The 60,948-nt window shown below is 39.7% G+C and overlaps 1 long non-coding RNA gene across 4 annotated transcripts; it reads left to right on the top strand.

Annotated features, from left to right (window-relative positions):
* Positions 1–1,188: 1,188 nt before the first annotated feature.
* On the top strand, positions 1,189–49,528 carry LOC111250309 (uncharacterized). 4 transcript variants are annotated; one of them, XR_015326866.1, is made up of 4 exons: positions 1,189–1,520; positions 5,942–6,087; positions 8,147–8,282; positions 31,085–31,182. It is a non-coding gene; the product is annotated as an uncharacterized LOC111250309 (long non-coding RNA). The 4 variants fall into 4 exon arrangements; XR_015326865.1 differs by lacking the exon at positions 31,085–31,182 and adding an exon at positions 24,333–24,793; XR_015326864.1 differs by lacking the exon at positions 31,085–31,182 and adding an exon at positions 48,367–49,528 and having other exon boundaries at positions 1,190–1,520.
* Positions 49,529–60,948: the final 11,420 nt, after the last annotated feature.

The raw sequence follows: 60,948 nt of genomic DNA, 5'->3' as shown, positions 1-60,948 counted from the left end.
GTTAAAGTTACCAGCCATTCACCCGAGTGCTGGCAATCAACACATCACAACTTATATCGTATTTTTTACGGAGAATAGTGGAAAAACACGTTCGTTGAATCTAACGGAGATCACTTGAAAGGAAACAACTATAGTTTAGACGATTGAAACACGTACAAATAGGTACAAATCTAAAATGTCGCCACTCTTTTGACGCAGTCTTTACTTACCTCGCTAGTTAGATATAACTGGAATGTTACCGAAAGACGTACTGTCGTCTGCTGTCTGTTTTTTTTTTGAATACTCGGCGGCGTTACGTTCAACGTCCGCTTAAAGTTGTGCTTAAAAGTTGGTTTCACTTTAACAGATGCTTTTTTTTTTTAAACTATTTCTACATCTCACTTTATGGGTTTTGGATGTTATGGATTCATTTGAGAGGTGGTGGTACTGTGGTAAGGTTGTCATGCTATTTACCCGGCATACGCGATACGCGTCACAGCAGCGCGCAACAACATCTGAAATTTTAGCAAACCGTTGTTAGGCTTTGGGTATACATCATCTGTGGGGCATTCATAACCTTGAATTAAGCTGTTTATGTTAAAGTAATATTTGTAGGGCAGCCTGAAATTGCACTAGTTTTCTCACCGGTGAAGGTTCAATGGGAGAAAACTGTTAGCGGAGTGTTGTAAATGTCCTAAAATAAGTTACTCGATCCGTTGTTGCATATTGCTCGCAACAATTATGGTACTTTAGTTAATTTATTTACTTAGATCTTAGATTGTTGCTTATTCATAGCCTTTTCCTTTTATAAAAACCCTGTTTTTGTTTCGTGGCTTCTTGTTAAGCTATTCGTAGAGTATACTTACAAAGCACCTGTCCTTCAGCGCTAGAGTCTCCTAGAGAGAGAGATAAATGAAGATCTGCCGCTTTAAGGGGCATAACGGGGATACTGTTTACAAAACAGATGTTTAATAAACAGTGCAGATGAATGCATTAAAAAACTCGACCCTATAGAGCTGGTATCTAGTCGTTAATACTTCACACGGCGTCTTTATGATACATTGCGTAATCTGTTTGAACGTATCAGGATTTCTTGGTTTCTCAAGCGCGTTATGACAAAGTAGTTGACAGCAAGCCGGAGAGCCCTGTGCAGCTATTAAAAGATGGGTCAATTAAAACGAGGCAAAGAAAAAAGCACATCAGATATCTTGTCAGCTACAACGTATTGCGTTTATAAAGAGCTAAAACTTCCATATATTTTAACGTGTACACAAAATCGTTCCCTGAAAAACAACGAACGTGGGCCAGAACCTCTCTACACCACTGTGGCCTCTCGCTAAGCCTAAGCTGGATGAGGTATTTATCAGCACGGCTGTGGAGCGGGGAAGTGCACGGAGACCCCCCTGCAGAGCTTTGTAGTCTGGCACTAATTTAATGTTTAATACGACGTTCTACTCGCAATGTAATACTATCGGCTATAATCACGCGAGCAGTTGCCAATGGCCAGAAAGTAAATTCTTGCGTGATGGTCAAAGAATTGGGTAAGCTCCATTGGTTATTAAGAATTTCGTATGCAGTGATATGTTTTTGTAAAAACCGATTGTAGAAGAAAACTCTGCTTGGCTACACACAGATGAAACGCGAAGGCTCAGACTGAATTTTTCTAGTCTACATTTTGTTGGTCTCTAAGTATAGTCTATAACAAATAGGGGCGGAAAACGCAAATAGTAGAGAGACGTTTTTCATTGAAGATTCGTCCAGATTGCTAGATCTCCTGGACTGCGTTTGAAAGAAAGCTCAAATAGGCGGTTTTCAAATTTATGGTTCGATGCCCATCACTTTATAGGTACTGCAGACCTAATTAGATCTGGCTAACGTTAGTATAGCAAAAGGTATAATCAGTGTCTGTCATACTTAAGTAAGCGCCATTTGAGTGTGATATTGAGTTCTCGATAATTCCGAGCTGAACACATTATAGGTTTGGCTGCTGCAGACGAAGACCGGAAAGAGGTGCGAAAGATGGAACGATGTCGATCTACATTGTACAATTTCAACGTTATGTAACCGGGGTGATGTTGTTCCACGCTTTTGAACAAATTAAGTTGACCATAGACACAAATCCGTTTGGCTTGTTTTAGTCCCAGGTTATTTTGATCTCATTCAGGTAGATTATTTTGCCTTTATTGAATACGAAAAATAGGTAGTAAATCATTACCGACGGCCGACACATCGACTGCATGGTAGGCCATGCAAGCGCTCTTACACATAAATAGGGGCAGATAAGCCTCCAGTTATACATAATAAGCCGTTAGTATTTTGTTCTCGAGAATCCAAAATTATCTATAAGAATATTAGATCCTTCACTGCTTTTAATATTTATCTAGAATTTTCTGTTAGAGATGTTTAGCCAGCCGTTATATTTTAGTGCCACTAGGCACTTAACGGCCTTGGATGAGGCCATTCGAAATTTTCAACGAACTAAGTGCTTTAGTGTGACTCGACAGCTGGATGAAGACTTGGGTGTGCTTTTTGGTGCAGACCGAACAGCGGTTCGTGCTGTGCATCCATTGAAAATATTTTTTAAGGCTCAGAACAAAAAAGTGTAAGCGTATTGATCTCAGTGCTTGCAAAAGCAAACCTTTGTAACACTTTTAGCGTCACATCAACTTTGGAACGTTGCACAGGCGTCAAACAATAAACAAACCCTTTGCGAAAGAGCTATCAAATTTGCATATAATTAGACCAACGTCAATATAATATTTCGAAAAATAGGAGAAATTTAATCCGGCTTCTAATTGGTGAAACTGTAGTCCGTTACCTGCAAGCTCCATAAGACCTATAGCATGCGGAAATGACAATATATCCTAAAAGGTAAGATCTGCGATGTGGAAATTCATATTTTAACCTGGCATGGTCTCTGCATTTAAAGTAATCTCAATGTAGCGATCATTATAGGTGTTACAGAACTCGCACTGTTATACACGGAACAAAGCCGTGAGACGCGAAATCATCGCATCTAATTAATGTTCAACTTATTTGACAAGACGTGTAAGGATCTAAGTCAATCTTCCCCGAGCAGAGTGGTCCGCTGCAGTACTGAAGGCAGGATCATCGAAAAAATGATATAGCTATGAAGTTGAATGTCAAAATGGGCTTCTACAACAACAAGTGAATTAGCCAACTCAGAGCCAAACCTTCCCTTCCAAATAAGCGATGATTTTGTGCAAGACGTAACTAACCCCACCAGCACACCCCCGAAACAACTTAGTGAAATGATCTTGTTAGATTATGACTCCCGATCAACTCGGTTAACGAAGCAATGATTTTTTTTATTCATTGGATATGAGTGAAACTATGCCGCTTGCAAAAGAGGTGTCAGTCGATAACAGCAGCTCTAGATTGCACGGGCTGCCATTGATTCCCCGCTGGATGTTTCGCATCCGATGAGGCGTAGTAACAGATGCTTTTTTTCGTGGCATTCATGATCTGCTGGGTACTACTAATGAAACCCACGAAAATAGAGCAGAATGTCGTTTAACTTATTATTGGAAATTTAAAAAACTGCTGATTAAAAAAAGACCAGAGCAGAATGTCGTTTAACTTATTATTGGAAATTTAAAAAACTGCTGATTAAAAAAAGACCGGGGGGTACGCGTAGAAAGATCTTTTTATGTTGCGATGTTGTGTTTCTCCCTTTGGACGATCTTTGTGAAGGTTTGTGGATCATATTGATTCACAAACCGGTATCGGGATGCTTCTTAAAGGTCAAAGATTAGCTAGCACTAATGCACAAGACAAATCAGTTTTACCTGATAGGACATCATGACAAAGCTCAAATTATCAGAAAGATTTCTGCCAGACTTAATCCACCAAAAGCTGAAGTTTTCCGCCAATAAATTCATCCAGTATGATTTTGATATTCCTAATAATGCAGACTCTTCAGCAAATATGTAACCGAAGTGAAAACACCACATACATTTACCGGTCACACGGGTTCGTTGATTATTTCAGCATGATCCTCATATTTTGATATACGTGAAGTACGCCGTCATCGATATCAAAAGTTATGATAGAGGTGTTACTGAAGAGGACCATCTTTCGATATAAAATTTTCACAAACGAATAATAACACTTAGCCTACACTTCCGGATTCATAAATGCCCCGGCAAAATGATCTCATAAAAAATGACTATGTCGGCAATCGGGGGTTAACAGCAGTAAACCAAACGCGTGATCTGAAAATTGAACCTCACACGTAGTAAGTACGTGTCAGCGACTTGCGTCTCCGTAAAGGCAAGGTAGATTTCAAGCTAATACACCGAATCTCTACCGATTTATGGGTGGTGGTACCAAAACTCCCACGTGTACGTGCCCTGCAGCACAGGATTAAGCTCTTGTAACGAATGCAAGACAGATCTGTTGCTTTTGAATAGAAGGTGGATTGCGATGGCGTCGTTCACAATGATTTCTCATAAGTACTATGCAAAAACGATCTGAATGTTCTAAGCAAATTAAGTTGTAAGAACAAGTTACATTTAGTCGAGAGGGCCCTTACTACTGTTCCTATAGTTACTGAAAGTGCATTGAACACACAGCCAAAGGAAACAGCATCAAAACTTCCATTTCCGTATAGTTTTCTCTTTGTGTTTCAGCTAAAGAGTATTTGCACTGCGTGGTATTGCACTATTTAAATTCTCATTAAAAAGCTGTAACTCTGGCTCAATCGGCACAAGTGTTTGAAAAGCCTCACACTTCAATAGTAATGGCCATCTAGGTATATAGCGATGGAAATGTTTTCGACGGAACTGGCGCATTAATTCGAGTATAGACTACCCATTGATGTTCCATTCTAAAATTTCCTCTGACCGCAAGGCCGGTCTTCTCTGATCCGATGGACAGATCCGATGACAGAGCCGATGGAAAAAGGGTTGACCGTTACACTAGCCTTGACGCTAAGTTAACTACAAGCATACCGTGAGTAGCTAGCCTTATTCCATGACACTGTCGGCAGTATGTTTGCATTTGTCGATTTGATTTCATAATATAGTTCCGAACGATAGTAGCAAAAACAATCAGAAGATTATGTCAAATGTTATTATTATATTATACAAATATGTTACTACAACAACAGATCAGCATCGAAAACGTTACTCAAATTATATAAGGGACTCGGGTCGGAACTTCGAAAAGTCAGATTTCGATTCCAGAGGTATTATTAGATATAGGTATTTCAACAGGCTCTCCGAATGCATTGAAGCATTTTGACCACTGAAGAATATTATTACCAATAAAAATATTACTATAACCGACGCCTAGAAAAAAGGACATTTTTATTCTTAATTTTTTAAATTTTTTTATTTAAATAATAGCAAATACATTATACTAGTTGATACAGACGACCATCGATCTCGTTATTGTTAGTACTCATCCCCAAATTTTTCTGACGCACTAATCAAACGAACGGTCGATAATTCAACTTGCACAATTTTAGCACAATTCCTAAAGATAGGTAAGGGAACGGCGCTATAAATTGATTCGACCAACTTAATTATAGATTCATTAGGTAGCGTAAATACGCATTTCATGATTCTCTGTGTCAGAGCCTTAACGATCAGATCTACTTGGATCGGACACTTGTACAGTCGAGTTGATTCCAAATACTCACCAATAAACTTTGAAGGTCAGCCGTTCTCCCGTCGCGTAACAATTGCCAACAATCGAAGCCCTATCCTGATATGCTCGCCCAAACCGAGTTCAAACGCATTTTCGGCGCAATTCACCTCGAAAACACGATTGTTTCATTTAATTTTATGTAATGCTGCTCATACGATGTACCGTAAATCACATACCCAAACAATGGAATAATGCTATTTATATTTGGTGAGAAACGTTTATGTCATTGGCAGTAAACACTTAGTCAAAAAATACCATTCGATATTGCCCCATTTCTGTTACATTTCAGGCAAGATGGCCTTTTTTTTTCGCTCGAATTGGGTCTCCTCACTTGATCGGAGACAGGTTGGGAGGAGTAGTAGTAGAGCGTACAGACCATCTGGCGAAAGCGATTGTTCCAGAGGAAAAATAAACTGTTTCCGAGCGGTGATTCAGGTGAGCGATCTCCATTGCCTTTTGGTACAAGTTGTTAAAACTCCTTTTGACTACATTTAAGTGAGCCAGCTTATATATACTATACGGAGAATCGTAGCCGAACCTGAAGGATCGATCTAGGTCAATCGAGGAATTTAGCATGTCAATGCTGCTAGATCGGTAATAACGGAAAGAAAAATTTGGACGACTTCATTTGGACGAGGAACTCATTTAGTTAAGGGTGAGAGCTCGAAAATAGGATTAGGTAACTTGCGGATTGTTTCGGATGTCAAGATACACAATATTCCTCAACTGAATTTTCATTACTTCACCAGCTGTGTATTCTACCAGATAAACTTCCAAAGCTTCTTATATTAAATCCTCAGCGTACGCATTTCGAACGAGCCAACTATTAGAGTTAATATGGTTCAGGCACGTTTGATTAGCTATAGCATTCGTCTTTAAAGGTATACCTATCCTTTCGCTAAGGGCACCAATATGCACACACCGCTTATCGTCTCCGCTCAAAAAGGATCGGCTTAGGCTCCTGTTTGGGGCGTAACTTTCATTCGAACGTAAAAAAATATCTACCATATGAAACTCAATAGCAGGCGAAGAAAAGCGTGGAAGCATCTTCGGGAAGCATATACAATCGATCGAAATCCATTTCTCACTATGACATATGCAAATGGGCGCCAGCTAACCCAGTGCTACTGGCAGACGCTCCAGTAGGACCCCAGCAGTAGACGAAGATTTCGCAACTGACTTAACCACTGTGTTACATATACGACTTTTGTTTGCTTTTCACACAAACCACCTGACGAAAACCCAAAGTGGGTCCGTTTGTTAGCTGGTTATTGGCACCGGTTAGCAAGGCCTTCTCGTTTAGTAGAAAAACAGCAGTTTTCGGACGAGTGCGTACCTTAAATGATGGTTTCGATATTCCGACCCAGTTCTGTTGTTGTTTAGCGTCGCTTAAAAAGCCGACGGCTCCCAACGTTAAACGAAATATGTCTGCACTCAATTTCCCTCTACGTGTCGCCAACGTTTGGTACGCAACCAGTTTGCCACTAGAGCACTGTGACGGCAAGAGCCTACGTCCTCTACTAGTCAAATAAAATAGGAGAAGCTAAGATAGCTGCGTCAGTGAGTGTACGTGTTTGGTTCATGGGACGTTCAGCGTAAAAGCAGGTCTTTCTGACGTTCCAGCAGTTGTCATTGGTTGGCATTGCAATATAGACTTAGGTGAGACCGGCTGTTTCGTTTGGGATGCGTGCCTAAACGTTATGCCCACAAGTGATAACTGGACGCGATGCGTTTGGATCCTGAAAATAGACGGATGCGTATCCAGGCCCTCAAGGCCATGCATATGCTTCCAAAAACAGCGGAAAAGGAAAGTCAATCATCTGAGTGTTCAAGGATCTAGAAAAAGGGGTGATGCTTGAGTTGCTGTATGCGGGACCATTTCTACGGTGGATAGTTCGAAGAATAGTTTACGGTTATGCTACGTATCGTTGTTTTATCATCGGTTAACTGGTATCTGGTAACTGGAGTTTTAATGCTTCCGTTATAAAAGCATATGTCTTTGAGAAGAAGTATTTAAATATTATTAAGACAGTACGTGAAAAGTCTTCTTCACCAAATGGGGTCCAAAACTATACTGAGACATCTCGGTTCATATCTTTGTGTACGGATTAAGCCTCCTTGCTGTAGCTATTTCAAACAAGATAGGACAAGACGATTAATAAGAAATAAATCTACCCTTTGTTTAATAATCGTGTTTAAATCGTTCTGAGCAAGTTCCCGAACCATAAGCATCGATGTTTATTTTTTTGAACTCGCTAAAAAACCACGTTAGTACCACAGTTACTTGACAGGCTCACATTTTTACCATGTCCTGACAATGTTTCGTTCACGTCAAAAATAATGATAAAATTTCTCCAATGGGCCTGTTATAATGAGGCTGGGCAGCAGCAAGTTACGCTTTGTTTGACGACTTCTGCAACAGGTCGTGCCGGCTAGACCGCTTCACAAAAGCATAGACCTTAGCAAGAAAATTTATGAGACTTCTGCTTTGCAGATGTCATCGTCTCCTGGGCCCAGCTTGCGACCGGGGTCGAAGTTCCTGTTGAAACAGAAAGAACGAATTAATTGGCTTCCTGCAAAGTTACAACATTCAAACTAATATAACGAATGCGTGAAATCGGTAACAAAATGTAAGTGTACCATATTATATTAGTTAGGTCATACGCTTATATCTTTGTCTTTTTTTTTTTTTAGTTAATCACGTATATTGTATTTTGCATGTAAATTTAGCGATGCTTGGGGCACTTTCGTTGTTCGTATCCTTTCTTATAACTAAGGTAAAAACTTTCGAAAGTACTGCCTAAAGTATTGCTGTTTTAGACATGAAACTCTATGTAAATCGTAATTGGCTAGAAATCATAGATGTGTAATATATGACCATACGAATTTTTTTTTTTTGTATTAACATTATTGTTATTGCCATTAGCTAGGGCATATATAGTAGAAAGCTATGATCATGGCGCAAAATTTCAAAAGTCGATATCTAGTTATCTACAATCGTCTGACGTTGTTAATTGAGTAACTGCCATGGCGCGTTCTATATTCTGACAATATACGAATATCTAGCATACCCTTATATGCATGGTAATATGTTACAGCTATAAGTTACAACTCAATTTCTCACAAGAGGAAAAAGTTAAGTATGGTTTAAACGTTAACGACGTCCAATTGACAAGAACTACGCCGGCTGGATTGGACTGTGGGTATATTGCAAATTGAGGACTAGGGGGCCCCGTTCTCTTGAGAGCCTTCAGGCGATGCTCCTTGAAGTCAAAACGGCAACATTGCTTTGCCTTCACCTTAGGCCATGCGGGTGCGCATGCAGCGACGTTAGTGGCTGTGCACGTAACGGCACATGTGCCACATTTTAATTTAAGACTCCTGAACTAAAAAGTTCCTCGGCGTCAGTTTTATCGCTAATTTAGGTTCAGCTTTAAACAGGGAGCACAGTACCGATAGGAAAAGTTTTACGGGCTGAAACGTTTTTATATACTGACTTGTTTAAATCAATGTATTGTACTTTGCTAATTAGTCTTTCGTGCTTAAAGCCATTACCGTATATTTTTACTTTGAAAACCAACGCCGGCCGAGTCAAATCTACTAAATCATTACTAGCCATTATTAATAAACAACAATTTAGAGGGAAAAATGTTGGCAGCGCTTAAATAAAACGATAGATAGTTCTGAATGAATTCACTCGTCTATTTTTTTTTCCTAACATATTTTGAAAACGATATTATCACAGTTTTGCTTTTCTCGTCGCTATCCAAGATGCGAGACGCATATTAAGCTAGGTCCTACTGAATTGAATCTGTAGATGAAAGCCAGGATTATAACCTGCTTGCTTTGCGTAAGATACATTTCTGGACTGTATGACCCACTGAACAGATACCTTCGTTTATAACTTATCTTGACCCATTTAATGCTTAGGTGTCTAGGGAAGCGTATCAGCCGATTCGCTAAACTTGATTTTTGCTTTTTAACACGTCTGAAATCTTGCACTGCAGCTGCTTAGTATACTCTTCTTAACGTCCGTCTTTGTAGATCTCGCTCACTAATCAACTAACCCCGATCCGTTATTGCTATCGATATGCCTTTGACCGTTGATCATTGTCTGCCTACCACGCTTTCAATCATTAATTGATCTCTACTCATTACATCTCTCCGCAACAAAACACCTCGAACGGCCGTCCCGACTGAGATAAATTATTTTTGCTTTGACCTACTGCATAAACTAAAATTTTCGTAATTATTCTAAGTCCCTTAATCGTGAGCTACGCTGTTCTCACAGCAGGAGCCAACTGTGATATATCTTCAGGTATTTTCGAAAACTCTTATTTCTAAGTACAACATAATTGGTAATTATTTTCAGTAACTGCGATAGGAACGGCTTGAGCTGCGGAGATATTAATTGTTCCACAAGTTGCAATAACTTGATCTGTCAATTCTACACCATAACAATATCACATATGTGTATGGGTATTAAAAAATCTATTTGCAGTTTAGCTCAAATAACCCTACAGGATCATCCATTACAGGCTTAATAACCTTTTTCAAATTATAATAGCGCGCGCGTGTACTTGAAAGCACGTATCTGTAGTGAACCTGCTGAAAATTTTAACGGCTGCTTAGAATGCGGGGGCACTAACGACTAAAGGCTGATAGTAGTTTTTTAATGTATTAAAAAATGTCTCCGGGTATCTGAATAATCTCAAAGGCTGTTCACGTACAGTTTGCCTAGAAACGTGACGATTATGGCTGAAGTCAACCCTTCAAAAAAAAACCCAGCGAAGTGATTAATGGACTATCTCTTGGCTAGGTTCATGGGAGCGCGTATTTATTTAAGATCTAAGCCCTTTGGTTTCATATTAGTTGCATAATAGACATCCATGAGGTACCTTTCATACGCGTCCACAAAGCATTCGGAAAGTGGGGCAGCCGGTCACAAAGGTGTAAAAACTAAATAATGCAATGTAAAGCTTTATTTCTTTCTAAATAGCTGGAATCCGATTTTCATGGAGGGTCTAAGAGTCTTTTGGGTTATAGTTGTTTGACCTATCGAACATTCGGTCCTCTGAAAGCAACACCTAGAAGAGAAAATTTCCCATACATTGGGTAGTGGTGTGGACAGGTCTAGCTCACTAAAAAAAATCGGGATCAGTCTACATACATATGAGCTGATGAAACTTCAATCGAGCCAATCTACTTACGAAATAACAATAAATCACCAATACAAGTACAACACTAACGTACAAAAACAGTCTTTTCAATGTTGAACCACAAAAATACATACTGTTATTTTAGCAAACGTTTGGCTAATGCCCCGGTGCCAAGGTACCTGTAGGGAACTGTATGTAAAACGTTACTGCCGATACTTGCCTTATTGACAACCTTGGAAGTACAAGACCGCATCGGCCGACCCGAACTGGATCGAAAATTTCGGTCTCCGGCGTTGTCACCTGTTTCATCTTTTGCCACAAGAAGAGGGCGTGTGTTTCCGACAAGAATATCCATTAAAGCTATTCGTAACATTAACAGAATTTAATTATTTCAGTTTCTATACGATACTGTTTGATGTGAGAGCTCTAGTCAACAGGACTTCCGTGAGTAGGCACACCATAAGTTGGTGACGTAATCCATTTGAGTCCTACTTGCCGATACTCTAGCGGTAGCATTCGTTGATCTATGCAACGGGGGTCGAAACCCAGTTTCTAGTTTCTGAAACCCAGTTTTAATAGTTTCAAAATCTGCATTAGCCTTGCAATTTGGCACGTTCATCTTAGGACAAGACATCAATTTCTCTCGCGTTAGTGGCGTTGTCCTATATTTAACTTATATCGTAGCATCCAGACGTGCCCTATGACAATCATAGTTTCATCAAAAAGGGCCCCAAATAACTACACAATGTGATTTGGGTAGAATCGAACCCGAGTACTATATGGACGCATTGTTAGTTAATTACCAGACGCTCAACATCATTGACATCAGTGCATTAGATGTTAACTAGAAGAAGATATTTGTATCTTTTCGAGGCTGTGCCAATGAATATGTGTCGAAATTTAGGAAAGTAGGATGATACGACTGGAATGGCAAGGCTCACGAATACAGCAGGCCATGTTCTAAAGGGAGAAATTGCTAGGCGCGCATGTTGGTGACGATGTATATGTCTAATATACTTTAAATAACAATTAACGAAGTGAAAAATGTGGTATATTAGCTTGCTTAAGTAAAAAAGTCTATAATCTATTTAATAAATCAGTTTTCTATGCTCGATGCTAGCCACGTATGTTCAGGACAGCCTCGTCAGAGAGGACTGTCCTCGTTGGAAGCACTTATTGGATCCTTCGAATTGTAGATTCGCCGCTTGAACTTAAGCCGTTAGCATGGGAACTTCATGTCGGCTAGATGGAAGTTAAAAACGACGAATTGTAAAAAAGTTTAGTTTTCTCATAACTTCGAATGCTCTCTAGTGATCCTAATTAGTCTACAGCTGCGTACGTATTGCCATTGTTTCCTTATGGTTACATTTGATCTATAAGCCCGCTGAGTTACTAGAACAGTGGACAACAAGCTATTTCTACGACTGTGTAAGCATAATAGCCAACAAAAAGTAAACATGTACACGATTCAATATTTCAATTTTACCATAGTCTTACCATTTAATTTCAATACATGAAGTTAAATGGTAAGGCTAAGCCCGTGCATCCCCATTATAAGAACATCACTTTCATGACATCGAGCCCCCTTACAATGAAAGCTTCAACCTTCCAACTACCAGCTTAACAAATTCGTTATAAGCGAACATTATGCCTCTGCTATAACATTCATATGCACCTATTCTGCACATTTCTATACACATAGACTAGGTCACAACAAGGAAGGCAGCCGGGTATACAAAATTAGGATGCCGCTTGCTATTCGACGGCCTATATTCACACCCTGTTTCCGCGCTATTCTTTTACCAATATCCTAAGCTATTCGTGCGTATAGCTGGCTAAATCCTCACTTGTTCCCGTAGCTCATTGGCCCCTGGAAGTGGCCAATGTAGTCAGATCAGACTTAAAAGCAAAAATTTAAGCTTCGACCAAGGTCGCAGCAACGAATATTGGGCCCAGGTGACGTTTCTGGCCCTTCAACAAGAACAAGGTACGACTGATGGTTGGGCGTGAGGGTGGGATCATTGGGAACGCTTCTGCTAACGGGCTGTTCTGTGACAGTTTTCCTTCTCCCTGATCGGGGCCTCGGATAGCCTCGGCTTGAGTACGTATATCAAAAAAAGCTGGAAACGGCGTTGCAGTTTACAGATGGCCCACCAGCTGCGCTGCGTAAAAATTTGATTAGCTTGAATGGTTGACTTAATAATGTCTATTTTTAACTCTGCCTCGGCTTGATAGCTAAGGCCTTTCTTTGCCCTTCATTTTCACCTACATGGGTTCAGCTTTACATGGGTAGGCACCGACACGTTTTGCAGCAAGAGCTTAATCTGAGTGAGACAGTGAGGCAGAAACATGTCGACGACTCTGAAAATGGTGACTGTTTGTACGCGATTTAATGGAATTTGGATAGGCCGTATATGCATCCATATGTTAAAAAGCTAATGGGCAAAGGAGTGGCTTTACCTGAGCCAGAAATTCGGCCACAACTGAATATTGTATTCTGTATCAAAAAAAAAGAACTCGGGCTAAGACGTTTCAGTATATTCCATGTACAGGTATTGCATGAAGTTGCTGTTTTGTCCTGCACAGTGTTTTGGAATCGATTTGTACGCAGTTGTAAGAGAAAAAATATAGTTACTGATTAATAATTGAAATAAAGGTAACTGTTCCACCTGACTGGATGTTTTAAAAGATGTTACTGTCATTTTCTTCCGCTAGAAATATTGTTTAAAATTAAAAAAAAAAAAAACTAGATTCTAGATAATTATTACTCCTATTTTGTAGCGATGTGTTTTTTGAATAACGCACTAACAGCTACTAAAATAAGCCTAGACAAACTCCAGCTAACTTTTTGTACGCATACGGTCTTCCCCTATGTTTGTTGCGTCGTATTTTTTACACTGTTTACGTAATAGATCGACTGCAGATCGTAAATAAATCTGTTACATCTTACCTTCATCCTGCCGGTACGTTATTCAAATATCTTGCGTTGACGTCCTAATTCAATATTATCGAGCCTCTTAGCACCGATAATTTAAGCGCAGACGAATTACGTAAAAATGATACTGAATAGCGAAACTCACCAGGCAGCTACGAATGGCTTCTGCACTGTGCAAGCCACCGCATCTGATTAGCTTCACCTCTTCCCGAAGACTTTGTACTTCTTCACCATTTATAATGCTGGTAGAAGAGTATCGACTGAGGACAACACTACCTTGTCCCATCCAATGCTCGGCTTTAACCGTGCGAACTATTCACACGGAGTATGATTACTAGTGACACTTAAGCTTTTCCTTTAAAAGCGACCCCTTTTGGAATACTCCTTTGTGTGACACCAGTATCTTATGCTGTAGCTACATTAAAAGTAAAAGCAAAGATTCTGGGTATTTTGCATAACATCAGTGCACCGACTAGCGCAGAGGAGCTGCACAGTGTGGTATAACACCAATATAATGCAAATAAGCGGGCTATCTATCTTGTTTTAAGCATCTGGTTCTTGTAAATGCAAATTCAGCAAATGGGTTTAGGAATCAAGCGACGGCAGATGTTCTCTAAGGCGCTCGCAAGGCAGGTGAAATCGAAGGCACAATGTTGAAATGTGAGCACGGGCCTATTTCTTTTTATGCAGCTGACTCTGCGAAGTCAACCCAGAAAAAAATCGTCGTTCAACTATGAAATTAAAGCTTCAGTATGCTAACAAATTAATCCCTATTGCATAATAACATAAGAATAGAGATTTGTCTGTAGAAAAATAGAATGTTGCAAGGATTATTACATATGACCAATTATCCGTTCAAATTAAACCACATTTTACTCAGGAACTGATCCCATGGGGTTTCAATTGTAACTTTGGTTACATGAGCCGTTTACACATATGCAACACTAGTTTTGACACTTCCGATAGGCAAGCGTTTTGCTTTCTATGTGTGATTTAGTAACGTAATGTGTATTTTGAAGGCGCTACTATAGATAAATGTTGTAGGTGGATTAAAAGACTGCCTTACACAAGATTTGTCCTTTGTGATTGGTTGGATTAACTTGACGTAATATTATCATTGGCTTGTAATGTTATCATGATTGGATTATAATCTATATTACTATACTGAAGCGTCGTGGCATTGGCCATCTGTGATAGAGATGGTCATCGCAACGGTACCTCCCTAGAACTTCTAGAATAGATAACGATATTGAGTTTTACGCCCGGTACTGCGTTAATTATGGCGACTTCAGACAGCTGTCTCTGACAACTAAGCGGACCGTGTGTTTCCTGACTTCAAACTACTTCATGCGTTTTTTTAATTAATTTATAGTTAATTTAATAATTTTGTATAGATTAGTAGCTTTAGAGTGTTTAGCACCATACCAGCATTTACCTTCTATTCAATTAAACTATTTGGGTGCGAATGCCTTTCTCACACATGATTTATATAGTTGGTCGCTACGTGCAGTATATTTAATGCGTGTGAAGAAGCTAACCCAGTGCCCATATCGTTATATATTCTACTATAAATAACATATTGAGAGCACATTCAGTCAATGTTTTTTTTGTAGTTTTTACTGTTTATGGAGCTGGATAAGGGGTTATCAGGAGCGGGCTGATGTGAGTACAGGCTGAATAATTTAGCGTATGATTTTTATACAAGCCCGTTGCTATATGCAGAGAAATACACATAAAACATCTGTCTATATTGTATGTATGGGCAGGCTCATAAAAGGGGGAATCGTTCTGCGGATGGTACATAGCGTGTGGGATGCGGCCTTTTTCCAATAAGGTAAAGTCCGAAACTGGCCCCTTATCCACTACAGAGAGAAGCTGTCTTGATTCAGTCAAGAATAAAATTAAACTAAATTATCATTTATTTAATTACGTAGAGCGTAAAAGCCCCTGGCCGCAAGTTGACAAGAAGAAACAGCAAGTGCTTCGACACCTACACACATGTTGTCCGCAACGACTATTTCGCCTCCGATAAATTAGACAGTCTGACTAATCTGATAACTCCAATTTGCTTCTAACAGCGATGTTTTTTACTTCACTTGAATACATTTTCTTAGCTTCTTCGTTGCCATCTACGCGGTGCTTGAGCAGTAAACAATATATAATTACCTAGGATAGACCCATGTCGTACTATTTAGCGCGGACGATATGACCCGAACGTTGACCAGGATGCGAATGGGCCAGTATTACGATGCGATGGGTTTCACTCTGACCTTGACCTAAGTACATACACTATATATTCACCGGTATCCAGTTAGTGGTACACAGTTGCGCCTCTGGACGCAAGGATTAGCAAGGGATGCTCTGCTGTGGCCACTGTGGACCCCTATGGAAACGTACTCTGTGACTGAGGAAGCATGAAAGCTTTTAGCAGCCACAATAGCAATTCTGCAGCAATGACCACGGGCGGCATATGGCTCGAATCGCTTATTATTTCCTGCGAACGACCAGTGCAAAAAAGACTATGGTGGATAAATTCATTCAATGGGACAGGCCTGGGTGTCCAAAAACGGAAACCTGAGACTGGAATTCGTTCAACATAGTAAAGAGTCCCATAAAGGAGTCCAGAACGGCGAAAAAAAAAACTCTAACAATTAGCGGAACTGCGCACGCTAAATCGTTTAACCAAACATTGAAATATTTGCGTGACTTAAGGAGAAAAAGGACAATACGTGGGCTTTCTAATAGGAAATAGTTGCATTTTTAACTTGATATTAGGGACGCAAATGTTATTTGGAAATTTATAAAAATATTTTTTTTGTCGTCAAGAGCACGCGTCGTATCACAAATGAATTTACTCAATAGGTTTGACCGGCTAGTATATTTGGCCTATCCGGAGCAGACAGATATTGTAGTAATAGATAGATGGTTCGTTAGCTGTATCCGAATTAGAACGTGTTACCTTCGTAGAAAGTTTAGCAAATATTTAGAGATATCTACTATTTTACGTAGACTATATATGTGCGATATATGTGTATATAAGGGTTGATAGTGCACGAAAAACATCAGAAATATTTTTCAATTCAAGTTAACTGTTTAGAAAGTTTGATAAATAGCGGGAAGATCAACTTGTCCTTTGAAAATATCATCAATAAATTAAGGCACACTAAAGAAATTATTATACGACCTTTTAAAGTATTACTGTCATCATAAGCCAAGTTTACATACTATATTAATACAATGGATCTCCGATGTACCGCGAGCGACTTTTAGCAAACGGTCGTGTTCGCCGTTGTCACAAATGCTCACACAAATGCCGTTTCGAAAACGTGAAAAAGAAATTTATTTTGCCAGATTTTCTTCGCCTCCATTCGGGGGTATTTTGAACCGCCACGAACTGTGAAAGATGTCTGTCAAGTAGTACGTGATGGCTGATGTTATATTCCGCATTTCCATTGGGCCTCTGTCAGCAAGACTAAGCCTACTCAGCTTCATCGGTAAACAGTGTTTCTATGAGCCTATTGGGTTGAAACAATGACAATAGTCGGAACATCCTTCAATGCTGACAACGATCTTCGGAAGCTTATTAAAAAGGTACACTACAGAAGATTTACTTTTAATTTTTTTAGATCGCTTAGAGAGTCGTGCCGTATTTTTGTATGTTCATGAGCTTTAATGTCGCATATTGCAATATACATGTTAAATAATTTCGCGTACCAACCGAAATCGTCAGATGTGCGGAAACGTAAATACATCACACAATCGACATAGCGAGTAAAACGGACCCTCAAGCCTCACAGGTCCAATACGTTATTGCGTATGTATCTCATTGTCGTTTTAGAATATATTAATTGTCTATTGTCTTGTTTACGATCTTGAACAAATACCAAGTTTAAAAACAATTCGTGTTTTTGTTGAGTCGTTAATTTATTACGTGACACCAATTGAAGGCGCTAGGCCTCCTTTATGAACCCGTTATTGTAATATTTTTCAAAATAAAAAAATTCATTTTCATTAGGGCTTAGACCTATTTCATCGTTTCATAAATTAATTTTATCTTGTTATAAACAAGAAAAACGTTTTAATGTTAAAAAAAAAAACCGTAATGGCGTAAAATAGAAGTGGTAGTCGATATTCGTGGTAACTTTGTTGTCTGAGACATTAAGCTTCAGAGCCCTTTTGCATGCGCAATGCGCTTTATTTCAAAACATTTCGCCCAGAAATTTATGTCAACCTATGAAAGTTCCAAATTTTTTGTTGCCACTACGTTTCCAGAAGTGGGTTTCGCGTGTTGAATCAACCGTAATCCCGGTTCTAGTAATTCTTCCCGGTTCTAGATCCAGGTTATATGACAGGGTAATCTAGCATGACTTCGAGATTTTCCCACAGAGTGTCATTTAAAAATCGATTCTACAGCAGAAGAATATTATTAAATTGGTGTTTCGATGGAAGATATTTATGCATGAAGTTTCTTGAACTTCTTGAAAAACTGGTATAGAAAAATTTCGATAGTCTGGTAACTAATCGAACAGAAATAGGGTAACTTGAGCTAAAAATTTCAAAGCCCATTTTGAAATAGTAGGTAAGCTTATATTTTACTTTTCCGCTACTTTTGGTGGGCCTATTTCTCTTGTTCAACATAATAATCTACCGATTCAACTGCAGGAAAGGAGAAAGCAGATACACCAACATGAATAATAGCAGTCCTTAGTGATTTGTTAAGTAAAGTAAGCAAGTAACTTGACAATTATGCTCAAGTAAGTTTCGAACTACGTGTTATTACGAGGTTACTATTTAGTGTTACAGGGCTATTAATATACTCCGTCTATGAGGGATCTCACTCAACAATAACTATGTTCTAGATAAAGCGGAAAGGTGGGGTTTGATCGATTCACCCTGAAAGATCCGTGGAGGCTCAAAGTGTCGCTATTACCTTAGAATTGTCAAACATATCCAGCTCTGAGTAAAATATCCCATTCATTTCAGAAATCTTTGCTATGATAAGTAGTACTACAGTTATAAGGTCCTTCGACGAAAACATACTACGAACTTCAGTACGTTTCTATTTATGACTCTATACAAATGATGTTGGCCAAAACTGAGATATGTATTGCCTATATTTTTCTATGTATGGTCCGTTAACATTCTTGTATATGATTTAGCTCTTCGTTCTAGACGTTCAGCGTGGTGAGCGTGAAGTCCACAATGCAGGCTAGCATTACGATAACAATAACAATTCCCGACTGGACAGGAGTAACCTGCGTTTATGCATTGGTATTTCGTGTTGAACTCATATCACTAAACGAATCATTACGATATAATTTTAGCCATGTCTTGAAAACCAAACGTGGGATAACTGGATTTTACCAAGGAGGTAACTTGAAAGTCTAACCTTTAGACTCTGTTACCTTTCACAAGTTCCTTTGTTCCTTAGTTCCGAAAGTTCATTAATGATAGATAACTTGCTTGTCGACAGGCCTGCTAGACTTCATTGGACAAAACGGCATCGTCTTCCTGGTTTCAATGGTTCACACTAGACTGTGTCGTTTGTATGTGTCTGTCTGATCTCAAGGTGTCTGAAATTATCGCCTAGAAGTCACGGAGCTTCAGGTTCCTGTTAAGGCTGTTGCTCTGTACTTGCTATTAAATATGCTGAACGTCCAAATGAGCGAAAATAGCCTAATTTTAGCGTCAATTTTTTTCTATACATCGAAAATGAACCGCAAACCGTACCTGCATCAAACGTAGACTCAGTAGTTATTTGCCAAATATACAAATAAAACAGATCGAACCGTATAGGACTGCTGTTATATTTGAATACGTTAGTGTATACGAGTAGAATCCTATGGATCAGCAAACTTATTAATTATAGGAGGTAAAATTGGTCTATTCCAGTTTCTAATCACTTACGATTTTTCCATCGCAAATTTTCAAATGAATGCCATGGTTTCAGAGACTACATTTATGAAGAACTATAATGTCGTACAGATGGTCACAGTAGACGATCTCTTGGTTGCAAAGTTACAGAGGAGTTGGCATTTTCCTCGTTCACCTTTATACATTTGTATTTTGTCACTAACCGATACAACAAGGGTTGGGATAAGTGGAGTCTTTTCCTGATTCCCAATGATAACCAAGTAAATACTGTTTACAATGCAAATGTTGGCCCTGTTACTTCTCGAACTAATATGGCTGTAGTTATTTTTCGAGCGTTGCCTTTGTGACATGTAGCTGTTCTGTTATACTACTATTATACCGCAGGCCTGACCGGCAAGCCTCTAGCTACGAAATCCAGAGCAAAGATACAAGGACTATTTTCAAAGGGTTACATTAATATTCTATAATCAATGGGTTTTACGTAGTGCGACCAAACGTATCTGAAGTTGTATTGGGTATATATATATATATATATATATATATATATAAATGTAGGCGCTATAACCGAAAATGGTCACGAAATGTTAGAAATACTCAGATCGCAGCCCTATCTAAATGCGCTAAATAATCCGCTATGAAGCTATCAGGAGCGACATTGCGAATCTTTAAAACCTCAGAGATACATATCACTGAAAAGCTACACTTACCAGCAAGATAATGCGAACAGATGGCTTCTAATTAGAGAAGGCTTCTGAAACAATGAAAAGCCAACATCTATAGGCGAATTCGCAACTCCTCATTTTTGGTAAAATTATTAGGTAATTTTAGCCTAAAAAATGCACATTGAAGTGTTGGTGCTAACGATTAAATGAAGTTTTTCTAGAAGGAAACTTCAACTTGAAGCCTTCACCTTACAAGCGGATCGAAGAGAAAGAAAGACATATTAAGCGAAGTTGATTTAAATATTTAATTGTCTGTTAATTAGAATAAGCGACTTCCTAACCGCAAGTTATGACGAAGCAACTGCGTACTAAGACTTCTCTAAAACTCGCGTCCTTCGAATAACTGTTTCCCGTTAAGTGCAAGATGTACAGTTAATTTCGGCCATTTATTATCCTTATCTAGCCTTATCAGTAAAAAAATTGCTCCTTCATATTTTGTTATCAATCGATAGGGTATAGGTCAGTTTGCATGAATCCACTTTGGAAAAACTATTCAGACAATGGCCTGGATGCGACGAAACGGCCATTTACTGCTTAGACCAAATAGGTTCAACCCTAATATAATAATAAGTTGCTATTTCGGCATTTCGATTAAAAACGTGACTATTTATACCGGGTCGGGTAACTGAATTCGCCAAAGGAACTTTAGTTATAAGTGGCTTTTTAATCGGCAACGCTCAATGTTAATAAGGATGGTTCCAAGTCTCGTTACGATGCTTAGATTGCACATAATTGCAACAAGTTTCTATGAATCCAAAAAAGCCTAGAAGATTCAAATATCAATGTGTCTAATAAAGCGACAGATAGCGATGTTAGCGTTTTTGAATAGTTGTGAACCCACGTAAAGTTCAAAAACTTTTGGAGTCCCAGCTCCAGTGTGCGCACCATATGGACGAGTATCGTTTCTACATTCAGTAAATTCTTCTAATCTACAGCTGTAGTTGAAAGGTAAATGAACAACTTCAACAAGCCTAAATATACCTAATTATAACTCAAACAGGTGCAAACGAAATGACCTGTGATTACTCCAGATTATACCACTGGCAGTAAACGATATAGGACCGCATTCATTGTTAATTCTAGGCATTCACGTCCTGATTGAAACGAGTTGAATATAAAAGCAAAAACCTGCACTAAATATAGAGCGCATCGTGTTGTATTTTGGAACAGTCGATTGAATAGTAGCTGCGTCGTGGTTATTTGCGCTAGGGGTTATAAGCGGGTAGACGATCAATAGGACCACCGTAGCCAGACACACATGAGGGAGAAAAGTTCTCAGCCCTTTTCCTCTGTGACGCCCACTGTTTCGGATGGACGTGACACGAAAATGAGGCCCCCGGATCATCTGATCAAATAAGCTAAGTACAAGCGCAGAAAGAAATATTTTGCTTGATAGCATTTCATTCTATGGGTGTCAAATGTAGGAAAAGAATCTACGAAGAGTTCATTTGGAGAATTTTGTGCTTTATCATGTTGAATTATTTCGAGCGTTGTTTTTTACTGCGTACACCTACAAAGGCTAGACCAAAAAATACGATTCCTGAATTTCTGAATGGCCGAATTTTGTACCTTTGCTCCAAATAAAAAAATATCTGTGAAAATACGAACACAAACGGCATTAGCTCAATCCTCTTAGATGCTTTTCACAATTCAATGTTGTAGCGCGCGTTCCAATCTTAGCCTGGTCGTATTATACATTTGGCAATTGTTTGCACTAAACCAAAGCATTTTCTCTATGTTAGTCGAATTAACCTTTTTGGGCGGAATAATTTTAGGCTCACTATTTCAACCAAAGCGTATATATATATATATATATATATATATATATATATGAAATTTCAGGGAGTTTCATTGTAAACGAGAGATTCTACACATTGGAAAAACAAATAAGTTTGTCCGAATAAGCCACTAGGACAGAGGTAACGTTTTAGTACTTACGTCAATATTAGCTTGGTGTTCTATCAAGCAAAACAACTCCTCGTTATAACAATAAAATAACAGAGCTCTACTCTTAATAAAGTTGAACACCGAATGCCTTGCCAATAGGACACGCAGGTGTCTGCAAAAAGGTCATCGATGCAATTTTGGACGGAAGACCCGTCTAAGGCCGAATTGTCTTGAGTAATGCGTTTGCCATGCAGATCGATCCGTAAACTTCCACCTCCAACCGATTGATGTCACATAAGTAATAATATCTCTTATAGCAACGGCCATGTTGTGTTTGTGTCAGTACCGGCACAGCTCAACCTCTGAAAAGATGCCTGTATCTGTTTTATTGCGGGTGTAGCGTTGATGTCATTATTGTCATCGTTAATTTTCGCTCGGGTTTCGTACCATTCTTCCTGCTGCCCATGTGCCTCCAGTCAAGCGTTTTCTGCGCCCACATAGGAGGCTGGTTAACAGACAGCTTGCAACTACAATACACCGAAATAAAGAAACTGGTTGGAAGCCCCGAGTCGAGCACAATTCCAGTATAGCACGATGTAATCGTGGTTCTGCTCGTCTCATGAACAAAAAAATCTTACCTTTGCTTGAGTAAAAGGGTCGTTTTCGAAAAGCACCTTCGTTGTATCGTAATACAGTCGCTACACATAGTTACAACATTTCGTCTTGTTTGCCATCGCATAGAATTGGTATCGTAGGGGGGCCTTCTGTACGACTTCGAAGACTTCGTATTGTTGAGTAACCGCATTTAGTCTATTGGGCAGACGGGCAGAAAAAAACATGTGGCCGATTAGATTAGTCCGGTGCTGAGCCTCTATGATGATCGAATCACAACAAAACAGTGTTAGAATTTATGCAGGAAACGTCTGTTTAAGTAAAATATGCTGATACAGGATCTAAACTGAATAAGCTATATCTTTTAATAAGTCATCATACGTTTTTAGCATTTAATCTATTAGTGTGTCACCATTTCGGTATATGAAAAAGATAAGTAGCTATGTAAACATATAGATTTTTCTTTAAATTTCATGTTTCAAAGGTGCATCTCGATAAGTTTCGAAGCTAAAAGTTTCTATAAAAATCAACAGTAGGTCGACATCTGTTTCGAAATAGGAAGAAGATTGAATGTACGAATTTATCCAACTGCCTGCTGTCTTCAAGTGGCAATGCTATATTACAACCCTATTATTACGTCGAAAATTACCACGCCAGCTTTTTCAGTTAGATATGTCGATATACTTCAAACAAGTTCCTTCCTATTTATTGTTCATCCTAGGGCTATCGAGTGCTCTTGACAACTAGGCTTATCTTGCCATATTATAAAAATAATTGGGCGTTTATGTATATATATTTACTTATACTGAAACCATTGTCGAGGGCGGTCGATCTGCTGACAAATAGATTCTAGTTAAATCCAACAAAGGGTACCTATCTCTGATGGAATCGTCGAACGCCACGTGTCTATTTTTGATTGCTAAGAGAAGTTATTTAAATAAATTGCTTTAGCCTCATTTGGGAACGTATTTCGGAAATATATTATTATACTTCTGCCCGCCATCTTTCCTTTATTCACTGATTCAGTGCTTCATAGTTCAGAGCAGCTTTTCTTAATACGACCCTACTTTAGCCTTGTTACATAGGCTATCACCTACATTATCAGGGGTGTACGGCTATTTTACAGGATATCGGCTGATACACTGCTCAATTTTACTTGCATACAAACAAGTTTATTTGGCATATTTATTTTCCGTCACTAGCAAATAGAGAGCGTAACAGCATAAGAACTAAATATATATGTATACATATATATTATTTCTCCTTCTTAGTACAGTAAGTTTAGTCTAATTGCATACATTTTTCGTTCAAATGTAATATAATTAATACTATGTTCTGAGTTTACGGTTTTCCCATTTCATCATTGAGGTAGTTTGCAATGCTCTCTTCGTTCTGCATACAAGGTAAACCCTCGATATCTTAGGCATCGGCCAGCTCGCCAGGGTGGTCCTTCCCGAGCCTTAATTAAGAGCATTATATTTTCTTTATTAGCGCGTATGTGCCCTATTTTCCCGGCCCGCTTATCTCGAGTCCGATCCGCAAAGCGACTTCGTCTGTTGTAGAACTTCCTCGCCACCGCAGGCGAAATGGCCGTTACAGCTACGCGTTAAACACATGAATGAGGCAGTGTCGAGTTCATCCAGCTCCTAGGTGTCTCCAGCCTCTAATTCAGTGGGAGGACACCAAGGGGAATGTTCAACATTCAAAAGCATCCTAGGCTACACTTGGGCGACCTCTAATGAGTGCTCGACAGTCATAAGGGTCCAAGGTTATGGCTGGGAGAACTCTGACATAATCTTCACAGTGTACCCTACGCCCTCTACCATGAAGGTGCTAACAGAAACGAAATGTATGCGAACGCTTTAAAATGGCCGTGGCCTATCACTTATCTCGAGCTGTCAGGTGCTGACAGTATTTTTTATTAGGTGCACATACATATGTGATTTATAACCGAGGCGGAAACATGGCAGCGGGCAGTTAACTCCATTGTTGGGGAAGTCAATCTCTTTGTCACTTCGCCTCCTATTCTGTCCTTAGATGCTACATATGATACATGCAATCATATTGTGTGTCGTACTGCCCACACACGCTAATTCAGCTCGTCTAGTTCGTTATCAAGCAACGTCCTATCTGCTTGCCGATGCTGACGCCGCACATCGACGGTTTCGTTCATCCTTCCGCCTGTGAGGCAGTGAGCCAGACGTTGCCGACGCTCCAACGCTCCAACTAAGAAGCAGTCTGGGCGGCTATCTCTTCGATTGTCTTTAACAACCCGCACCTCTGATAGCCCCGACGTACCCTTCGCATTCAGAGTCATCTAGGTCGACGCTGAAAATACTGATCTGATAATGGGGCTTAGCCTTGCGTGTTGTTATGCGTAGGATCGCGATGCGACGTAGCGAAATCGGCCTTGAAAAAAGGACACGAGAGCTGAAGGCATCCGCCGATGCAGACGCTGCAATGAAAGCAGCAGAAAAAGGTCAAAGCCGGAGCACATGGGAATAGATCGTCCAGCGTTAAAGAATCTTCTGAGGCGAACAGAAAGGCAAAGATGGCAACAACAATAGCATTGGCTAAAGAGGCATCAACAATGCCCATATTAGTTGGAGTTTATCTTAGAAATCCGTGTGAAGTTTCATTGAACCTAATGGATGTTCCAGTGTGAAAATAGGCCGGCGGCTAGGAGCATAGGGGCGGGAATGTGTCGGCGTGACTCAACGAACGCTTCTATGCAGCTTTTCTTTAATCTCGACTTCGCTTGTATTAATTTCTATGGAACGGATGAATCTTGAAGAAGAAGTACACATCAGTGATAAGGTAAAGCTTGCTAACTATCCCAGCGAGCGCTTAACAACTGTTTCTGCCCAGGGCTGTTCCACGTAGTTTAAGTAATTTACCCGATCATGGTCACGGAGACACTATCATTGGTAAATGATCATTGAGGAATGGATGCGACTGCCGGTGGTAGTGTATATTTGATCGCTCCAAAGGACGAGATCGCTATATCTGACGCTGACGGCAAACTATACGTGACTCACACCGGGTAATTATAAACAGAGCAGGATACGCTGGTCGACGGACGCAGTAAAATATGCACTAGTCCGCTCGATTTGCTGCATCAATTTGATGATAAAAAAGTTGGACGAGTGAACGTAGTCGAGGGTGCGCCGGTACAGAATGCTCGACGTCCAGATTTGTTTATTAAATAAATATGGCATTAAGTCATTGAAAATTAGTGGGAGTGAGTAAGCAAAGGCAAAAGGACCATGATAGTGACCTCAATTGTACAATAATAATACACATCACATGATTATTGAAACGTCAAAACAACACGTTACATATTATTATTACGTAAAAAGATTTTGCCCGCGCTGTATTCGAAAAAGTGATTAAGGGCTAACTTTGGTCAAATCAGCCCACTTTCTCAAAACCTGCAAACGCATCAGCGAAAATATTCTATATAGACCTTTTTTGAAGTGAGATAATTTCAGTCTGTTGTTATTATGAAATAAGCCAACGACCCAGAACACCACTTACCGCCCGTCTAGAGTTGTCTTTTTCGTCAGGTTCGACAACTCACATCAAATAAAGGATTTTCGCGGGAAATTTTAAATCGTCAAAAATAAGACCGAATGATTAGGCGGAAAAAGAAGTAACTATTTTTAGCTATTACTAGTAATTGTAACGATGTTATAGTGATAAAGTAATTGTTTTGTGTAAGAACTTAGAACAGTTTAGTAAATAAAGCACAAGTTTATGTTGTATTGAAAGAGCAAGCCGTACCGTGCAGCAAATCAAACATAATATTATGTTATTCTTTGCAAACGCCGATAAACAAACTATAATACGAAAAAGTTTTACAATCGAAGCAATATTAACACGGTTCTAATTGGTCTATAAATTTCAATTCACAGAACGACGAAGAAGAACTAAATTTATATATAGGAAGAGGAAAAACTTGTTTGACACCATCGAAGCCTTTGCGTATTTTTTTTATATAATAACAATACATAAAGATGTGTTAATTACTATATTAAAGAGCGGATCAAATAATGTAACATGCTTGTATCATTTCTACATTGCAGTAAGGCTATAATGCTCAGGGCATCGTGACATGCACACTAGACATATACCAGCATTATGCCATTATGGAACAGAAGGAACATGGAAATGGTATAGGGGTAAATGGGTTTGTTGCAATAATTTACCTATTTCCTGTTGCCTTAACAGAGCTGCTATGAAAACTCTTCGACTGTCAGAAATGTTCCTCGTAAACTTTTGAAACCCTTCCTTTAGCTTTTATATATATATATACGTCACTTAATAAATGATTTTGAATAACTTTTGATAAAAGCAATGGACGGTATCCATTGGCCTCCTTTGGCAAAGGAGCTCTATGCTCAGCGCTGTCAGTACAAAAATTGCAGGGACGGACATTTTACCGCCATATCTATCACTGCTTGTCGTCAGATTCAACAGAGTCGTCGAAAAGCTCCAACAGCTTTTACTTCCGCTTCTAAGTAACGACGTTGTCACCATTGAACGCCACACCTTTAACATGATGCAAACGATCTCTATACGTTCTTCCTTCATTAATTCAGTTCTTACCGGATCAGTCCTTTCCATGTTCGTATAATCTACACTATGTACGTTAAACTAGAGGGAATTTTAAGGTTTTTTTTTTGAAAATTGTTACGAAATACTATGGATATTAGCGGTAATGTAAATGGTCGCAATTTGCTTCGATGTCTGCTGTGTGTGTCAGAACAACTAAAACTAGCCTTTAAGAACCGGAGACAAACAGGAGAGTGTGACTAATCGATCTGCTACAGTCAGACAATTAGAACAGACGTTTATTAAACGAAAGGTTCCCTGCCATGCAAGAATCGATGTTGTTTGAAAGATTGTTTTGAGTTCAAGTTAAATGGGTTACCAACATTTTCGTTGAAAACCAACAATTATGAATTTACAGGAATTGGCTTAATGGTCCAGTATTTCTTAGCGAAGTTGAACAAGTGGAACTTGGATTTTGGATTCCTCAATCCTATCGGTAGTATATGCAGAAACATTTTTTTTAGATACATGCGAATATGCCTACAGTTATATCAGCAGGATCCTCATCGATCCATCTGCCAATCGTATCCTCTACAGATAGATATCAAAATATCATTTCCACGTTACCTTCTCGAGTCGCCTCACTTCTATTGCGTTCTTCCTCATCGTTCATACCATAGCCTTCATTTCTGCCTACCATGGAATGACTGCTAAATGAATATTTGCGCATGTAAGTGAGGCCTACCGAAATCCCTAAGCATGAACACAGGGTGATATGCCGGAAACATTTATCGTTCTTTTCGAGTCCCGTGAGCACATTGCCAATCGCTTCTATAGCTTATCTTAATTCTCCCTAAAATGATCGTTTTTTCCCTTTTATTAAATCGACTATCGTATGAGGCAGCGTTTAAAAGAAACCCTGGGGTTTTATAAGGTATTCGCCTAGAGAGCCACAATAAGATAAATCTAAAGCAGCAAACCCCGATGTGAATTAGGACGCCAATATTAAACAGATTGATCCGTCGTTGTTGTCGCTCATCGAAGTAATAGAGCAAGACTTCGTGAAGCAGTATCGTAGCTAGACTATCGATAATTCGGCGGGCACTTGTTAGCAGCTACACGACAACGGGAAAAGACCCACATTATGCTACCAAAAACTAGGATGGGTCTGAGGGCGGCTTTTGACGTGATCTAAACAATGTGACTATTACTTGTTTATGACTGAAGGAGCTGGTAGTGATTTTGGAGATGTTGAAAAAGCCAACCAGAATGATAGATCGAAATAAAAATTTCTGAATTCAAAAGATGAAAAAGCATTTTAACATTTAGGAACGACGAAGATATTTGCAGATGTCAACGGTTCCAGAAACAGATGTGGTTTGCAGAAGCATGCATTTGGTTGTCGATTGTTAGAGAACTGGAACCGAGCAAAATCACCTATACTGCTTATCCCAGTAAATGTTATGTATGATAAATTTAATGACTTCATTGTCTCTGTGTGGGCAAATCTGAAGATGCGGGCTACCGATTATATCGTAGTGTATTCACGGGGAATGCGAATGAGAAATTTGCCGCTGGACGTTTTTATCGCGACGTTATTGCATGCTTGTAAGTTCCAGTTACGCAGCGCATCTCGAACTTTCTTTATTGCTAATCGCTAATAAGTTTAAAAGTTTAAGCTACGCATGTCTCAGTACTGATTTCAGCTGGTCGGCTTACTTTGAAGTCTCATTAGTTCATACATTTAGGTAGCTTTCGATGAAGTTTCAGTCTTTGCTCCTCAATATGCATCAAGTTAGGTTATTTCGAAAGTAATACTGTATTTATTTCATCATTTCAAATATAGTCCGTCCTTAAACTTTTTGGACGGGCTTATGCGGAAGCTAAGCACACTTTCTATTTTTCCCAGCCATTTGCCACTTGGAAACTTGAATGGCCATGTTTTTTCGAACAGCCACAATCAGCATTAGCAACATTTATGTACAAATGAGGATCTAAATCTAGGCAATTTAGTAAACGGATTACAAACTAGGTCATCGTCTCTTTCGAAAACCCAGCGGGAACAGATTTTCTTCTTCCCAGATCTAGGGCCCTAAGCATGCACGCCTGCAAAATCAGTAAGCCAAAATAGATAAATATCAAAGGGTAATTCGTTTCTAATTAAGCCCTTTTCCCTCGTTTTTTCCAATGTTTCCCTTCTGATCAAGGTCCACATTTTCCTATACCTTCTCCACTGATTGGTGTAAATGGTAACAATTAATATGTTCGCCTAAAAGATAGACGGACGTATATCCAAAGAAATGATCCAAACTACTTGGAAAGGTCAATAGCAAATTCTTTTGGATAGGTGCGACCTTTTTCTCCTCCGACAAGCTTCAATTTAAGGAACTTCGCCTAAAGCTTTCCCATCTATAGCTCAGAGAGAAGAAGTTAACCATTTTCAATTTGCGAAATCTCTGGATGATCGGAAAAAGTTCTGAAAATTAGCGGCTGCTGCCCGTCTAAATCGAATGTGTCCCAGGTCTACATTGACTGCACCTGCCGGTTTGCTTTCATATATCCACGAAGACGTCTGTTCTATTCATACATAAGTATGTTCCTACATCAGCTTTACGTACACACGGATTCGTCTCATAAGTTTACTCCTGCATGCTTCGTCTTCGACTCGGCAGTTCGTTTCCATGGAGAACAATAGCATCTCACTGCGGACTTATAACGTTTGTCTTTTTGTGTTCTATCTTTCACTGCTTCTGTATTTTTTAAACAGAAAAGGGGAAAGAGCAACGAAATAATGTTTTAGCCATGCATACCAGAGACATGACGCTTTCGTCGCTATTTTGGTCTCGTGGCAACAACTACGACTTATCCAACGACTCCAAAAGCAATGCGAGAAGGGGGACTCTGAGGAGAAATACCTTGTCGCTACCCTACATACTCAAGACAGTACAAATTCACGGATCGAAACAGCGGCCGGCGAAGATTGTCTTTTCAGCGTCGTCCTCTATTGAAGTGGCATAGAAAAACTTTTCCTGTTCCGTCCAGGCGTCGAACCTTTTTTTTGGCCGTATACTTGCTCTGCAAAACTAACTGAAAATAGAAAGAGACGCAGAAGAACATACCAAAACGATGTTTGAAATTGATTAATTTTACATCGTGTTGAATAAACACATTCATTTATTAAATTATTCCAACTACAATACTAGAAGAAAAATCAGGCGCTATTAATAAGTTTTCTATTTTTCATTCATAGATACTAGCTAGAGGCGAACTTACGGTCGTTATGGTTACCGTCCCATTAGCTGCTTACCTCTTTTATAATTCACTCGATTCAAAGTAAGGAACTACATCGATCATGTGACCCTAACTAACTACTATACGAAGAGAACAGACAACTCTTCAAGCATATCATCAACATTACATATATTTACGATCGTTAATTACATTTAATAAACTTAATAACGTAAGTAAGTTACGAAGCAAAATAGGTACTGTCCTCATCAGAAATCAACTAAAAAAAAGCGAGATGCGCATTTTACTAATAAAAGCAAACACTCACCATCAATATATATATATATATATATATAGTTACCAACAAGCTATATTCTAATTTTGATAATAATAAAGAGGCGGCTTCCTAATACGCAATCCTATGGCCAGCGTATTCTCAAAGCAATCGCCGATTAACTCAGGTCGGGATATCTGGACAAGCAGAGGACGTTTGATGATGGTCCTTGAAGCTAATAGGCGATGGCAAACGGAGTGGTTAATGTACCCCAAGATCAAAGCTATTCAAGTAAGACTGAGTCATATCTTTACGCTGAAAATAGCTTATTTTTCTGTTCTGTCAGTCTTGTTGAATCAATAGGGCCCATTGGGCTACGAAAGGCTTAAACTACATGTTCACTGAAGTCATTTGTTAGAAAGACATCAAACCTTCATCCTGTGGCTAAGTACCACAACTTTTACGCGAGTTGTCATTTGCTATTTCTCTAGTTTTTTTTTTTTGCTATTATCACTGAAAGTCAATGTTGTGTTACGTGTCTGGTTTGACCATTTCAGTATTTTGCCTGATATAAATCTTCACTAATTTGCTTCTCCCATTCTCAACAAGGTAAAGCAGACTACAAAATCTGTGTAACAAATTTAATATGCCTAGAACGTGATAATAGAACGTACAGCTTATGCCAAACGAGTCGAATATTACTGGTGATGAAGTATCCGCACGGCACCTGAAGTTCACTGAGAACTACAAACAAATCTCTATATACGTAATCCTGACAAAAAAAGTACTCGTAAAGAAGTTAAACTGGCCGCTCTGAAGCCCGCTGAATAAGATATCATGTATGATGATTTCATGAAAACTATCACATGCTCATAGATAGAATAATAGATTTATTATTATAGAAAATGGGCCCCGAGAAAGTTAGGTGCAATCTGAAGTACAGATCTTTGACATCCAATCACAGTGATCAGAGATTTATTCAGATACGAAGAACCAAATTTTTCTTGAATAATACAATTCGGGTGTTGTTAATTTTGTTGATTTCTCTCTTTTGTAGGATCTGTCAATGAAGATGGTTTTCTCTGTGCAGCGTGTCTGAAAATCATAATCCGCACGCGTAATGAGATGATAGTAAGCGTTGTATCACACACTTAATACTGGCGAATGGAACAGAAACCTGGAATCATGTATTTTTATGTCAACCAACATACCGAAACTGCGCCCCTATTTCGTCCTGAAACGTACTATTAAATAGAAAAAATCCAGCAAGCCGTAAAATTGTTACATGTTAATTATGATCTTTCATATTGAATGCCTTTCGAATAGTTTTTTCCCCATATAAAATAGCTGTTAGCATATTGTAGCGATGAGCGTTGTTTTTTACGGCGCTCCTCCTACACCTCGAAACGAGCAGTATAGTTGGGGGACTTGAAACCGAGATATGGGTCCTGGGTTTGATGTAGGTCAATAAATCTATTAAGCAATATTCTTGTGGACTTCGTATAGTAGTACGGTACACCGTACGAAATTCGTTGCCATTATCAATTACATTTTGTAAAGTCAACCCATTTGATCATAGAAAAGGACTGAATTTTGTCAAATAGTTAAGTAGATAAAATAATCGAGAAGAGCTCAATTGACGTATCGTAACCGCCGAGAATCTGCATTATATTGTTCTAAATAGCGACAAGTGACTCGTCAAGCCTTTTACTCATTGAGATTTAAGACTAAAATATTTTTTAATTCTCAAATAAAACATAATACTCAGCCTCAGATCGAAGCTCCAGTGATGAGTCAATTATCATGAGAGAAGTTCAAATAGTGTGCATGTCTTCGTTGATGCTTCGATTGCTCCGAAGACCAGAACGGTTGAACGCTTATCTGCTAACTAACTATCGATCAGTAATAATAGGAAAATTCTGGTAGATATCTGGTGGAAAATTTTTCTCGTAATAAACATGTGTATAAACAATCCGTGTGAATAATAGACGAACGATCCAGGCATATAGGGAGACACAAAACCTATATAAGCTCAATCGGTCCCTTGACTCCAAATTGATTGATTCCGATTAGCTCGCCCCGTCAACTTGCGGTCTGAAACTATCGCTGGAAATGATATATGAAGGAAAATTCAATTAGTATATTAGTAATAACCTGTGCGTTGCGCAGATATGGTCCACATAAGGCTTTCTTTATCCAATCCCCCTACCTACCTAGCAGACATTCGTATTTATTCTCCCGATCACGTCGGCGCATACTATCTCATCAGTGGTGTATTCGTTGAAGATTCCAGGGCAATGTTGTTGAATCGTCCGCAAACTTGGCTGGCTATGAACAGCAGTCAAGGGAAAACAGTAAACATGAAACTTGCGAGAAGTGTTGAACCGGGCAAATAGTTTTGCACCAATTATGTAGAGATCCGGTAAGAGCTGATCGATTATCAATGCTCTCACCAGGGCAAAGCGTAGAATTATCGGAAATTGCGAACCACAAAGAGAACTATCGCGGCTACAGGGTCAATCGAGATGCTGTTCTGATCTCCGCTGCACTCCAAAAAGTCGTGAAATGGCCATATCGGTATTGGGAATAATTGCGGTACAAACAACCATTACCCTAAGGGATGTCGCGCGTGCCCGAACGTACACACTCTCGTCAGAGTGTTCCTGGGAACAGCCCTATTACCAGATGTAACAAAAGAGCAGTGGCTGGCGTGAGAGCTGAGGGATTAAGCTGTGTTCTGTTCCTCTATACGAAGATAAACAAAACATAATTCCCGCTAGGAGAAGGTAAATTGTAGAGCCAGTCGGTCGGAAAAGCCTTGCATGCAGGTTTCTACCGGTACATGTATAGTGCAATAGCGTTGGATCGTTGTTGCACACGTTCATGTACACGCAACCTCGACAAGATATAGTCAATGAAGGTGAACATCTTGGTCGGAGGTAGACAATTAAAACCGTGCTGTCCATGTATAATACTGCCGCTATTAGACCCGATACATCCAGCAAAGAGAGACATACAAAACACTACCCTTAAAGGGGCGCAATATAGCAAGATTGGCTCGAGTGCCTATGATTCCCAAGGCCCGTACCGCGGACATCACGTAGCCAATACATTTGCGCCCCAGAGGCGTCTGTGGTTGTTCCACCTACCAGACGCTTCGATTTAATTTAGTACGCGAAGTACGATATTGCAGTCCTACATTGCGAATATACAAAATTAACTATTGTCTGCTAAAGCTAACGTGGTTCTCTGCAACGACGTACTACATTAATAACAGTGCTCCATTGTAAGTCGATGGAGCAGTAGCGCAGTTCAGCGAGGCGACGCGCAATCAATGATTGCTGTCGTCCTCATCATCGCCACTCCTGGCCTGGCGCGGCCTGCTAAGAAAGCCAACGATAAAATAAGATCAAAAGAAACCATTTTGAAGTCGAATCATGGTAACCGGTGACGCTGCAGAGGAAAAGGATGATGGCGTTGCTCCTGTTCAGGACGTTCAGTTTATATGATATTATCTATGCGACGAAAATATTTAATATGCAATCGGATTAATCAGCCGTTTTTGTACTTCTTGAATCCGACAAAGCAGCGTCTCAAGAAGTATGACATTAAACCGAACATCTAGTCATATATATATGTATGTGTGTTTACGGAACATTCGGGATCAGATCGGCAGCAAACGATTCCCAGAGACTTTTACAGCCATTTGTAGTATACTCGTTCGTAGAGCGCAAAACTCAAGTCGTATGAGAACAGCGAGAGTCGCGAACGATGGCCAACCATCGTTATCGCTGATTTATTACTCATAATCTCTTCGCCTTCCGTCCAGCTTATCGGCACTCGCATCCATGCCTTGCCAATGTCTTTAGTTCATCTAATAGAAAAAATATCTGGCATTCGTAAGATTTGTTTCTATATTCGATTTGCTCTGAACGGAATATTGAAACAATTCAATAAATGCTTCTTCGGATTGTGTCATTTTTTCTTCACTAAGCCACACCACGATTTTAGGTATAGTTGGAGGCATTCATTCGCACTAAGGCTCATAGCCTTCACTGAATACATTCGCGGTTGGCTAGTATTCGAAGAGCCTTCAGAGCTCCTCTCGATGAACGGTTTCACCTAAGGTCATAAGTGATGCTCGAGGGGACCAACGTGACCTTCAAAACTTTGTTTTTAGCTCAAAAACTCGATAGGAGGAACGAGGAAATTAATTATCGCTGTTTATTGTTCAAATGCTAAAATGAACTTCAATGCATATGTCGATTGGCCTGATGTGTCCTCTGTACACGTTAACAGAGTGCATCAAATTTTGTAGGCAGAGGAGGACGATAGACGGAAACCCTTCTTTTTTCTAATTTCTAACCATTCTAAGGTCACCTGCACCTTCTATGTTATGAATGAGTCTGTTCTGAAAAAGAAAAAAAAACTACGGACCTCATCTACACCGTTAACAAGCTACTGCCTTAGACTACGTCTCCGAAATGTTACACTTTAGCTATTTCCAGTCTTAAATAAGCGACCCAAGAGACGCGAAAATTCACTCGACATTTTTTATATATCTTCATATACATGGGTTGGCTCGGAAGAATAATGCCTGTTTCTGTGTTCCCCTATTTGTTATTATTTTATTGAGTCAATAACAACTTTGATCTATTTTATCAAAAAGTATATATCTGATAAGTCTGCAGTTGAGTGATCGATCTTTTTACCTGCTTTTAATCTATACGATACGATACGACTGTGGTGATATGAACGTCGTCCTTCAATTCAACGTCGTCCTTGGCCATTCCGGTGCGTGAAATAACAAAATCCTCTTGTGAGAAAGCAATTTTGAACAATCTCAGTAACAACAAATAAGACCTGCTGAGTTAAACAAATACTATCACTAAGTTCCTACGTCCATTTGAGATGTTTACAAAAAAAGAGTAAAAATCATTATCAATTTTTTGCGGTTCGATTTACCAAACACAACACGAAAAGGTATATACGCGCGTTAAGACTATCATTGTCTATTTTAATCCATTTTTTTTTCTTTTTTTTTTTTCGAGGGAAGAAAATGGTGTATTGGTTTGCATTGCATGTCAATGTTACGTTCCAGTTATAAAAATGGCATAAAAACAGAATGTATATTAATGAAGGCCATCGTTGTATGTGATAGATATTGTCATTTGGGTTCTACTTTCCACAGAATGAAAGGAAAACGTAGGCGCGCTAGGTGCACAAGGATTTAAATCTCAAATCAGAACAAAAAAATAATAATAACAGATCTTTAATTGAGATGGAAAACACTTACATTTAAAGGAGCTGTAACTTTGAATGTAAAGCCCCCTCATCTCTGCCTGTATGCTTATTAATTCCCAAAAAAAAGGGGAAAAAATCCCTTATACATATATTTACAGCAAAAAAAAGCCTTTCAAGTTAAAAAAAAAATACCGCAATGCGGTTAACGTATGTTAGCTTCGTCTTTGTCATGCAGATATTTAGCTTGCATTGGTAACAAAATCACTTTGTCCAAAATTTATATAGTAATTGTTATTTTACTGACTAGTTATAGACTAATTGCATCATAAGCTATTTTTAATAAAGGAGCTATTATATCGTGTGACGGCAATACGCGATGTATTATATCTATATTTTTTTGGTTTAACGACACTTTCGACAAGTATAGAGTAAGTTTTTAGCATCGAGAGTAGACAAGCGAAAGGCGCGGAAACGTACACGATTTGGCCTCACTCAGACCGGATTGACAATCTTGTTTTGGCGCTGTTCATTTTTGGTACGTCCGCACCGTTTCCGACGGAAGCGCTTTTAGTGTTCTTCAGAAGGTGATGTCTAAACGTTTGTCCGTTGCTTTCAGAAAAGCTTAGTTAGAAAAAAAGGATCCTGGTTGTCTGCAAGTGCGTTTCTCTATGCATGTATTCTTTAAAAACAAGATTTTACTTAGCGTCTGCCCTATACGGCAAGTAAACAATAGAACACAAAACATTATTTTAGAATGTTTACCTTAGTTTACGGTGAAGCTGCTAATTAATTTATTTATATAATTAACAGTGCATTGGGTCAATTTTTTTATTTGTGTTGCAAAACGGGTCAAACTTTAGTTGAACGAGGCGAAACCAGTCTTAGCTCATTCGGGCCCTCAGTGTCCTTTTTTTACAATTTTTTTTTAGTTTTTCTCGTGGAAACACGTGTCTTTACCACCCGTAACCGGCTTCGTTAGGGAATCCTTATTCGGATCTGTAGTATATTACTCCCTGCACGATAAGGAGCAGAATATCTGGAGCGAGACAAACTCTGTTAAATTAGCTGGGCAAGAATAATTGTTTGATGTTGAAGCATTTGTGTTACGGTTCTCGTAGAAATGGGTATGGCCGGTGATTCTGCTTAAAATAGAATTTGAAGTGCATAGATCTAATGCAGTATGCCTGTCACAATAAACTGCTCCCGCTTCTTGCTTAATGTATTCGTGTAACAGAGGCACGTATTCTGTACGAGATTTAAATCAAATTGTAGTCGTGAAGGCCCAACAAAAAGCTGAAACGCGTCCTGATTATGAAAATGAAGGGCGTAGGGAAATCCGTAGATAAAATTGTTGGCTGGCTAGCCTTCCATTGAAAGTCCCATAAACAGGAACAAATATGAGCGTGTTTTCTACGGCTGCCAGTTTACCAACAAAAGTTAGGCACAGTAATTGCTGAAATATATTTTTAAATTTTTTCCTGATCCAGGATGTCAGGTTGGAATACGCGGCATATGTGGTCGATTGCTACAGCTATGAAGAATTTGCCCCTCATTTTAAAGCAGACGATCTCTCTCTCTTTCCATAATGAAAATATGATAAAGCTAGCCGTCCTTTGTAGAAGCTGTAGTGCGAATGGCAGTAAAGATCTAACCTCATGGCCTGTAATTGTTAACCCAGCAGAGGATAGAGATGAGCATTGTTGAAATGTCACAACGAAAAAATTGTGCTAGGGCTTTAATGATGAAATAAACTTGAGTGGATCATTGGACACGTATAATAATTGAACAAATTAAAAGAAGAAAATGATTCAGGCGACGTTGGTTCAGACTGCTCCGAAAGGGGCTGGACGCGAAAAGCCAGAGATCACAGGAACGATCTCTGCGATATGATGCATTTGAAAATAGACACGAAGTTCGAAGAGTCCCCTAAATCTGTGGCCTAAGAATAAGTATCTCCACCCTCTGGAAAAGTCTGCGTTTCTAAATACCTGATATAGTTGTCTGATAGCGGAATAGGCCACTTTTCGTCTTATGAGTTCGCCGTTGAGGTCGCTTATTTGTGAAGGAATTAGTTTTTGTCATCCATGCATTTGTACAATATAGTTGTATTTTTAAGTAAAAGTATATCTTCCAACGCAAATGTTCTGTATTACCATCTAAAAAGATGTATAGTTCAATAAAAGATCATATAAATATTGAGTTATGGTTTACACAGTCCTTAATATTTCTACCTCAAGACGCAGCTGATTGTACTCAAGATCTTGAATTTTGAAAGCAATAAAGACTAGAAATGAAAACGTTCCCGCGTACCTTGGACGATACCGAAATAACCGATCTATTACGAAAGTACAAAATCCTTGTGTTCCTGCAATTCAGCACCATGGTTAACGTTACAAGCGTGTTTAAAGAATACAGAGACAGCGATCATTACAGAAGGAGAACTAGCTAAAAAAACAAGGCTTTGTATTTAATACGCTATATATAATAGTATATAATTTCAATACAAACTTTCCTTCAGGTTCGCTTATCAAACTTTTATTGATTTGTCGATCATTTCGTCTAGACGTTTACCTTTCCGGCTGTTAAGTGAAACAAAGTTTAATTTCAGGATCGGTCGACCGTTGATTGCAACCTGTCTAACAACGATAATGCGGTCTTGATAAATTATATACTTCATATGGGTTAATATGGAAGTTGCCCCAAAAATTGTCTCATACTGATATCTTGGCATTATGACAAAAAGCTAAAACATCTTCATAACGTAATTTCAACATAATGCACAACATCTTGCTTGTTTACGTATTTATCGATTAATTCTATAAGACTTGCAAACCCAATACTTATGCAGATCTCCTCGTATAACAACAAGGAAGTCTGTGGTCAAACAGACCCTCGAAAACGTTTCTGCTTTCCGTCCGAAATGTGTGTACCGAAAAACGTCTAAGAGAAGCTTTCAACTGGCTATTCCCGTATCTATGTTGGTTAATTAATTACATACAGGATGCACGGAAAACTAAAAATATGTCTGAAATTTCATCAACGTAGTCAGCTCATAGCAACAGCCGTTATCCAGCTACACCATCTTGTAAATATCGAACACCAGCCTCATACATGTCGTTGTAAATTTTCATTGAGTATTTTTGCCCCTGCCACAATCCGCTTTGACAATTTAAATGTTTCGACTTTTTTGAAACTGGTGAAACATGTATCTGTTTATTTCACGACAGAACAGAAAAGAAACAAGGATTAGGGTAAACTAATAAAACTAGCGGTCGATAAAAATTATTCCTAGTATTCAGGGGTACGCTTGTGAGGAGCGCGTATTTGATTTGATTTGGAAGGCACCGACTTTAGTCGTGTTTGTGGCGGATTCGACGACGAAAACGGCTTCGCTGCAGCTGCAAATTACAGATTTTGCAGATCAGGCCAGCGTGGCAGCCTTCTAACGCTGTACGTGCTCGCCGATGCTCCGATGAGGACCACAGCCTTTTGTAATTAACGAGGGAGCACAAACTAACGATCCAACCACAGACGACCTATGCAGAATCAACGCGAATACCAGAAAGAAATACATAATAGGTTTTCTGCATAAGCTAAATATTTGTCTGCTATCGTTGATGGCCTATCGATTGTTCAAGTCTGCTTGGCTGAGACGACAAAAGGGGATACGCCTTCTGAGAATGTGTCCATTAAACTTGAAGCATGGCAGAAGTACTTGTCCTTAAAATTCAAACCACTGCCGCGCAAGATGTAACTTATGTGACAAATATGTGAGCTTATTGAACCAGGAACTTTTAGCGACAAATTGTATAACGTGATGTTTCTACGTGGCTGTTATCTGGTGCGCCGAGACCCTGCCTCTTGATTTAAAACACAGTAATTCACATATCGTACTATTTCGATGGCATTATCTTGCCTGGGCGTTCAACTCAAATGTTACAATAATGTGTTCGTTGGGTTTTTTTCGTAAATAAGGACGCCAGACCCATCAGCCATTCTCATATGTTTATTACAGCTTCGTGTGTTGATTGCCAACTAGCCGTAAACTATGAAGCCTGTGATCAGCCTGTGATTGTACTGTAGGAGGCCAGTAGAGAGAAAGAATGAAGGAAATAAATAATTGTACTGGCAGCAACTTGATGCAGGCTCTTTACTCGAATATCCACTGCTGTGATGACCATCTACCTGCACCATAGTCTTCCATGTAGTGTCCTGTGTAGGGGTGCAAGGCCGGTAGAAGGAAGTACATAATGAAAAAATCGAATCTTTTTGTACGAATCTTGCATTTCATTTCCCTAGACTATCGTTCATCTTCGTTCTAGTACATTATCTTTAAAAATAACGAAAATTTCCTTCCTCATTAATTCCGTTACGAAAAGAAATTCATTCTATGTAAGCGCCCCGCGAATAGTCGGGTTGTTTGTTCTCAAAAATTTCTTCATGAAGGAAAATCCAGACTAACGTTGAAAAGTTCAAGTTTTATAATGATATATATATATACACCTATATCATTTCTGACGTTTTACTTCGTTTGCCATATGTGAGATATGGACTCACTGTCTCCGCGGAACTTCTAGCATAGGCAGTTCGATCAATAGCGATTAGTATGAAACTTGGCAAGAATTACCAAGGAGTTATTTTTTACGCTGTACATCTAATACACGGATAAATGAAGTATTACTTACATGAGTTTCATAATCAGCAAGTTATGAAATGCTATCCACGTGATAACTTAGTGGGTAACGTATTTGCCGGCTAATATTAGGGACACGTTGTGCTCTAGGTCCAAGTCCATGCATAGACACACGATTCGTTTCATGCTGGGAACTTGCAGTTGTCTGATGGGGTGGGTCACGATCTTAAACCCGAACTATTGCAATTGCTCAAGAAGATGCAAAAAAAGCCAGGTCATAATTTCCTTTTGTTAGGAATTGTTTAGATATCTAATGAGCCCCAATTGTCATTTAAATGTACCGTTATCAAGAAAGTATTGGTTATTTTTTAACTGGATGGCTTTAAACGAATCAGCCTATACGAATCGTGTCGCGTTGGCGCTTGTGTCATTTGAAATAGATTTGAATACGGTAGATGTACTACCATTGTTGACCTTATTGAAACATAAGACACCTTGAATATGAACGAACTTTTTGGAAAAATTTACTATAGCTTACAATTCTATTAGGACAAAATCCTATGAAAGCCTTGTGCTGTTTATGATCTAGGTGCAGGATGGAAGGAACGGCCCAAAGGTGGCTCTGTCGCTCTCGTTTTAGGAATTTCGATGTGAAGGATATTTCTTGTAGTAATCGAGCAATTATGGGAAAAGTTAATCAAATCATGGCGGACGTTGACAAAGAACAACACGAAAGTGGCCATGATATCGCCAGGAAAGTAGATATGCCCCACCAAACAGTTTTGCTAGCTGGCTGGCTACAGAAAGAGACGCTCGATGTTTGGATGCCACACGAATCATTGCAAAAACATTCATACAACTATAGGGTGCATACAATAATAACGTGCAAACGAAAACGTCAAATTTATGTCCTCCGCACTTTTTGGAAAAGCCCAGATCGGTGTACAAAAGAACGCGTTTGCTGGGTTTAGGTTGCTAACGGCTGATAAAAGGTTTGATTCGGGTCTCTACTGTCTAGAACTGACTACAACAAGCCATTGAAAGTAACTGACCGCAACCAGTGAACGAAACAGACGTCGTTTTCTATTATGACAATGCCAGACTGCATACATCTTTAGTTACCTGAAAAAAAGTTCAGGTTCAGTTCATCCGCTAATTTTATTTCCATAGAAGGGGCAAAAGTTAGTCGTCACAATTGTTCGCCCAGAAACCATAAAAATTCTACAATGATGGGTTTATGGTGTTGCCTGAAACGTGGCAAAAGGTCATGGCTCACATTTAGCTCAATAATATTATTTTGAAATGTGGAAAATATCTGCCTAAATTTTGCCCTTGAAACGGTCAGTACTTTTTTGACAAGCTAACAGTCAATGTCAAGGTCATACTAAGGAAAACCTTTCCATTTCAGCCGAAATAACAATACATATTCTACGTTATAACCAAGCTATGGGGAAGTCTTTTCAACCTCAATTGTTGGGCGTAACAGGGTCTTTCATGTAGTAGCTTCAGAGTAGTAAAGAGCCGATATCATTGGGTGAGCGACGGATATATGGGTCCAGCAATTCAAAATTTCAGCCATTCAATATCTAAAGTACGTAGTTAAAGTTATTCGAAAACCCTTAAGAATTTTCTGCCTCAATTGCGATGTCGTACATTGGGCGTCGAAGAGAACTGACGGTAAACAATACGAAAAGCTTGCTTTTAAAATGAGCTTAAATGAAAGGTGCTTTTACTGGTTTATTGATTTTTTATGGCGCCATAGCTGTTTGTCTGACGCAGACCTATGAACGCTGCGTTTTTATTATTTGATTTTTGGTTTGTTAGTAACAGATCGCTATATTTTTAGGCAATTGCAACTATGATTTTCCTAATGCTATCTCTCTTAATGAAATAAACATCGTTATTGAAATAATCTATGTCTGATTTCTTGTATGAACTGATCGATGTTCATCCGAACGTCTGACCGTTCACTGACTTCCGGAGCTGAACCAAATTTCTTTACAGAAACGCCAACAGTTACTCTATACTATTGGCTATAAATCAAGATGAAACCTTCATCTCGGCATCAACAAAGGGTGTCGGAGCATTTCTTGTTAATTTCTTGGTATCCCAAAGACCTCATTGTCGTCTGTTTCTTAACGGAAATATGCAGTTTGACTGAACGAAACGGTATGGCCCGGGGTAAAGCAGTATCGCCGAAGGCAGTAATTGCCCAGTATTTTACCACGGAGCGTTCAGGGCGAATATGCTGTTTGACCACCCCACATACAAAATAAACTTGAAAGAATGTTATCTGTAATTATATGCTATTATCTTTATCTGGACAACCGCTTTAAATCTATGAAAATATTCCAATTTAATGATAAGTTTTTCTCTTCGAAACGTGCATAACTTTTATAAAGCCAATGTTTATGGATAAAAAATAGTTTTCTTTCTATTTTTTTTAAATAGACGAACTAAGTAAATAAATAAATAAAAAGTGATATAGAAGATAACGTTCTTTTTTCGAACAAAAATCATTTATTAAATCGCTATTAATTAAATTCTAAAAAAATTTTAGCAAATGATTTCTCCGTAGATTTCTTTGGTGTTGGTTAGCTGTGTACGCTACAAGCCATTCTGTATCGAAGACGTTCTAAGGCGCTGTCGGCTGAGGTCGCCATTCGGCAACAAAAACTCTGCATTTTATGTATATACACATATGTATCTATCCTCGTATTCTGTCCGACTTCACTGTGACCAACTTTTGATGTTATTTAGAGACATTTACTATATTGCAATAAAATGGTAATTCTTCTACAGGATGTTTTGATGTAGTCTGGTCATGTGCCCCCCTTCATGTTTCACTTCGTATTACTCTGCAAGTAGGCGTTATATACCGAAAGCGTTAGTGGTGCGCCAGAGTATTGACAGAACTCTTATCGACCGAAGTAGCGTTTCCTTCAGTGATTGAATTTGGCATATAGTCAGTTGTCGACCTCGAAAAAAAACCATCTATGACCATACCTGTGAAGGGTCGCTTGAAAAGTTTAATCTCGACCTCGCTTGGTATTGCTCTCAGCCAACAATGGCCTCTCGTATGTTTAACGCACTGTAAAAAACTTGAAAGCAATATGGTCAGTTCAGGTTGGCCTTGCCAATAGCAGACTATAAAATGGTTGTCCTTATCCTGACAATGTTTATTTTACGCGGGGCCCGTGCCATAGTATCGCATAATTGCTGTCGTCATATCTACATTGTTAAGGCGGTTATTATTGTCTCCTGCTTCTGTTCGAATTAAACAACACAGAAATGGTACGTTTTTCTCAATGACACGCCAGTCTCGTGCAATCATAAAAATCTCGTGGCTCATATCAACTGTGTTCGCTGGGGTTGGACTTTAATTGGGACTGCTAATACGTTAATGAGACAAACACGAAACGTATATGCGCAACAGAGACGCAACCGCTTGACAAGTGCACGCTGGAATCTTTCATCCTGTCTTGGCCATCCATGCAGATCAGGTCCAGCGTGCAGAACCCCAGTATGGGCAACCCACATTGCTCAATGCGGTATAGGACCAAGCTGTTTACGCGTGGACTATTGGTTGCTTTGAGTCTCCCTAGTGGCTGGTGAAACGAGGAGTTTACCACCTGAACTCGAAACTGACTATGACCATCGGGCGGTGAAGGGAAACTCAGAAATTGTACAGATATCACCAACTACACCTTGCATGCGGTCATTTGCCAGTTCGCTTGAAGGACCCCGTCCCCCCTTAGGCCGATGGCACCCCGCTCAGCAAACTCAGCTCAACAAATCAACTTATCGTAACGATTCGAACAGCTAATCATGAAGAGGGTGCGGCCGCACTAGCTTTGATGCGGTCATGCGCTGTTCTCTTCATATTTCGCCAAATCGCCGTCTAGGCTAGTGCGGCTATAGGCTTGATTGCCTAATGATGATGAACTAGCAAAGATTAGATAAGAAATTCCTATCGCAACAGCGGTGATCTCTGTTACATACACGGCGTTCGATCTTGGCGCCCAGTGCTAGACACAGAGGCTTGGGGCCAATTTACAGCCCATATTACCCCATCAAACGTGCTGCATCGATGACCGGACAACTCTGCCATCATGTTCAACTTTATAGTTTCTTAGTTACTCTGGTCGTTTATGCTAAGGTATTGGTAGCAAAGTCAGCGAGTCAGCTTTCCGTGCAGTCAGTGGATGATGCAGGCTGATCTGCCGCGTCAGATGGTGTTTCAGGGACTTGTTGTGCCACGCGACCGCTCCCTTTCGCCGTGTGCCGCCATCGATATAATATGCTTTTGTTAGCAGATCGTTCGTATTCCGGCGATCAGAAGGGCTATACAGGACAGATCGTAACGGCCATATTCAGGCCTGCCAGGTGGAGGAGGCTCTTGCTGACTTACGAGGGTTAGTGTAACACTTCAAATGACCCCAAACACTGGCAGCTCATAGCATTAGTCCCAATATTCCAGCTGAGAATGTTCTAGTTCTCTGATAATGATTGAAGAATTCTGCCGCCATGTCGAATACTGCTCCACTTTGCGCTTTTACACACTCAACTATTCTGACCGTTTCCAATGTACCGCACGCTCATACTTGAGGCGAAATGTATCTCTCGACTCCGCAACATGCTCCTCTTTACCTCTCTGTATCTAGAAGTGGTCACGCACGAAAGACAAAGATTTTTAACGAAAATTTTCGTTTTTGCCGCTTTTAGATGCTCTTCTCTAAACAACGCCAACGGGCATGCAGCTTATGGCTTTTCAAAGCAACGTGGAAACTTCACTATACATTAGGTTACACGCGCAAGCTTACTTACTACGTGAGTACGTACAGAGCCTATATCTGGTGCTATCTAGAGAATATCTTCTTTTCTCTACGTTTCGGGACGCATCAGTGCGCAACGTTTTCTTTCGTCTCGATGGACGTTGGCTGTCGCCAAGGGATGACGTCTGAGCGTGTCCGAAAATCGAGAATTATCGTTATGCTCTGCGAGTTTCAAACCTCGCTCAGGGATTTCAGGACTTGAAGAAGTGATCTAGTTTGCAATCTCCATTGAAAAATGGTCGGCGGCAAAAAACATCAGGGGTTCTGTTGATAGCTTTGGAAACTTTACCGTGCTTCAGTAATTAAAAAATTTTACATATCCCACTAGGAACGGGGAATGACTGTTCGTTGAAATGTTAAACGTTCAAAAATCGCGGTTTGCTTTATCTTCCCGGTACTCCCCGCTAGTTCACTGTCCATACACAGGACAGAAGAAGATTTGTTTCTTCTAAGGCTTCACGTTCGATGAAGTCAATCGAGATTATTTACGCGCGAAAGACGTAAAGGCAAACTGCGCAGCGGTCGAATGATAAATAATGGTATTGAGAAGTGTGTGAGATACGATGCCCAAATGCCAACGATAACCTAGGGGTGCGCTAGAGAACGTTTGGTGCGTATTCCGAATAAATATAACCAACTGGAGTAATCGATTGACCAAAACGCCTATAGCAATAACCGGCTGTATCGTTTTTAAGCTAGGAAACATCGTTTAGCGATACGAAAAGCGACTCTTTAAGCGGAACTTATTATTATGAAGCTTATTAAACTACAGAACAAATGTAATATAGAGCTAATCTGTGGCACAGCAAGCCATTTACGAACCGACAACGAAAACTATAATAAGTTAATTTCGAAAATGATAGTGAGTTTGCTAAAAACTATGACGGTTAAGGGAGCAATTACTGTTATGAAGCATCATAGTCAAAGAAGGGTATAAAATATCTCATGGTCTCGATATATATAAACTCGCTTACATATAGTGATGAGAGATATTATTATAACCGTAGTTTGCCGGCCACACAGTTTTATTTGTAACTTTGAAATATTATAGAATTGACTGAAACTGATTTATAAAATAATATATATTTAAACGTAGGTCTCCAACTAAGCAACGTTGAAAAGGACTTTAGCGCAGCCAATGTTTACGTGCGTCGCCATACCTTTCATACAATAACGATTTTCAACATAAAAGTTTCGGTTTTATTTTTTTAATGTTACGCCTCTCGGTTTTTTTTTTAAATCTACACATACTTCAGTCACTAATGCCTATTAATTTATGATTGTGGCGAGCTCTATCGTTATAGGGGGTCATCATATATTCTCCATCCAGAGGGTTTTCCAAGCAATCTACCGAGATGTCCTTTAGACATAACAAGCTGCCCGCACTCGTCATGCGTACGCGTTGACGTTGGTCTTAACCAAAATCTTCTCGTAATATGTCCTATACTCGGCGACCAACAATTGCGGTGCAGATCTAGTTTATACGGCTGGGCTTACATGTCATGCATCGAAAGACCTCAGATTGACGCCGAACACTTCACATTTATAGCTCCTTAGCTGAAGGCGTGTAGATAGGTATGTGTCATTCATCCGCGTGTTAATTTTAGGAACTCTTAAGTTTGAACGCGGACCTGAACGCATGGCTCGTTTCGTACTGGAAGCCCGCCCTCTTATGACACCCGAAATGCTTTACCGGACGCAAAACTCGAAGAAAAATAGAAATCGATGTTATTCAAATGCCTTAAATGGAGCTGCTAACTTTGACTGATTTGAGCCTATATAGAGTGCGACATTTGTTAGAAAGGTATCAAAACTTTTCAATTGACTGATCTAATGAACGTACGTGTTTGAAATTTTGTCATCTGCTGAACCATACCATACGTGGCATATAGCAGAATCAATAGGAAAGGCCTTCATCAAAATAGGAAATTTTCGTTGTCCTTGTCATGTGTGTAGGGTCACAGATAAACGACATAAAGACCAAGGACAATATCAACTAGGAAAAAGAAGGAATAACAGCGGCAGTAGGAACACCCTATCCCCTAACAGAAATTACCATAGAATATTTTGAAGTAACTCAGTAGTGAGTCAGTCTTTTGACTGCCAAATGAAACCTAATGTAGTTCATTTTAGAGAAATTCGAACATGCGGATTGCGCGGATCGTGATTTCAAGCCTTGGCCCCTGTCTTTTTGGCAGGTATCTCAATTTTAACAAGATGGCTTTAATTGTAAAACGCCCTTCATCGTGTCCCTCTTCAGTCGCGTATCCAGCGACGCCTGAAAATCTAACATTACACGAAAATTTGCTGGGAATCGCAATATATGGGGTTCCCATGGGGTACATTTCCCACCTCCACAGCCCCTCTACATACCTTGGACACAGAGTAAGCTATAAACACCGCTTGCTTTTGTGTATCTCATGTTCCATAGTATTCAATTGTTTGCGACGTTCGATGTTAGTCGATAACCATCTCACGCTACAGGTGTTATACTACCAGCAAATCCTTCTAAGTCACTGTTACTGTCTTTCTACCAAGGCAATGGCGCAGATTTCAAGAGAAAATTGCTACTGTTACAGGCCGTAAACTTTACTCGGTGGCTTGCTCTAGCTTCGTTTTATCACGTTCAATACTTCCCTAGTGCCGTATAAGCTCTCCTCTTATGTTTACTCTGTTTCTCTGCCGTCTTTCGGTGTGAAAACCATAATTTAACAAGGGAAAAGTAAGCAAATCTAATAAAGTTCGTATTCTCGGCAGGTGGTATTGGGTTGACGTCAGCTTCGTATTACCTCGTTCCTGATGAAGTGAGAAAAACTGCGTGAATATGGGAAATCATATTCAACTGGAAGTCAAAGCCATGAAAGTCAGCCATGGCGACAGGAGTGTCTGACAGGAATGCTGGTGGACCCTAGCTAACTCCTCGCTGTTTCTGAAGCTTTCCGAGCATCGTCGTCAGTGACTGTCGATTCTCCCTGCCCGCTGTTGATACCACTTGAGGCAAGACGAGCATAGTAAAGCGACGAATTGATGTCAGACGTACACATAATAGATTTTCATGGAAAACGTGAACTATAACGATGGTTCGTCAAAAAAAAGGGCATAAGTTGAAAGTCTATTGCAGCCAGTACCGTCGCCCCCACATCCTTTCATTAATATCAGAATATTGTCCCGATATGCGAACACGTTGCTCGCGATTGGGATCTGAAAAAATCGGATGGAATCTCATCCGAGAGACAGTTCCCGGCGAAACGAAGAAGCTTGGATTTTTTGAAAAGTTAATTAAATACTTCCATCTCGCCATGCCTCTTTGTGACATTACAGTTGTTACGGCCAGTAGCAGGCCTGTTACGAAGGAACCGCAAAGGTCGACTAATGCTTTTGTGACGTGGAAGGCTATTGAGTGTATTCAAATATGTGTCAATGATGTTACGTCAAGGCATGACAAAACTGCACGGAGCCGCATTCCCCACTTATCATTCCGAATAACGCTTACTTGGATATCGTTCCTACTTCCGAGGAAAGCCTCAATGGTGGAGGAGTTACAATTGACGCTCGAAATCGTCTCATTTGTATGAAGGCTTTGAGGTCGATTAGGGATGCATAGTCAAGATCATATAAATTACCGTACCGTAAAAGAATATATTTGGCCATCGACAATTAGGACTACTTATTATAGCAGAGCTAAAATTTCATATAGGCCTAAGCATATTTCAATGTTCGATACTCGCTAAGCCGGGTACTTTTACGACAACTAAAATTGAGTGTCGTGTACAGTTAGCTAGTGTGTTACCGAACTAACGGCCGACAGAATATAGTTGACCTCAAACCTAGAGGGTATCTCTCATAAATGTTAATAATATCTAAGGCTAAACTCACCACCTGGCAACAACTAACAAAATAAGTGAACTTTTTCAAAGTAGGACAATACGTGACGTAAGAGGATCCTAAAAGTTCTCCGGTAGTGATAGACTGCATCCTGCTAATAACTCAAAGGTCAACATGTATTTTCCTTAGTAATTAAGGTGAAAAAAGTTGACGTGCAAAAAGCTGGGCATTAGAACAAACTGAAACGGTCCTACGAAGCCTCTTACCAAACAATAAGCATACTGAAAGTAACAATATCTTTTTCAACATATGCTATATAATAGTAATAGTATTAATAAAATGATATTGCCGTAATGTCGTGAGACACGAGGCCTAGACTAAATAATGTACGAATACATTATTCTAATACAGCCCAACCTATCACCTGTTTTGAATACATACGAACTAAACGTACACCTTGTGGAAACTCGGCCGAATACCTCTATACACACCGAAATCTTAATGCGGGCACCAAATTGAACAGGGCTAACTTTTGCAGGCCTGTTTGGCTAAATCTTTCAAATTTTATGTCCCATACCACCGTTATAGGTAATTCATTATATGGCTGCTCCCAGCGCGAAACGAAGTCTGTCCATAAGCAGACTCGAACTCAGACCTTATCTTCCTCAGGTTTAACAACCGAATACACTACCCGTTCTGCCATCATCGCGAGAAGTTTACGAAGTTGGCTGGCCCAAGTATTCCAATTGTCAGTCATTAAAGACCACATTGTAAATAAGACTGTAACGCGGATATCATGGCCGCTTGCATCTTCCTTGCGCTATAGAACATTTTGGCAACAGCCACGTCAAAAATGTTTTAGCTTGAACTTTGACCAAACGCTTTCCTCTCACATAAATTTGCCCATTTGTGTTCAGTGCGGTATAGCAGTCGAAAGCGCTTGACCGTTCTGCCCTGGTTGAAAGAAACAAAAGTCTTAATCGAAATAAAATTTGAGCAATTAACGTTCCAGATGAAAAAAAAGGAAGTGAATTTTTAGCGCCTGCCTTACTGCAAGGATCAAGTTCCGTCCGACGCACTTCGACGTATACTTAGCATTGGTTTGTGAAGCTTCAGGACGACCGTTTAGCGTTGCAGCTGTTCGAGTTTGACTAAAATCCTGCTACCAATAGCTCGCGAACTAACTGAAAATGCACGCCATTAGAGATTAAACATTTATCGTTCAAATCAACAGAATATTGCATTCTGCATAAAAATCCTTAAAACTAGCTTTAAAAGTTCTATAATAATAATAACAGAATAAATTACATAGAAGGGAACGAAGTAGCGCTAACACACACAGAGTCATATACATGAAAGATTCATATTAGCAGAACGTGAGATCCTCTAGAATGGGCAAGAAACCTGTGTAGGGCCTATGAGACTGTTTGTTTAGCACCATGTGCCCTATCTCGTTAGCTCTCGTTGGTTCCCACGTAATGTTCGCCTGCTTCTGGACTGTCACGGTGGTGGGGTGGGCAGTGAGAGACTAACCGGACGGCATGCTTTCAGAGCTTTCGAACAAGAGCGCCTTTTAGGGGGTTCGCTCTTTTCAAACCCTTCATTTATCTTCAATCCAATGTTAGTAGCCACATGAAACTACCACAATAAAAATGTTTGTCCTGTACTTCTACTGCATTCAAATTCCTTGCAAATTCTATGTTATCTTCTGTTATCTGTGTTGTGGTTGTGCTCCACGTTATGAGACGTTTCTGCGGGGCTCGTGTTTTCGATTCCCTGATGCTGTGAATAGCATAGTTTCTTTTGCAGTAATATCACACAGCAAAAGCGAAACCGTTGCAGCTGTCGAACACAATGATTTAAACCCGAGTTTCCTAACTAACTCAATGAGAAATTTTTGATCGTATGACTTAGTTATTCCAGCCAGGGGCAATGAGGTCGTCTGCTAACAGCTAACCTGCTTATGCGTACGTAGTTCGCCGATATTGTCCAACGCTGAGTGAAAGCAAGGGCCGCGAAACAAAGTGGAACTTTTAGGAGAATTTTCAGAATCGGATCCTGCCTGCTGATAATTAGAACTGTGACGAAAGCTCAATTGTTGCATGATATTTAGCCGTGTAATGTATGGGGGCGCGCTTCACCGAAAGCCTGCAGTACGAGGCGCGGCTACGGAAGAGTTGGCCGAATTTGACCAACTGATCTACGGGAACAAGTCCATACGCCAGAACGGATAATGCTCCGGATCTTCTTCGATGCTATCGAATTATTGCACAACGTGAACTCCTCAGAGGTGTGCCTCTAATTCACTGTATGACACAAAAGGTTATGGAAAGTAGTCTATCTTTACACCGTCTATACCGGCCGCCTTTGTGGTCATGGTCAAGATCCAGAGGCAGGCAAATGCTATTTGTTGTAGTCTAGACACGTAACAGAACTACCCAACATTGTCAACAAGAGCCATTATCGAAATGAAGGGTTCAACATAGGGGCAGAAACAACGCAATGTAGTATTATAACAGATACCATTCTCGATCGCTCTCAGATAACAAATGCCGACAGCTCATCCAGATTTTTCCCAGTTTATTTGTTACAATGTGGTTTTTTTTTAACATGCAGTTTTCCTTCGTTATTATTAAATATTGTTGAATTTCTTGCACATTATTAGGAAGTACACTGCACGCATATGTTATTCACTGTGTATATATATGTCAAATATGAAAACAATTATTCGATTATGTTCAAAGTACTGGGAACCATCGGTATATCTAAATAGTCCGAACTAAACCCGCATCTAATGCATCGTTCCAGAGGCCTTTATAATACACTTTTTGGTACCTGTCAGTCCAGCTGGCAGCGGGATTTCTACCTCGGCCAGCATGGATCCATGGTGCTCTCCCAACTATTATTGTGCCCCCAAGTTGTATTGTCGAACTTCAATATACAAGACAACAATCAACAATGGGATAAAAACTTTACAAGGTCTACTCTTAGAACTATAAAATGAATAGCTCGTAAATAACTAAAGTAACGCTTAACTTCAATGGTAAGCAACGGCACTCGCAACCGTATTGCGATAGATTCGATTATGGGAGTCCATATAGCTCAGGTCTGGCTACATTGGCTAAACTCGTTGGATACAAATAGTTACAAGCCACAGGAAAATTTCAGTTATTACAGATAGTCACAGATAGGCAGTGAAAAGCACATCCGGTGTAGTAAGGAGCAGGTCGATCATGCGGAAACAGATTTTACAGACAGTTAAGTTACGCCTGTTTAATGATAACAATAAACGGTACTGGTCCTTTACGGAATCAATAGATACCGCTTGTGATTTTTTTAATTTACATAGCTAGTGATTTTCACGTTCCTCAAGCGTTCCCCCAATGCCAATGGTTGTAATTTGTCAAATAATTTCAATGCTGCGCGAATCTACTACCTTATTGAATCGGAATACAGGGACGTAATACGTATGCCATACAGAGAGGCAGGTATGTTTTTTAAAGCACACACAACAATTCTACACGGGGTCAGCATACATCAGAGTCGTTCGCATAGCTTCGGGACACCATATTAACTCTGATATCAAAGGAAATTCAATGATTTAATCTAAGCATGCGCGTCCACGACTTGAAGTCAATGTATGTTCTAATAACTTTACTATCATAATTGTTCAACTTAAACCAAACAAAGTTTATTTGGGATTAGCTTTCAGATGATTTCAGGGAGCCTCGTACGATACAATCTTCTTTCACTCTGGTTTTATTTTATATCACTTTGCAATACAATCTATAACACTATGTAGAAACATTCTAGTTTGGAACTTGACACTGTTAGCAAATTTGCACCGTAATAATGGTTCCTTAATGCTTTTCCCATTCCACCGCCGCACGCTGAATGCTTCATTTTCCTGCTGCATTATTTTGTGCTGGGGTCGATGATTGCGTCGGCCTTTGTACTCTCTTCTGTCCTTTCCTCAACTATGAAAACTTCCTATAGTATCACACGGGATCGTCGTTTTTGGTCCTACCCTGCACTGTTCTCTGAGTCGGCGCTATGGAAACGTCGTTTTTCCCGCAGCGACAGTTCGTCGACGTGCCGCCGCCATTGTTTAACTCCGCCATAAACCGGAGTATTATACTGGTTCTATATCTGGAAGCGACCGCGTATGAAACTGGTGTCATACACAGCTCTACGTGGCCTCAGGATAGGGAGAATCCGCTGATGTATCTCGGGGTATTCCATGTACTCGTTATTACCGCTTTCTCACTTTTGTAGTAACGCGCCTGATTTGACTAGACAGACATACCTCGTTCATTTTCGTCTGCCAATAGCTTGCAAGCGATAAGTCCGCTCATGCGACGTTGCCGATGATTAGCTAAAACCGCGGTTACGACGTCGGCCTCACCTAGTGCTGCATGTGGGGCTGAAAGGAACATTCCAAGAGATGAAGAGGTTGAGAGCGGTAACGCCGTCAAGATCGCTACTCTTATTCACAGTGTTGGAGCTTCTGATGACTTGGCTTTCTGCCTGTATTACGTAGGCAGTCGCTGCCGGACAGCGAACGAAGACCCAACTGGCCTTCAAGGAATGTTCGACGCTGCATGTTAAGGATGCAGCTCTGAGAGAACTCCGGATCGTGACAGCGCAGATTTCACTATAATATAAAAGGTCGTTAATAATTTAACCCTTGAAGGAGCGCAAATCATGGCGCTCCACGAAAACATGGTTCCTAAAAAAGCAGAGGTCTTTCGTAGGGAAGGGACTAATTGGAACTATGAGAGCCACCAATCGTTCGACCAGCTCTCCTGACAAAGATGGACTTTCAACGTAGAACTTGTCAACTGTGACAGTATAGAAAATAGTTTTGACTCCGGCTGAGAGCATCTGCAGATGAACAAAGGCCATAAGACGATTTATCCAGAAGGTTTGTTGAGGGAACTATTTTCTCTTAACTTAAGGAGATTTCGTTTAATTGGCGAAAAGCATTTTGTCTAATGTTCGAAAACCGAAATTCGAAATGTTCGAAACCAAAGATCGGAGGCCAAAGCCAATATGGACGGCTTTCGATATTTAAACGAACAATCTCCGCATGCACTACTTTTCAGCAACTATGTCTACTCTTACACTTAGTCCCTTTTCAAACGGGTGCTCTCTCATATCCCGTACTATCGGAAACAGTTTACTGACAGTAGGGCTTAGACGCTTGTTTCGTATTCGCCAACGTCCGACGATGACGTTATCCAGCAGCCGACTGAAATTAGCAGACAGATCAATACTTGATATCGAAATAAGATTACGAAGAGGCCTCTCTAATCGACTGGACTTTAATCAAAATCTTCAAGCAGGCGAGAGATAAAGTGTTAAGTGTGATACGTACCGTGTAATTAAATACAGAACAAACTGCTGTTCACTCCCAAAAAGTTCATTCGAATGACGACCTCAGTCCTCATAATTAGGTACGATAATATTCATTGATAAAACAAAGGGAGACATAGTTAACATAATATACCCCCTAGAAGATGATATTTTCCTTCGTATTGTGTACTCGTTCCAGACGCGATATTAAACACTACCTAGTATTACAATACCAAGTCAGTTGAAACAATATAGGAATTATATATCCTGAATGATTTGTCATTTCATAGAAGTTGCAGTACAATTTATTCCTTGGTTGAACGAAGATAAAAGGCTTGTTGGGAGGTATCTTCTTCTACCTGCTGCATTTTACAGTCCTTGATCACACTTTCGAATCCCTCACATTTCTAGTCCCCATTTTCCGTTGTCCCGCGATTTTCTGTTCTTGTCAGGCCATCCACAACGTTGCACCTGGAAGGCGACGCTAGGTCACTCGCTTAGTTTGTTGCCCTTTAAGCCTGTCTTTATCCTGCCCTACATTCTTGATATGTCAGTATTAATGAACCCGTATGCTCCTTCAAGGTAAAGTCAGACCACCCATTCTGGTAGTATTTCAGTGTCGACAAAAAGACAGGACGCTAAGTCGCGAGCAACTGTGACCCTTATAAGGGCCAAGGAGCATGCTGAGCCTTGCAATCTCGTCAACTTATCATGGAGCCTGCGTGTCCTCATGTTTCTATTTGCCATCGAAGCATGAGAATCGCATTTTCTTGTTGTGTTTTTAAGACTATTCTTGCGGAAGGATGCGGAGGCTATTTTTAATATGCAGGAGTGTTGCACTTGCTGCGGTGCTCGTCATGACGTGGTCGTCCATATTTCATGTATTTCTAATAACCGGTTAACGACGAGTAAACATATGACCGTAGAAACTCCATAAAGTACGTTCTAATCGTGTGCTAGCACTACCACGCTATTATAGAATAGATGCTGGTTATCGTATTGAATGATATCAAATTCGCCCAGCTGATAAACGGGAACGCATGACAATGGTGGGGAAAATTAATTTTCTATCGTAGGATTTCAATGTTTTTCCTTTAGTAATATTTTAGTGCTGCCAGAGGCATGTCTGCATACTACAGAGGTGTAAACATAGCAGTGTGATATAATGGGCTTACATATTCAGTGAACGGCCGTCTAAAGAGAAAAAGTTCACGGTACTTCGAAGGTTATATAATAATATGCTCAGATTCTGACAAACTTTTTTTTCGAACAGGATGGATAAAGTCTCAGGACCTATGTGGTTCGCCAGGTGAGTGAAAAATGGCCAGAAAAAAACCTGTGCGATTCTCGCTAGTCGCAATAATCCCTTATAGCATCTGTTTGTTTCGTTTGGCTCAGTCATGGACCTGCCTGTTGCGGCAGATGTTCTTTCGATATTTGAGTGAGTGTAACTGCCAATCGAGCGTGCGCCTTCAAGGAATTTAGTACCAATCAAATGTTGCGTTCCATTCATACGTCTCGTGTCCGATTGTGTGCGCGTTCTCCGTATGTCAGAAGCCAACGAAAACAGAAGATTTCATACGAATAGTTAAGCAGCAAACCTTTGAAGAAATGCGTATGACTCCCTTCTAGACCTGTAACAGCGATACTTCATTGACAACAGCTGAGAGAGAGAAATCAGATCGTATACATAAGTGATACAATTTTTCGACTAATGGGTTATATCAGTTACGCGAATATATAGCGCGAGCCGACAATGGCCGCAACAGAGCATCGGCAAGAAAAATATCTAGAAGGAACTTAGCTACCATGTGTCCCAAAACGGTATGCGCCCGCCCTAATTATACGAGCAAAAGCAAAAACAATATTCTTAGACCTCTGACATGTCAACTGCTGAAAGAGATTACATAGATCTCTGAATAATTTGAATAGAGACGCATTTAGCAACTACGAGTATGTTTCTTTCTCTTTTCCTGGAACAATATCTTCCTGACTTCATGTACCATTTCTACTATACAGCTTGTAGGGAAACGGTTTCATTGTTATTATTATTATACAGCTTCTATTACTTAGCGATTTCTATATTTGGGAGTTTGCACTTTCCCAAATGGAAGCCTAAACGTCTGCTGAGTTGATAATGCCATGCGTGACTGTATACGATTTAATACGTACAATCCACTGCATGAAAAGTACGCTTTTTATTGTTACTAACACGACCTTTACAAGGATCCGCCTTTACATCGAAGTCTGTCGACGATCTCAGCCTATGGGCATATTCTTTAAGCATAAGAAGACTCGGCCATCGAAAGGTGGAAAAGATCTGACGATGGCAAGATTCATTTTTTCCACCGAGAGCATTTTCTTCCGTCCAACCTCTATTTTAGTACTACCGTGTGCGTATTAGTAGGTTGCGTTCCTTTGTGAAATGAAATATAGCTGCTGTTACCTTTACTGGATACACACATTCGGTACTACACACATTTGTCGGTAGATCTAGCCACTTCTCCGTCGGTAACAGCAGCGTGTTAGGACCTATGGAGTTCAGTTAACCGTGGCTTTAAAGTTCCTCCTCAAGGCGGCTTCGAGAGGCGGGCGGCAAAAAAGGATTGAGAGGAAATATCCTAAAAGAATGCAATTTGTCCTCAGTGCGTCAGCAGGAATGCAATATGTTCACCTCTGACAAGGGTGGTCTGTATAACTTCAACTTACGTCAAACGATAGTAGCTCATCAGCTGCCCATTCGCAGCGTGCAGGTTAGAGTGAAGCGCTACCGTAGAGAAAACGCAAAGTAATATTTTCTTATCGACTTTTTTTTATGCTTTTTGATATTGTCGGCATTGCGTGTATCGAGCCATGTATGTCGTTTACAATATGAACATTTACTTGTATGAACTTGTGTACGCTGATACCTGTGATTAATAAAACAAATGTGTTTATTTATTTAGTAATAGGCGGTTTTAGAACCCCTGAAACGGTCGAAGAGATTTTTCATATGCTACTTAGATGTGAGCGCCATGTTTTATATAAAATTTATTTTATTCGATTGAAAACAAGATGTTCCCGTACCTTCATTTACGTGCAGATGTCTCATGTATCTAAACTACGAACGAAATTCAACCCGAAATCCCTGATCTGAAGTATTCAACACTCTTCTATATTCCAAGATTTGTTTTTAGTTTAATATTTACTTCCGTTATTTATGATTTAAATATTATGAAAATCCCTAGCTACACATGCACATATATATATGAACTTTGAAGACTCGAACAGAATGCGCCATTGGATCCATTTGACACTCAGTCATTCTTATTATAGTCTATATCAGTTTCATACACGACCGTCTGAAATATTTGTGGACTAGATTGCGGCCTTATATCGTAGCTATTTCTGTGTGTCATCCAAGAGTTTCAGTAGAATACGTACAACACAAAGGTAGTGTTAAAAACATGTCGCCTACGTAACTTTATCAGTCCGATGCGATTTCTGTTAAAGTAATCATTACTTCTGTAGGATCAAGCCCTCAGGATAACCTCTTCTTATTTTATGATAATCTTTTATGTTATTTATTTTTTTTTCCTCCTATTTAATTCTTGAAATGATTTTTTACTGACGTTGAGATTTAAACCAGCGTCGCTGTAGGCCTCTTGGTCCTTCAATGCTTACGAAGGCAGCACACTTAGAGGAGCGCGCATCAGCCATCCTGATCACGACCCCATCGTGTTTTGTTGACTTAGGATGAGCTAGTGGAATATCAGCTAGTCTTACTTATTATGCATACGTGAAACTCACAGACGTCCCAAAATGAGGGCTTTTTGTAACCTTGTTAACGAAAGTTGAATTGTTTGGCTAAAGAAGTCATGGATTATCAAGACGTAGATTAGACAAACGAAGTAAAAAATTCTTATGGAAAATAAGTCGAGGCATATTTTGTAAAATATACAGTGAAAATAACGATATCGGTAGAACACAATTATCACTTCAGACGACACTTTAGGAATTCGGAATCGAGTTTTCTCAATGGCATGATAATGATAATGATAATAATAATAATAATAACAATACTAGCCACCTCGAACCCTGTTTCTGTATTTTTTTTAAAGAACAGGTAAGGTCCTCTTATCAAGTAATGTTGGGAACAACGAACCTGTACTCATATATAATAAATAGCAGGTCTTTAATGCCTACCTTCGTTCACAGGCATATTAAATAACGAAAATGTCATCATACGTAGCCTTCCAAATTGGAGGTAAATTGGAGGGGTCTTTTACACCATAGGAACTTAACTTCACAGAGGTAGTTTATAACTCGATGACAAAGTGATTCGAACGGAATACTTTGGTGACATAAGGATAAAAATCTATATCTAATATAGCTATATTTGTCTATTTGTATATATATGTATATATATACGTATATACATATACGAATATTACGGGGGTTAGCCAGCATTATTGTTCCGCATCTGTATACCTCAGCGTCATATGCGGATAGTTGCGTCCAAAAGTCGACAGTGAAAAAGACAATGTTTAATTTAAAAATGGGTTTTGCCCGCACTTGTGGTCCACAGGCTGTCTCAATTAGCAACAGTTGGCTGGAAGCGTCAAAGTGACTGCAATTCATTCGAAGCTAGATTCACCCGGAAGATGTAATGGCGCTTGATACCGACCTCCGTAACGCCGTATGCCGACGTTATGACCTGGAATGGCTGAAATATCTGACCATTAACTTCTGCTGCTTTCTGTCTGAATTTCGGCTCTCGCAAGTTGGAGTAAAGCATTGCTTAACTGGCTGCTATGAAAGTGGTCATATAATTAGGGATGAAGTCCTATTTGAATGAACCAGCTGCAGGACAAGAAATAACCAGAAAATCTAACATTTGTCGCAAACGGTCTGAGCTAAATGCAGAAGAGGACTGGCCTATAATTAATGAATAGATAAAGGGAAAAAAAAGTCTACGATATTGTAACCGCCCTTACTTGATACAACGAACATACTATGGAACCAATGTCAGTGACTATTTCTGATTTATTAGAACAAATACTCGATCCCTATAAAAGTAAAATTCAAAATGTCTTAGAGTGTCTTATCTATAGAAAAGGTATTATAACACCCTTATAATCATAGTCTTCATATCATTATCATTATTCATGTCTTCTCTCAAGCTATACCCATTCTATTTGCTGACAGGATCAACGATCAGCAAGATTGCTTCTTACCGAAGAGAAAACACCAGTATCAGTGAAAGCCAAAGCTATTTATTTACGAGAGCTTGACTTACATTATGGAACTGTACGCAAGAAGTCTTGGACCTAAATGAGGTGCTACCAGGTGGTTCTAACAGTCCCCTATGGCGTTTACATTAGCTTTAACCGAATTATTTTAGATTTTTGCAAATCGAATTTTTTCAATCGGAGGCTTTAGCTATATAAGTTGGGAGAGTCGAGTAAAGCTGAATTGACGGTGTTCAGTTCCGGAACATCGACTTCCTATGGATAACATCTGTTTTCATTTTGGCCTCAGGTAAACTTACCGGGCGCTGCTTTCGTTACTTCACGACGTCCTATTGGCCTTAGGGTACCGTTAGTGAAATCAAGAACAAGGATCAACCAATGGTAAGAAGTCTGAAAATATTTTAAGAAGCTTAAAGGCTTATGATTTCTGAGACGGGTAATAAGCATGAAAGACAATTATAATGATGCTTGCCGTCGATAACAGCTTGCCGAAAAGGACGCGGCATATACTTTGAGAATAAAAGCAACTTAATACTAATGGGCAGCACAAATAATCCGTAACTGTATCATAATCAAGTTCTGCAAATTATTTCAAAAGCCATTAACTAAAGAAGCTACTGAAGGTGCCAATTTGTTTTGGCTGAAAGGGTGTTCCCGAACTCGCTTAAATATGGATCTGTATAGTATGAAATCTTCACGTATTATTTCCGTGTAATAGTTATTTATCTCGTCTTGGTATTTGGCCCTTTAATCACCCTTTCGACCCTTTGAAGTCACTCTTTTGATCAGAAAGAGTTTTGATTAGGCCCATCGGTTCGAATGACCCTACACTAAATTATAGTGTACGATGGCCATTGAGGATTTATGATCCTCGTTAGCTAATAAGTTTGTCGGGTTGTATACCCGTTACTATTGTTAGGAAATACGT

Source organism: Varroa destructor, unplaced genomic scaffold (genome assembly GCF_002443255.2).
Source record: "Varroa destructor unplaced genomic scaffold, Vdes_3.0 BEIS01000004.1, whole genome shotgun sequence".
In the NCBI taxonomy this organism is placed as follows: Eukaryota; Metazoa; Arthropoda; class Arachnida; order Mesostigmata; family Varroidae; genus Varroa; species Varroa destructor.
The sequence above is the reverse complement of the archived record's forward strand: the minus strand, read 5'-3'. Positions and strand labels throughout refer to the sequence as shown.